We start from the raw sequence: 72,089 nt of genomic DNA on the forward strand, positions 1-72,089 counted from the left end.
CGATGTGACTCAGAGGTCAGGATGCTGCTCCCGCCCCTGCCATTTCCACCACGACCAATCCCACTCCTACCCATGAAGCTAGGCTCAAGCTACCAGAGAATCGAATCCAATAACTAAACTGCTTCTAAACAGTCACACTTCCTACAATTGCTTGTTAACAGAAACTACAGTAGAACAGAGATCTCTATCTCACATCATCCTTGGCAAAGGAGTTTTGAAAGTGTAGTTTTTAGCTTCTTTTTTTTCTTTTTCTTTTGTCCTGAAAGTTCTGTCCTGATAACTTCAACTATTGCCTCCATATAACTAACCAATCCCTATTCACAGCTCTGACCTGCTTTCTCTAATTTCAAATATGTTAACTCCAAGAAATATTGGAAATTTCCACATGTATATCATACCTTAGCCTCAAACTCAATATACTTATAGTATAACCAAACAAATACAAAATTCCACCAAACTGTGTCACTGTAAGTATGATTTTAATTAATGACACATTTTCTCAAAAGTCTTCAGGTGCAAATATTTGTTTATCACAACCTCAAATTTCTCCTACTCTTGTTTGGTACACAGTTAAACGGTAGAAGATCTACAAGAGTAAATAGACTGCATGGTCTTCAAATGATCTTCCAAAAATATCCAGTTTTTTATTTCAGTTTTTTCCTAGAAATGGTCAGTAACAGCTTGAATCTATATCCCCTATCACAGCATGATATTACAGTAAATTTTTTTAGCTCTGAATTATAGTGGATTTTTACATTTAATCATATACTATTGGGAATACTGACATCCTACTATGGAAATTGAAGAGTCTAGCAGAGAGACTCCGGATGAAGAAGTTGTTACAACATACGATACAAAATTACTGCCAAGGAATTAGGTAAAATCAGCAGATCAGATTTTATGTCTGACAATAGATGTGTGACCTTGGGGAAACTACTTAAAATCTCTAACCCCAGGTTTACTTAGCTGTAAAATAGAGGTAAAAATGGTACATTGATGCCACCCTCCTTCTTTCTGAATATGTTTTAGAGTAATGCTGCAGTTTGTATAATTTGATAGTCATTATTATACTTTGTAGATTTACGGCTAAAAAACTGATTTGAAAACTTTAGGGACCTGTGGTGTGATTCTATATAGAATCCTAACGTTCACATGGGTAACATATGTCCTATGTTGAGTAGATTGGAAGATGACAAAAAAAATTAGTAGATCTAGCTTTAGTCCCCACAATCAATTTATAAATATTGGTATTTAATGCAATTCAACTTATAAATATTTAAATAACTAATGTATAAATATTGTCATTTAATGTAATTCAGTTGATAAAAATTGGTATTTAATATGATTTTCTTTTGTGTGTTGGGGAAAGGTTTAGGTGCCAAACAGAATTTGAAACCCATCGCTCTGAATCATCAGTAAAAAACTGTCCTCTTCTACTAAACATAATAGTAGTAGATTATTCCGATATTTATTAGCAAAATGAGCATTTTTTTAAATTCAGCTACACACTACAACTATGTTAAACTGAACAACATAAGAAAAGTCTTAACAATACTAGAGAACATGTTGAGCTCTCACACCTTTATTTCTCAGTTTCAATAATGACTTTAATTGTTGAAATAGGACTGAAATAGCCCCCTAGAATAATTGATCATCCATCACCAGGGATTGTCTTGCAAAGATATTGCAACTGATAAGATAGGGAGTTCCCTGTAACCCTATGCATGGAGTTGGCTCAGTAAAAATCCCTTAAATAAGTGAAGGAATTAATTTATTAGCTAATGACAATTAATTTGAACTTAACTTGTCATTATATTTTTCTCCAGTTTCAATTCTGAAAAAAAAACTTCATTTTTACATTAAATTTCCAATAACTGGATTTTGTCAAATGTGGACAAGTTTCTTCTTTGTCTAAATCAGCAGCTTTTAGATTTTTTTTTTTTTTAATCAGCCACTGCTAGATGTACCCACTGCATATAACTGCCAAGCAAATTTGGGAGGCCACAGAAGAATAGGGTTGAAGAAATGAGAACATCATGGGAGGAGGAAGCCGTCACCAAGGCGCGAGCACATGTTGTTCCTCACCACACTGAGCGCGCCAGTCCACAGAGCACACCCTGGGACATCCCACCATGGATATACTTCTGGCATCATCTGGGAGAAGCAACAAGTTAGGAGTCTCTGCTTCCTCATGGCAGCAAGAGACTTGCTGAAAACTGATATCATTTGGGCTTGTCTCCCTGCAAGATATGAAGCATAACATCCAAAGGAGTGAAGCACGTTCTCCCCACTATGTTGGGGGGTAGGGTGGGGAAAGCTCTGCCTGCTTGGCACAGCCGACTCTTTAACGGGAAGGCAGCAGAGTTTTGCAAGGCAAGGGAGCTGGGGGAATGCTCTGAAAACCACACCTCTGCCTTTTGGCACTGGACGTCAACCGAAAATCATTCTTTGGGGACTGGTTTTTGGAAGACTTTTATGCTCGTAATGAAAGCACAAGTTCTAACAGAAGATATGTTGCAGGCCTGGAGCTTAGAAAGTAAACTGAAGGAGGACATTCTTCATGAAAAGCCAGTGCTCTCAGGAGACAGCAGCCCTCTTGGAACAGATGATAGAAGTTCCATTAGAAATACAGACACTGCCATTACAGAGTTTGCAGCAGAACAGAGAGGTAAAATGCACAGAAATAGAACTTTGGTAGGAAGTAATACATTACTGAAAGGTACAGATAAATTTCTGATGGGATCAAAGAATGGAAGAACAATTACTCCCATTTGAGAGAAATTACCAGAAGCTTTGTAGAAGAGATGCAACATATAAAAAGTACTCAGCAAAGCATAAAGATGATGTACTTAAAAAAAAAAAAAAACTAGAAGAATAAGTTTGAAGCCTTTCCATCTCAGGGAAACAATTGTGTGTCATGTTATTTTATCTTTATTGAATTAAAAGTAATTAGAATCCATTCAGCTAAAGCATCCTATTGGAATTTTAAATGGGATTATATTACATTTATAAATTAAATTGGAGAGAATGGATATCTTAAAAATATTTAGTCTTAGTCTACAGGCTTATCTCCCTGAATTAACCTGATTTTCTCTAATCTGACCGAGAGGAGCGTATTGCACTTTTGCTTTCTCATATAATATCCATTTTCCATTGTTCCATCATGCAGTTTGTTTTGTCTTAGTAAGTGTTTGGATTTCTTGTCATTAATATATTATTGAGATCTGAGTATGAGATAAGATCGTACAATGACCCTGTCCAAAAATAATGCCTGCCTCTGTGCCGAGTGTAATAAAGACGATGTTGCTTCAAGACAGAAAATGTATTTTCCAGTGAGATTCACTGTTGTTGTGTGTTTTCCTAACCTCTGCCACAGTCATCTTTCCACACACTCTATGCTTTCTAAAGTCTGAAAACAGAAAGCTAAGACTCCCTGATTTAGAGTGGATTAAAGGGATAAATTCATGGTGAGAAATGTATTCCCCCGTGAGAGAACACGTCTCTACCCACCTCACGGGGGCACAACCTCTGAGGCCAACCATTACAATAAATTTTTGAATTTCAGCAAAAATATGCTTAAGAGAAAATAGTTTTTCTCTGAATCAATAAACTACGTCTAAATTTAGGAACCAACACCAAAGCATTATGGTGTCAAAAGAGTTAGTGGGTCATCTCCATGTTGCTGAAGTATTCAATTAACACAAAATATTTTTATAGAAGATTATTAACTGTTTCATAAACACTTAAGAAAAATGCACAGATATATGTGGTTTTGCATTCAATTTGAGGGGGTTTTACTGAGACCTTGATGTCTGTTCTTGGACCAAGGGACAGTGGATGCCAGGTCAGGAAGCTATGATCCATCTTGTTGAAGATGACCTTTAAAAGTGTAAGCTGCAGGTACAAATGGTGAGGTTGAGCCCAACCCTAGCATGAGATGATCATAGATTTTGATGAAAACTGGAGAGGGTCTGGAAATGAACAGGATCCATGATTAAGGACTCAGAGATAACATTCCCCCAAATGTCCCCCGGAAAAGAAAGAAAAAAACAAAAGTATTTAAACTAGTTATTTAAGTCTTATTGATATGTTTTAAAAATGAACGTGTATAAAACAATGAGAAATTCTGTCAAGCCAGCTATTTTGTATCATGTGTTCAAAACCTGGAAAATCAAAGGCCAATGCTAATTGTAACTGAAACTAATATTTTACAAATTCAGTAATATTCTTCATTATATTCATCATCATATCTTGCTCAAGAACAGGAAGCTGGTCCCAATGTATATAGCTGCTTTAAAAGAATCTGATGTGAATTATTATTAATTTTGGTAACATATAAAAAATTCATTTATTTTATTTAGAGATTTCAAATCAGCTTTCATCATTACTGTTACAGTCAATGCTTCACCTTTAAGCGAAAATGACTACATGTCCCATTGATAAATGACAGGGGGAACTGTTGGCTCAGAAAATAAATCTTCCAAGAGAAAACAGGGTTGGAAGAGAGATTTGGCTGAAAACTATGGCTTCTTAGATAGGGTAAGATGAGTGCTCAGAGAATCACTTTAAAGTCTTGCTCTCACACTCCTAAGGTCAGAGGAAAGTTACTGGAAACACTTCTTTGTTGTGTGGGCCAATTTTCTTCACATTCATATCAACTTGCTACAGCATGGCTGAAAACCTAGAAATCTTGATAACGAGGAAGACTGGCATTTCTGTCCTGAAAAATAATGGAAGTCCTGGGGGAATAGCCATCCAAACCCAATGAAAGAAACTAAGATTTCACCCAAAACTTTGATCAAATTACAGGAAAAATCAATGGAGTAAAATTAATGCTGGCTCTCACTGAGAGCCAATGCCCAATTTGCACTGAACATAGGGCCAAAATGAAAAAACCCCAAAGCAATGAATAGCACCAGAGGCAGATCCAGGTTTTGTAAGGCCTGAAACTTACATAAATTTTGAGTCTTTCTTTTAGAAAACTAATTTTAAAAACCTTACTTTGAAAAATTTACAGATACAACCAAGCACAAAGTGCTATCTACAAGAATCTTAGAAAGAGCCCATGTAAGTTACAGGCTTAAAGCTCAAGCATTTTCTTGGCTTTCATCTCTAAGATACTTACATAATGGAAAAAGAAATATATGAGCTTAATATCTACCTCATGCGACTGTTACTGAAATTGTATATGATACACCACCAAGAGTATGATTAGCACACATTTCAATAAATTTTTCATCTTTTTCCACTCTTCCTTTGATATTTTATATAGATATCAACAGTTGATTTCAAAAGATAACAAAATGTTAAGAGAATTCTTTGAGATAATTTTATAGAGGAAAGTCCCATAACTTATATACATAGGTTTTTTTTTTGAAATAGTAGATATTTTGATAGTGTTATCTCAAAGCAAGGAATCTCTAGCAGGCTGGAGATTTTTAACATGTTTTTTAAAAGCACTTAAATATAACTCAGTAATGACTACCACTGCAGATCTGGTTCCTGGGGAAGTGGACTCTGAGATGGAGATTAATGTGCAGGAAGTTTATTAGGGAGTGTTCACAGGACTGAATCTAGGAAAATGAAGGGAGCATAACTGGGTGGAGGGAGAAGCTGGGCAATGATCCCATTGTCAGGTGCTCATTATCTCTCCTTTTTGTTGTAAAATGGATTCCACGGTTTATTACAAAAGTATGTGGGATCTGACACTGGTGGTTCAAATACTCTGCAGGCCCTGAAATAACGTCTGCTGAGGCACTGAGGATAGCAAAATAAACTAAGGGAGGTAAAGACAATCTTGTACCTATTCCAGTCAATGGAGTGAGTCATTGCTCCTTCCGTAGTGGAAGAAACCCAATGTAGTTAACTTGCCCTCAAATTGGGGGTTGGTCTCTTGAAGGAATGATGCACTCTTGGAGGCTCTGCATTGGTTTCTGCTGCTGACAGGTTGGGTACTTGTCAGGGACAATAGCTAGATCAACCTTTTGTGAATGGGAGCTCATGTTTGGGGCCACATGCATAACCTCTACCTATGTCCAAATAGCTCCTCCTTTCATATGCCTGTTGCACCAGCACAAGGGTGGCCGATGACAGAGGATGGCAGCTTTAGTCATCAGCAGGTTCCATCAGTGTATCTACATGGTTGTCTCTGTACAATTGTACTTGCTCACTGGTGGCATTAACTTGTGATACAAGTCACACACGTGACTACTTCCACGGGTAACATCCAATGCCTCTACTCCAGGCCTCCTTTTCCCTGATCTTCCACTTTTTCTCCTAGGCCCTCTGACAACTGGCCAAGACATCTGCCACTGCCCGTGCATTTATGTCTATATACTAATTCTGGGTTTCTTTTCTGTAAACCTAGTTTTCTCTTTTTCATATCCTCCAATGAACTAGGACATCCTGTAGCTCCTAAATTTGTATGTTTTCCACCAAAGCCATACTGTTTATGGAGACTAATTAAAACGTATGTGTACATTCTATATTCCTAAGGCAGAATCTAATTAATTTAATTCATCTGGAGGACACTCCGAGCTAAAATCTTTTTGACCCAGCCTTCCCAAGTTACCCACAACCATTAATGGCTCTCCTTGTGCACGATCCTCGGACTACTGCCTAAATTACCCGTTGATCAGCATACATTCTTAACAATGTCATAGGTAAGACTTTTTAATATTTAGCATGGATAGGAGGCAGTTGTTAAGGACACAGGTATGCTAAGTTTGTCCTCTGGGAAGCTGTATGCAGCAGAAAGTGCTGCGTATCGATGGCCCTGCACGTGCTCAGAAATGGTTTCTCTCTCCTAACTAGAACAAGATTGAAAATGTTCCCCATGAAACCCACATGCTGCCAAGATAAACTTCAACACTTTCCCTTCTGTTAGTCTGCGTCAGCTATTGATAGCAGGGGGAATTCTGGAGCTTCCCTATGGCTAAGGAATACCCTTTAACGTACAAAGCATGAAGTCTGACTATAGACCTTTGGCCATCACTTAGATACTCCGCTTAGATTACATGTCCATACCTAGTCCAATTAACAAGGGCCAGAGGGACAACATCATTGATTGTAGACAACAACCCTCCTGGATGGCTGTGCTTCTGTGAGTAAAGGAAGAGTCAGTTCTCAGAAAAGTGGGGCATGGGTTTGGGAGACAACCAAAACTGTGTGTCTGCTACAAATACAAAATTTACACTGCTGTAAGTATTAGACAAAATCTTAGCTATTTCATGTATTTGGGGAAAAAAATCCTAGCAGAAATGTTAAGCTGTTAAAGTCAACAGCATATAAAATATTGGATCCAAATAGCAACTGACCTCTGCTAAACTCAGTATGTCTGCCAGAGAGCTCCAAAGAGTTGGCTCAAAAAGATGTAACTTTCCAGAGTACTGAAATCCTTTAAGCTTACTAAATTCATATTAAAAAAATCCACAGAAGTAATTTATTTCAGATTGAAGTGTTTTACGTTTCAATCACATGTATCATTAAATTGTTCACATGGTACAATACACATTTATGAGTATCCACTGAATTCCAGCTTCTGTGCTGGGAAGGAGGGGATATACCAGTAAAGTATCATTTCCTAACATCCAAAGGGCAAAAATTAAGATGCTGGCTGCCACCACGCATTGGCAAGGGATTTGGGAAGACAAGTAATCCCTGGCACTGCTGGTAGCAATATAAATTTTAGCAATAAAATTGATAATCTCACAAAATTTAGTGTAAATCAATATTCATAAGCCCTCAAGTCCAGTATCAAACTCCTAAATCAGAGATACAAATCTTTGACAGGAAATGAACAAACATGGTCACCATAGCATTAGCTCAATTGTGAGGACCTGGAGGTAGACTGGGATTGTACTAACTGGCAAATGTGCAGTGGTTGGAGATATCATACGTACATACAGGAATAAATCTAAAAAGTATAGTGAAAAATAAGTGAACAATATATATCACAATACTATTTATGCATATCAAAAGCTATACAGATACAAAGTACTGAAATTACTACATATGTATATACACACACACATATATGTTATAATATATTATGTTTATAATTTGAGTAGTTATATGAAGAAAATGGGACTAAAGATTAGGGACAAAGAAGGAAAACCAAAAACAGAGTGTCCTTGTACAGACCGAAAACACAAGAACAGGAAAGGGTCTTGGATAAACTTGTTACTCATTGCCCCAGGAGCAGATGGATTGACATACTTGGGAGTAACCTAGTTTATCTGGTTTTATGACAAGACAAAGCAGATTTTATTGAGAAACAAATATAAACTAGAACTATTTTGTGGATGGTTAATATGCATAAGATGGACATAGAAGATGTGTCCCTGAGGTAAGGTGACAAAATTGTCTCAGGCACTCTCTCCTTTGTGCCCTCAAACTCTAAATATCCTCCACCATATTGTACTGCAGTGATTGGCAGAGAGCACTCCTAATGCTTGCAGATGTCTTCACATCTGGTGAAAACGGCCCACGTTTTAGTTTCAGGTGCTGACGCATCTGAAGGGGCTTCCCATGAATTCCACGTGTCTTCATGCTTCTTTCACTTCAGTGTTTTGCCACCAGTGCTTTCTGTCTTGGTTGAGTTTCAAGTCATAAGACACACAAACAGAACCCCATTCACCACTGTCCATCAGGAATTATTCTTGCCTTTTCACTAGTACAGCAACTCAACAGAGAATTTCAGGATTAACAGGGCAAGATCATAGTGATAGCCCTTCAACATTCTGCTGACCCTCAATTTACACTTTTCCAAAATCCAAGCTCCTGAGATATAACTTTCACATTTTACGTTCAACCACCTAAAAATCTCACCCCTTCATTCAAATCACTTCTGACATACAGCTGACAATACTGTCAATAGAACAATAAGTCTAATGATTTATTAACATGTTGATCTTTTCATTCTGCTGGGCACACCATGGGAGCAGAGATATTTGCATATTCATCTTCATAACCCCAAATCAAAATAAGATACTCATAAACGGTTTGTTGTATTCATAAATTAATTAATGAACAAGAGTGCCAAAATCAAAAGGAAATTGAGAGCAGTTAAACATCTTCAACATGAGGTATTATAGCAACAGACTTTTGAAACATTTCTGAATTGAAAACGGTATTATAAATGAAAAGGAAAAGAGAAGCGTTTCTGTAATCTGTAAAAAGCAGTTTAATAAAGTGCCGTGGACACTGCAGTGGGTGGCTTCTGAACATGATCACCAGTAAACCACCCCTACTGTATTTATACCCTAGTGCAGTCTCTTTCTTTTCCGTCTGGACTGGCCCCTTGATTCTCTTTTGACAAATAGATTGTAGTACAATTTCTGAAATGATGTTCTATGATACCTTGCAATTTACACATTAATCTCCTGGAACCCTTGTTCTGGGGAAGCTATTTTTATGTAAGAAGTCTGACTACCCTGAGACCACCATGCTCTGAAGAAACAAAAGTTAGCCATACCCAGAGGCCATACCCCGATTTTCTGATCAGAAACCTCATTGTGCAAGACTTTTGCTTCAGAAGAAGGCTGTCATCTGGATTTGCGAGGCAAATTTCATTGTGATTAAATAATTCCTTGACAGCCTATTTTGTAGCACACATACACATTTTTTCCCTCCTAAAATTAAGTACATTATTAAAAAAAAAGAGTTTCTATTGTTTCAGGAGTTTGGTTATTTCAGCAAAAATCACTACAATAGGATAAGGCTTGTTGGCCAAATTTACTGCAATCAAATCTGAAGACAACAACAAAGAACACGCAGCCATTTGTACAGTCCCTGCTTATAATACAATTTGCTTAAAACAGAATTGACCCGTATCATATACTGTATGTTTTCTTTTGTTCATGGTTTCCAAAGCAACCAATTCTGCTGGATACATTCGTCCTCTGTACTTTAGTTCTGGCTCTATCCCCTAATATTTGGCATCATTGAATTTATTTTTCTGAGTCACCTTCTCGTAAGTGCAGTATTAAAAAATAGTGTTCTGCCCACTTACATCTGTCCTATATGCTTTCTTTGTATGGCACTCAGTTTGGAAAGCAGTAAGAGTTTTATTTTTTATAGTGTTTTACAGAATATAACACTGATATCTGCTACCTCATTTCTGTTTTTCTCACGGGCTGGGGTTTAGTCTAACTGCCTCATCTAAGCTTTCAGAGCCAGTCAATAGTATAATGGGAACTTTCCTTCAAAGTATCATGTAGAATCCTCTTTCTTTAAAAAAAGGAAATCTATTCGGGTATATTTTATAACATTGCAAAGGTTTAAGATGTACAATGTGCTGCTTCGAAATGTTCACATATTATAATATAATGTATAATATATGATATCTAATGCCCACTGTCATATTAGCTAACACCTCTGTCACACCACAAATATAATCACCATTTCTTTTTTGTGGTGATTCTAGTCAACAATGCTACATTATAAACTTTGAAGTAAAAACCTCCTCTAGCCACAATTTCCCTAGAGTAGGATTCCCGAACATCTCTTCACTAAGAAATTTGCATTTCATAGACCATAGAGTGAAAAGTTCAAGAACATTTTCTTCTTTTTGACCTTGCTAGGGGGTGTGTGTGGGTGTGTGTGTGTGTGTATGTGTGTAGGTGCATAATTCAAAATTTTCATTATAATAATATAATATAAAAAATACACCATTTACTACTCTCTTCCTTTCTACTTTTCCATTTGCTTTTTATTTTCCACGTTACTCTTTAGTTCCATTCATACACTTTGTTCCATGCTTATCTGGAACCACAGCACCTCTCTTGTTCCTGAGGTGTTTTTTTCCAATCGGAAGGCGAGCTCATGCTGCTTCCTGGACACTGAAAATAGGGCCCTATCTACCCTGAACGCTTCATCAGTTCCTCCATTTGCCACATTTCTTCCTATGAGTCCTTGGGAAAGGAGGGCAACTTCTTTGTCATCACAAGAGTTAAAACAGACCCAAAATGATACATGAGCAAGCTCTCACTCTGTGACACCTAGTTAATTATTCCTCCCTTGGGTTTTTTGGAGTACTTTCTACTTAACATATATTGTATTTATCACATTGCATCCAAATGCATTTTGTCCACTTATTAAGCATATATTTACTCTGGGTTTTACTACGTACCGAGACTAAAACAGAAAATGATCCCTGTTCTCAAACAGCTTCTAATCAAACAGGAAGAAAGAAACAGTGAACAAGATAAAGCCTGGAAGGGGTCACACATGCTACATGTTACTTGTTTTTGATTAAAACAACATTAAGAATCATGGTCCTTTCTAAAAAGCAAGCTTCAGGCTCATACGGGGGTCAGGAGCACAAATAAGAGAACTCAGATGAAGCCACAGTCACAAGCTAACAGAGATTCTTTCACTTATTCCTTAGAACAATCCTGTTAGAAGTTTTTTTTCATATATTCGCGTGTCACTTATTCAGGTAAGAGGCTCAGAAAGGTAGACACATATGGTGAACTTGAAAATCATTTTGAAAATCAAATCCCAAACAAATCCCTGAACAACAGAATTTTAAAGCATCCATCCCCCCCCCAAAAAATTAGAAATTGGTCTGTACTATGTTACCTTAGATACGGGTGGTCCAGCAGGATGGCTGATTTTCACTTCACGTGGGATGTAGAGCCACATTCTTCTTAACACCTTCCTAAGAAATAGGAACGTCAACTCAAGTTTTCTCTTTTCCTCGCACAAGCAGCCCAGCTCGCTCCCACCTCTCACAACTCCACAAATCCAGAGGAAAAAGCGGAGACCACCTAAACATTAACATCTTCACCAGGCCGGGTTTCTTATGTTGGGCTAAAACAAAGGGTTGTGAATGGGTCTGAAACCAAATACTTCCAAGTAAATTCCACCCTCCTTTTCCACCACACACAACACCTGTTGGTCCCACAAAGGAATAAAAAGGCAGCATTGAGCCAAACAGGAGCCAGGTGCTTGAGTTAAACACAGTGGGAACCCTTCCCTGGGAGGGAATCAGACAGTTTGCTAGACTTTCTATCAGGGCATTCTTGTGGCTCCAAGTGGGTAATGAGGTTTAGACAACACAGATCTGTTCATGGGAGCAACGGGTAATACTTCTCAGGCTCTACAGCCTTCTGCTATAAAACTCACTCTGGAGGAAGAGTCCTGGCTCATAGCACACTGCTTGTAGCTGGCGGGATATCCAACACGCAAGGTCCCAAGGAGTCATTGTCAGATGGTGTATGAGAGACCAAATACAGCCTATGAGAGAGGGGCATTAAAGATTGAGGTCAGTGTTTTGAGATCAATTGCAGATCTTGTAAAAAGCAGACTTTTTAAACTTGAGGAATATGGGTTCCATCCTCAAGTCCTAGTTCACTCACGTATCTCATTGATACAACCGTTTTAAACAAACTGTCACCACCAGTATCACTGCAGGGCCCCAGGGTGCAATCCGTATTCCTGCCTTACTCTTGCCTGTCACCCAGGACAGTGATTTCCCTTCCATGCTGCCTTTCCATCTCACAGCCTTGACTGGGAAAATCACCATCAAGCAAAATCGATCATCAATGTACAACATTTTTTTCTTATTATAAGATTACACATGATCAGTAGAGAAAATTTAAGCAAAAAAACCAAACAACAACAACAACAAAAATCCAGAAGAAGAAGAGGAAATGAGAACCGCTGATAATAAAATCACCTATATTATCAATTAGAAATACCAGGTATAAATATTTCGGTTGACAATGAAAGTGTTTCTGATGTCCATCATGGAATTATGGAGGAGTTTCTGATTAACATCTAATCCATTTTGAATACTGTTTTCCTTTCTGTCTCTGGACCAAATATACACAGAATTCTGATGATGGTCTAATGATCTTTTATTGAGGGTTCAAATAAGAGCGCCAGAAGGATAGGGGAAGAAATTAAGCCTCGGGCCCAATTATCTTATTACCTTATACCCACAAAGTAAAAAGGCTCGTTGTCTCAATCTTAGAGGAGGGTCAGGTGGGTGCTTTGTTGATTCCTAACTCTTGCCCCTTACTCATCACGACCCACAGCCTTCTAGTATTGTCTCCCATTTGTTATCTTTCTACAATACACCCCCCTCTGGAATATGCCACATTTTCTTCCAGAAAAATAATTCTCCCGTTTCCTCCTTACTATCCATTTTTCAGATTTTCAATCTCAAGACCTACTGGAATTCTCTGAACGTAAACAACTTCTTCTGCCCATTTTCTGCTGATTTGCTGGCAGGAATGAGGTAAAGTTATGTCCCATGTCACCCAGTGTCCACGTGGGGACAGTCAGTTGGAAATTCCCAATCTGGGAAGTGTTTCACATTTTCTTGAGGTTTCTGAATTCATATACCTTATAATCATTAAGGATTCATTGCCCTGTACCTATCTAGTTAACATGATGAAGAAATTCATTCCGTCCACTTAACATAATCCAACCCTGTTTGTCCTGCAAAGTAATGGCTCTGACACAAGGCAACATTTTCACCATCCCCCGTCTCCACACACACACACAATTCATGGTGAATTCACAAAGCTTTCTCATTTTAACTGAAATCACTTTTTCATAATTCCTAGGCTTCTCCTTGGCCACCGAAAAGCTCCTGGTTCACTTGCTTTCCTCCTTCATAAATATTTGTCGTAATCATTATCATTGTTTTGTATACCACTGTGTAACTTAAACCGATCTTGAAATTCTCAACATGTCGATAGTTCCTCTGTCTCTCTTGCTCTATTCCAGACAACGCTGTGATCATTTTCTTACTAGCTGAATCTTCTAAGCTATCTTCAGTTTTGGTCTTTGAATGATGCTCTTGAAGTGGAATTACTATATCAAAGATGATGAACTTCACAGGAATATTAATGTGTATGGACGAATTTGCTTGCCAGTGGATTGCATCACTTTTCACCCCTAACAGTTGTGTTTCAGAGTATGTATTTTGTGGACAACACTGGACATTCTGACTTGTTAAACTCATTGGTAAGCAAAAATAGCATCTAATTCCTTCAATTCTAAATAAAAGAAAAGAATGAGAATGGGTTTGGGAGGGAAGAGAATTAAAATAGGAATCAAGTAATGAATGTGATTCATATTGTGTACCCACTGTAACCAGAAGAACGTCTTCTAAGATTGACAATTTTTTAAAAAAATTCAGAGTCTAGAGCTTATTTTTTTCTCAAGAACCCTGTTTTTCTCAAATCTGCTGGCTTAATCTATAGAAACATACTGGTTTTGTTGTTTTAGAAATTCTGGTTGGCAAAACTACACTTTATATTCCTATACTTTGGTACATTACAAAGCATGTTCCAACTCTGCCACATTGGTTTGATGAGCGATTTTGCTCTAACTTTAAAATGACGAGGAGGATATCAGGGCCCTCAAAAGTTCAGTGACTTCACCACAGTCACATCCTAGTAAGGGCCAGATCCAAGGCTGTGTAGGAAAAGAAAAGAATCAGTGCTTCTTTTTGCTCTACCTCCTGGGAAATTCCCACATTAACACTGGCTCAGGGAATAATGAATAGATTCTTTCAGAAATAGAGTGGTCACAGTCTGATCTAAGTTAGCAAGCTTTCATTTGGTGTAGACAAAGAAAACAAAATGTCAGGCTGGCTCCTCAGCCCGAGGGCCTCGGCGCAAAGGAAGCTGTCCAGAGCGGGGATCCTTTCAGCTACAGTGAGCATGAATTAGCCACGAGGAAGTACACACTCTGCATGAATCTGAGCACATCCGGATTGCTAGTTACCTTCACTGGAGGGCAGGTAACCCGATGCCGCCACCGACTCCGCGGGCTTTCACAGGCAGAGGAGAGGAATGTGGATTTGGATCTTATATTTGTATAGCATCTTTCAGGCGAGACGATCCCAAAAAACTTTGGGAGCCAATAGTCAAAATTATGATGAAGCTGTGAAACACTAGCTGTCCATCGGTAAACATGCAGGAGACCCTGGACAACAGAAGCCCCCTCTATCCTCTGCAGCTGAAGACGAAACCTCGTGAAGCGAGGCTTATAAATAACTACCCATACTTGCCTGGGGGGATAAGAGGTCCTGGAAATTGTGTTTACACACCTGAGGCTGTAACTTAAAGTTTTCTGAGATCTATTTGAGGAAATACATCTCCAACGTGGTTGAGTCCCAGCCCCTCTTCTCAGTATTTTATACAAACATGATCACATCTGATTTATGCTGAACACAACAGGGTAAGTCCTACTGTCCCTACTTTATAGGTGAGGGATAGGAGCTTAGTACAATTGAAAAAGATTTGTCAAACAATTCTTACTTTCTAGTGGAGGTGGCTCCTGGTAAAAGGGAGGACGTTTTGTTCTAGTGTGCGCTGTGATGGGTTTGGACGTAAGGAGGAAAATGCAGTTGTGCTTTCCAGGGACTGGGGGTTGGGAGAAAAGGGAAGTTTCTATTCAAAGGTGTAAAGTCCCAGTTACGCAAGAGGAATATATTCTGAAGATCATGTACAATATGAGTCCACAGTTAACAATACAGTATTGTGCACCTCAAAATTTGTTAAGAGGGAAGCTCTCATGTTAAGTATTCTTACTGCACCCCCCTCCAAAAAAAAAAAAAAACACAAATCAAATCAAGACACACAAGAAAACTTTGGGAGGTTTGGATTTGTCTAATCTATTTCTCTTTTTGTTGACGGCAGTGGATGTTGACATATGTGTAACTTCATCACCTTGTTCACATTAAGTATGTGCAGTTCTTTGTATATCAATTATACTTCAACAGAGCTTTTGAGAAGAGAACAGAAAAATAAAAAATAATAACAAAAAAAGAAAGAATTTTGGAAACCATCTGTGAAAATTTTTTTCTGATGGGTTGGTTGAAGGTAATTTTAAACATAACATGCAAGTAATATTTATTTGTGGTTTTTTGTTGCTGTGATGTGAATTCATCTTTAGAAAACTCAAGAAATTCTTTGAGACATTGTTTTAGCCCTTGTAAATAAAAAGCAGGGTAACCAAGTGAACAACTCTTTTCCCCTCATGAAATTCATAGATCTTTAAGTCAGATTTAGGTTTTACAATGTTTTGAACCAGTTGTTCAGAACACTACTCTCTGTATCTCCAAAGACAAGAAGACCCTAGAAAACAACCAGGCCACAATGAGTAAAACAGAGTGCATGTATCATAGGATGTGTGAAGAAAAAGAGTGGGCTGTTCCTCATCTGTTCCCATGCCTCAAAATCTAGGATTCTCATTTGGAGAGACGGTAGAGAACAGGATTTTATATATATAAAGATGTGTGTGTGTGTGTGTGTGTGTGTGTGTACATGTCTCCTAATATACAAAGCCTAATCATCCTGATAAATAGAGTAATTAACACAATGGTGATGGGTCTAATATCAATACACAGAAATCAATTATAAACCCAACTGACAACCCCATTCACTCACTGCCTATCACCAACTGATTCAGATTTTACATTTTAAGATGATCTCTTTTATTAGTCCCAACATCTGAATTATGGTCTATTCCCATCTTCCCAAATTCCTGGTATTAGGGGTTTAAAGAAGACATTTTTGTTGCAGGAATGCCAGAAGATAATCTCATCTCCATTCAAGCAGAAGCTACAGACTCAAAGTAACCTCCAGCCAAGTCTTGCTGAAAATGATGTTGTATGGTTAATAACCACTGGATTCTGAGGGCTGGAGTGTTTATATACACTAATTTAAAGTAAATTTTGCTGAGTTTTGAACTCACAGATTTTGGGGGACATAAAATGTCTTCCATCAAAGACATATACTTCATCAAAATTGAAACCATTTTTCTTTTTTTTTTTTCCATTTTTCTTTATTACAATTCATAGTAAGAAATTTTCTAGTACAGAACTGTGCTTACACTTAGGAAGATATTACATAAAATGTTGATAACCTTAATAAAGCCATATAAACAAGAGACTTTGTGTCATAGGGCAATGCTCTGTAATTTGAGAAAAGGCTAGAATGTATTGGTAAGATTATAATACCCCTCTTTAGCACACCACCTTAAATTTGGCAAAATGAGTAAAATGTTAGATCTGTGTCCTTTCCCAAATTTTAGAAATGCTTTTCTTTGCAAGAACATGTATTATACTTATTAAATTAGAGATAGAAGAGAATCTGAGCTATGGTTTATCAGGAGTAATATATTTATTCAATAAGTACTTACTGAGTGCCTACAGTGCATCAGGTACCACGATAAATACTGACAAGGAAAGCAAAATTAGTAGTTAACAGGGGAGAAGAAACATGTACCTACTTCACTGCAATGAAAAGTGTAAACGTGGTAAGTGTTAAGGTGAGGAACATATTAATTGCTGCAGGACATTGGACTGGGAAATTTTGTAGGGACGTCTGCTAGGCCACACTGACTTGATTAATGCATGTTTCTGTCCTTTGGAACCAAATAAGGTTGGGCCATGAGTGACTCTTGGTGGCAAACAACAGAAATAAAACTTCTTATTCAAAGTATATTCTAGAGAAATTTAAAATTAAAAAAAAAATTCTTACTTTCAATTCAATTCCCCAATTTGTAAAAACTCCCCAAGTTTAAAGAGCATAAAGAAGTCTAGTACCTTCTCTAAGAAACTTAGTTTGTATTTGAAATGGGCTACTAGAGAGGTACAAAAATGAAATATTTACTCATTCATTCAAAAGCTAGGACAAATAAAAGAAATAATCATTATAATAGAAAATATTATATATTCTTAAATGCCCTGGGAGAGTTTATACACTAGCTATAATATTTTAGGGAGAATCATTCAAGGGCAAATAATATACCAAGGAGGTTCAGTATAGAATGAAGTAAGTGTTCCATTTAGTGCTTGAGAAGCATTAGGGCATCTGGTCATAGGTCATCTGATTAAGTTCTTTAAAAAGAATATTTACATAAAAAGGGAAGCAAGTGGAGGTAGGGACATAGTGTAAGTAGCAGCATGAAAGACTCGACACCACCTTGATTCCAGCAGGCTCTACAATCTAAAATTATTATTTCTAACTTTTCATATTTCATTTCAGTTCATTTCATTTATTAAATGAAGTGATATTTGGGGCTCCATGTTATGTACCTTCAATGTATCTGCACCCAGTCATTTCTGTTTATAAAGCATCTGTCCATTCAGATATTGATTGAGAAACTACCCTGTGTTTCAAATTTTATTAGGGGGATACAGCGGTGATTAAGATATACATGATATTCAGCTTTTCTAGTAAGGTCTCCTAAAGGAGCATCTAATAAGATTGGTGTTGTGGGTGTGATAAATGCTTTTTTTGTAGGAAGTTATGTCTGAACAGAGCTGGTGAGTAGTGAGTAAAGTAGGATTGATGGAAGTTATTTCTTGGTGGACCAGTCAGATATTTCTTGAGTCTCAGTAAAGCTAGATCTAGATCTGCCAACCAATATTAAAGACAGTGAAGTGTGTCTTGCTATTGGTTTTAGATGGTATGTTTTAAAGGATCTGGATTAATGCTAGAGTTTTTTCTATGCAATGGAACATTTTTTATTAGAATTTTGTAAGTGGTAGTGATGACAATGAAGGAAAAATAGAGGAAGAAGAAGAAAAGGAAGGAGGAAAAGGATGAGCAAGAGGACAAGAAGAAGAAATCACTGCATTTTATCATGGAGAATTTTGGCTTTTGCAGCCATGACTTAAGATTGTCATCTCTGTCTTAACTCCCCCAACAATACGGTATCATCAAAGAGAATTGGCTGTCAAATTACTTCACAAATTAAACTGCAGCATAACATATCTCTCTGGGAACTAAAGAAATGAGAGACCTAATTTTTTATGACATTAGAGATTATTTCATCCAAATTTCTCATTTTACTATAATGAAACTAGGGCTGAGAGGGTTTAGATGTCAGCTGCCAAATTCCACAGTGGATTTGCAGCAAAGTCTTATTGAAAAATAATAGCAGTATTCTATGGAGATACAGTGATAAAATACAATACAAATGAACTCTTAGAAACAGAAAATTTGCAAGTATGTCTGTTTTCATTCTCTAATATTTTCCCACAAACCACAATGTCTTTAAATGGTCATATATTTGCATAATGCTTTTCCTTTTCACCCTTTTTTCTCTTTGTTGCCCAAAGTAGTTTCGAATACAATTTTCATTCTACACCCTTTCATATCTCTCACATCTTTGGTCAATGAACCTCAGTCACCCGTAAAATTTAGGTAACCTGCTTTACCAAACATAATGTGCAGCCTATTGGATCTGTAAATCACTGAATGTCAGTTGAAATGAAGGGCATGGAAAACTCAGCTTGTTGGTTCAATTTCTTGTATGTAGTGCCACAGTGACTGGAAAAAAAGTAATTAAAATCATAAAAGTAACGTTTTAGTGCTGAAGCATTTGTAAAAACTTTTCTCTCTTAAGTTGGTTACAGCCTGAGATAATACCTGACCACTAAACTTAATTGCATGAAGCCAAAAAAAAAAAAAAAAAAAAATGCGCTAAGATTTTTCCACACAGACTAGGTCAGCATGCTCATTTAAGTTACCCTAAAATTATTTTTAAAAGATCATGTTTACTGAAGAAAATAATGACGTCCAGGTACTGAGGTTTCATTTGTTTGTTTGTTTCAAATAACCCAAGACTGCTAAGATTTTTACACGTCTTGTATTATTTAATTCTTACATTGATTTGGGGGAAGTATTTTTATTTTAAACATGTGGAAATTGAGGTTCACAGACAGAATCACCTTGCATTAAGTCACACAGGTACGTTTTGCATTTAAAAATTAAAGTCTTTACCTTGGCTATTGCAGCCTACACAATTCTAAGTAAATCTGGGATAACCTAAGTCTCCCTGTGCCCTGCTGTTCTATGTTTCATTCCCACTGGCTTTCCAGGTTTCAGTGTCCCCACTTCACGGCCCCTGTGTCTGTCCTCTCCCTTCGACTCCTCCTATGGCAGACTCCATCTCTTGCTCAGGTTGTGGCTTTCACATCATCCTTTCGTAAGGCCTTCTATGAACCTCTCAACTAAAACCGGTTGGAAAAGTTTTGACCATCTCAGCAACCTGTTCCTTAATACTTACCACAACATATAATTACACATTTATCCTTTTATTTCATAATCTCTATGAGGGCATGGATCTTAGAATGGTGTCTAGAACAAACAAGGTGCACAGAAAATGTGAAGAAATGAACACACTTAAAACTGGGGAAAATTGGTAAGAGGAACTGACATGAGGTGAGTTTCACAATGCCCGCACTTCCCCCACCCCTCACCCTGTTTTATGTGTGATATGCCGTTGCCCAGCTTAGCTGCACCTATATTTGAGCTCACCAGCCTACCTCCTTTTTCTGAACTCTGTATTCTGGAATACATTATGAATTAATCCGTCTTGTTGGTCAATAATTCATGGGTTTATGGGTTATCTTCCCATCTTGATTGTAACCTACATAAGCCATAGTTTGTGTCCATCATAGTAGGGCTGGATGATTTCTCACTACTGCCACCCTCATATTTCATTGGCCAGAACTGGACACAGGAACCAATGCAGCTCTCTAAGAGCCAGGAAGTGAAACCTACCAGGTCTCCAGAAAGGAGCAGAAATGGCAATATTTGTGGATACAGGTAAAGACTCCATGGGAAGAATGAAGGGAGAAAAAAGAAGAGAGGGAAGAAAGGAAAACAAAAGAAAGAAAAGAGTTAGAAGACAATGGTGAAAATAATCGTTGAGGTTTACAATTGTGACAGCTTTCTGGATGTGTCAGCCTTGTTGAGCTAAAGTTTCCAGTTGTTTAATCAAACGCTAATATAGGTGTTGCTGAGAAGCGACTTTACAGACATAATTAAAGCCCTTCATCAGTTGACTTTAAGTGAGTGAGATCATCCTGGATAATTCAGATGAGTCTGACTAAATCAATGGAAAGTTTAAATGCAGGGCTAAGGCTTCCCCTAATAGACTTTAAGAAAACTGCTTCAGTTATAACCTGTTGGATAAAATAAACTGCCTATTTTCCACGAGGGAGGCACTTTGAACATTTAACAACTGTGGAAATGCACACATTCAGTTAAAATCAATGAGTGATTCTAACTGCAAAAAGGTTGATGTTTTGCATCTTGGATCACTGTATTTTATGCAATTGGCCAAATGCAAAACTATAAATAAAAAACCCCACAAACTAGAAAGGAAGGTGTGAGAACCAATTAAGGGAAGCTGAGAAAATATTTCTCCCCATTCTCTTAAAAAACAAGAGCAAAGCAAAAGCAAAAACAAAAGCAAACCGAAAGCAACTTTTCCCCAGGGTTGTTCAGTAAAGCACGAAAGATAAATAACCAGAGTTCTCATTTCCCACTGTCTTCCTTATAGAGATTTGGCTTTGGGGGACTTTGAACCAGGAGCTGCCAATTTTTGATTCATTCATCTTGGCAAGTGCAATAGAGACAGGCTTGTAAGGATAGCAAACCCTACTATTTTCGCATAAAATAGATTGTTGTGTTTAAAGGAGACACCTGAGCCCATTGGTGTCCCTATCCCTGGGACATTATTAAGATGGGGTCTCAAATGTCCCAGACTTTCTGAAATTCCACTGCATTTCACTATCATAAAGCCACTGCATTTCATAATGTCATGAAGAGAACAAAACGAGTAAGCATTTAGCGGAAGAGAAAAGATGAAGGGTCAAGTCAGAAAGAACCAGAAAGTAAAAAACATCAGAGCGTGGGAAATTCTCCTTTCTGCGAGTGTTGCATTTGGGAAACATGGCCAAATTACCCTGGAGCCCCCACGCTTCCTGCTTCTGAACAGAAAGTTCTGCAGCATGCCTTGCTCAGGAACAGCAGCTGAACTTACCTTCTGAAGTCTTGGCACCCATGCTCACTCAGCATCCGTCCAAAAACCACATGCTGTCTGGGGCCTGAGTTGTATGTAGAAGGAAGCTGGATATACGTGAGTCAAGGAAGTACAGAGGAGAGAGGAAACAGATCTGACTTCAAGAGACAGTCAGCTTCTCACGGGCCATGTTAATGCTACTTTGTCACCAACTCCTTATTAGAACAAGAGCCTGGATTCCCCTGGTGATGGAGAGAAACGATGTGGGAGGAATTTGAAGCAGATAGTTTCCAAGCAATCGAAGGCCAGTTTGAACCTGACTTGCGTTAAAGGAAGGAGCTGTAAGAGCATGGATTGAGTCTTTGGCAGGGTTTTGCAGAATGTTGGCTGTTATGTACCATCTACTTTTTGCTGGACATTTGTCAAAATAAGAAATCAGCAAGTTATGGTCCATGGAGCAAATCTGACCCATAACCTGTTATTTTAAATAATGTTTATTGGAACACAGACACACTTGTTTATGTGTATGTTATCTACGGTTGTTTTCTTTTTTTTAATTCTTTTTGTTTTGTTTTATATATATATATATTTTTTTCTTTAAGTATAATCAGTTTACAATGTTGTGTAAATTTCTGGTATACAACACTTCAGTTATATAGGAAATACATATATTCGTTTTCATATTCTTTTTTCTTTTCTCTACACAACAGCAGAGTTGTGTCTGCAAATCCTAAATACAGAAAATATTTCCTGACCCTGGTCCTAAACGTTAAGGCTATGCAAAGAAACGAAACATAGCCTTTTCTTTGTCCACAATGATACAGTGTTTTTGAAGTAGGTTATTTTAAAATAACCTGATACATGTTAAGAAAAATGACCTCATCATAATATGAGAACAAAGAAGATAAATATTTCAGTCAGCCAGAGTAATCAAGAAACCCTAGAGGAGATGGCTCCTGATCTCAATTGGAAGGAGAAATAAGTTACTGGACCATGAATAGTAGAGTAAAAGACACGCAGTAAGTTACGTTAGGAGGAAAATAGATATTATTATTCTAGCACAGTAACACTGCTGCAGTATTAACAACACTGTCAATAATACAGTAGTGTAAATTTGTAAAGGCTAAAAGCAGATTGGGGGGAAGGCATGGGACAGATCAGGGAGAGTATGTGTTAAGAAGTTTAGGTTGCATTTTGTAAGATGTGGAGCCATTAAAAAAAAAATCCAAAAGTGTGGTTATAGAGTTAGCATGATTAGATTTGTTCTCCTCTACCTAAAGTTGGTTTAAGAGGGAAAAATAAACAGAATCAAGGAGAAAGTAACACTACCACAGTCTAGGCAAAAGAGAACTGAGTTTAGATGATGTAGTTAGGAAAGAGAGGAGGGGAGAGACTACAAAAATATTAAACTTTTTCCTCAATGTGATTATCATAAAGGAGCATCTTCTTTTAATTTTAACATGCATTTCTCTAAGTGTAAATGTGGTTAAGTTGCTTTTCACGTGCCTATTAAATGATCTGGCTTTTCTCTTCTGGAATTGCCCACACATCTACATTCCTTATTTTTTTTTTTTTTTGTCTTTTAATTATTGATTTGTAGGAATTCTCTGTACTCATTATAGACTATTTGTCAGTTTTTGAAAAGGAGAGAGAGAGAGACAGAGACAAAGACAGAGGTGACTTAAGCTCCACAAAAAAACTGTATTTTCCTTCTATTTATTCACTGATGCACCTAGAACACCTAGAAAAGGGTCCGGTATGAAGTAAGTGCTTGGCAAACATCCTCTGAGTTATGAAATATTTTCACCCAATTTGTGGCTTAACTTTTACATTTTTAAGATTTCTTCAGCTGAAGAAATTTATTAACTTTGTGTTAAGGAAACACTAACATAGGTGTTTCCTCTCTGCCGGGGCTACCTTCATGTGTTGATTCAGGAATTCAGACTTCCTTTTATCCTTGGCTCCTCCATTCAACTCACACACAGAAAAAGTGGAAGTAGACAGGCTCATCTAAGTCACAAAATCCCCGGCCTGGAGACATCTCTACACATGTATGGACTTCGAAGCTGGCCTTTCAAAGGAGGGGTCAAGGATAGTGTTTACAATCAACGCAGCTGAAACAACTGGTAACGCATACAGCAAAAAATAATATTAGACCTCCACCACACCTTATACAAAAGAACAGACCTGTATATGTGAAAGACAGAAGAGCAAATCATTTATAAAAATGTAGAAGGCTATCTTCATGACCTTGAGGGAGGGCAATATTTGGGGAAGACACTAACAATACGAGCCATCAAGGATAATATTGCTAAACTTGATTACATCAAATTTAAGAATGATTGTTTCTCTAATCTCTCATGCGAAAAATGAAATATATTTCTCATGTACCATTTTTGTTTATTCAATTATAAACATAAATTTTAGTAAAAATTTTCAAGAGTTTATTGGAAGTGCCTGTTATTTTCCCTTGTTCGCTCTTTTGCTTTGGGATTATTTGATTTATTTTAAATCTACTGACTTTCTCTTTTCTTTTTGGTCTACAAATGGTACAAACGATGTGGTATGATATATACAAATATTGATGACACAATGATATATAATACAAAATGTAATTCATAATTCCATGGAGCTTACAGTCTAAAGGTGATAACACGTCCTCATTTGGGAAATTACCAAAACCATATACTTGTTATAGTTTCCTCAATTTGTCTTTTGATGTTGTTTATGTCTTTCCTTCCTTTGCTCCCCCTCACCCTTCCTGTCTCCTTCCCATCTTCCTTCCTTCTTTCCTCTCTTCCTTCTTCCTTTTTTCTTGTCCATCATTTTTTTCTCCCTCTCTTTTTCAACTCTTTCCTTCCCTCTACTTGTTTATTCACTTTCTAACCTTCTCCAACTCTTTCTAGCTCCTCTCACTCTCACTTTAGCCCCGTATCATTTTTTTCCTTTTGGCCTTTCAACCATTTGTTTTATATATAAATGGAATTTATCAATATTTTTCTCTACGAATTCTGGATTTTAAATTATGCTTAGACAAATGTCACACTCTATGGCAAAATACTAATGATTAAGTATTAATGTTTTATCTTAGTCATTGTTGTTAACAATGGGAACATTGTTGTTGACCAGGAAAAACACAAACAAAAACAAAGTAAATGCTTATTCTCAGAAGATGTGAAGGTATGTAGGTCTGTGGATAGTAGAAGAAATAGAGAAGAAAACTTTTCCCTGAGGTTTCTTACCCACATGCCTGATCTCATGCCTCTTGTAAAGAGAGAAACCCCATTCATCCTTCACAACCTAAAAATACAGCTAGCAGATCACTTAGATTAAAGGGGTCCCAGAGAGTAAGAATAATAAAAATAAAGATACCTTTAAAGAGATTTGTCAAAAAGCAGGCAAACATGAAAAACAAATTGTTACTAGGTAAGAATGAGACAGGTGATTTTGCGACAGTAAAAAGAGAAACCTTAACAAAGTGGAAAAAATATCTACAATATGAGACAAGAAAACAGCTCTCCATTAGGACACATCACGAGAGGAAATTAAGAATTCAGACTTATCAAAGCTGTAAAAGTTTACTAAACTGGAGTACTAACTCAAGAAAAATCAAGCTATTAAACAAAACAACAAAAACAATCATAAATATAATGACAATAATATTTAATTTTTGGACTTGCAGTTTGTAAGATGGAACTTAATCACTCAACTGTGATAGTATTGAACTCAGGAGAAAATACAACCCTCATTAAAGTATTCTAATATTTTTGTATTGTTTAGGAGAATAAAACAACTTTTAGTAAACTATATATAAATTTTGTTAAGCTTAATACTAATTTAAATACATTTTTATTTTTCCCACCTATGGGTACCTATGTCAATAGAATGTGTTAGCTTTCAAGGTAATAAAGAGAAAAAATAATGACATAAAAAAATACTACATTTAAAGAAAATGTGCAAAAATTAGAGGACAATGAAACATCTTTTTCTCAAATGTTCAGTTGGGCTCCCTTCCTGGCAGAAAGACTGCCTCGTACTTTGCTCTATTTCCTTTTGTCTTTTCAGTCTAAATTAGAGTCTACAAGGCAGAGCCTGCCAAACCCCATTCCTGGAGCCAGTTTTCTCATGAGTTTGTTTCCTACCAGCCCTCTGTCCTGCTCTTGAGTGAAGCTTAAATCACTAATGTTGAAATCAGTTGGCTTGGATGTCACTAAGTATAAGATATAGGCAAGCCCTGCAAATGTAAAACCCTTTTATCTCTGTTTTTGAAACACACAGACCCAAGTATGCATCTTACTGTAAAACCTTGGATAAACTTGCACACAGGGAAATGATGCCTGGATTTATCAGGTGAGTAAATCAATATCAAAGTGACAATAGCACCACCAGGAGAAGAGCAAATCTTCAGGTTAGGACCATTTGGCAAGGACCAACTGTGCCTGGATGTGATGATAAGCTATGTCTTTACGGCAAAATTCAGTATCCTGCTGGGTTGCATGAAGTTTTGAATCTTCCATAAGCAAGAAGAAAAACAAGATCTATGGAAACTCACTAAAACTCAAGCCTAGATTCCCATTTGTTTATTTTCTTATTCCTGCTGACCTTTACTATAACACAGTTATCCAAGAATTTTTGCACCGAATTATCTTCGCTTTCACTATTCTCTATCTAGATTTCTGACCACGTGGCTTCTCCAAGAACAGGTTCTGACAGCTAATCTTTACTTCCTTGACTATCTACCTTGTTTTAGCCCTACTGTTTAGCTTTGGCCTTTCAAACCTGGCAGTGTTGGTGGTAACAGGAAAGTGGTAAAGGATTCTGAAGATAGAGCCAAACTGCTTGGGTTTAGATGTGACCTTTGCAATGTACGAACTGTGTGTATAATGTTAGGGCAAACACTAAATCTCTTAAATGTCTACTTTCTCATCAGAACAATAGACAAAAAGGATCCAAATCAGAGGATAGAAAAAGTTTATAAAGTTCTCAAAAGAAAAACTTCAAATGCTCAATTATTTAGGGGCTCAGTTATTTAAGTCAATGCTTTCCACACTTTCACTGATCTGAACGTTTCACAAACTAAATGAAGACTGACACAGGGGTGCCAAAATTTATTATGCCAAATTAAACCATTAAGAAGGCATCAAACAATCATGTAATTTCACCATCAATTTCTTCAAGAAAATATTTACACTAAAGAGTAAAAACAAATGCTTATCTCAGAATAAAGAAAAAATATATAAACTGAAAAAATGACTCTCAGAAAAAAATGACAACTTTATACTAGTTTTTTCTGTCCTCATGGCATAATTTTGAAAATTTTGTCATAGATCTATATAGCTTGCCATTTATGAAATACTGACTTAGATATTTTCTTTTTATTTGTGACACAAATAAAAGAAAGATTTATGCAACTGAAGAAAAGGTAAGCTGAAAGCACACCTCAGCTAGGATAGAAATGTAAGCAAAGTTTAATTGAGAAGGTAAGTTTTACTCTTAGAAGCAACAGTTGTCTTGCTAATAATCCATGCCAGTAATTCTCAACTCAAGTTGTTCACTGGAATTACTTAGACAGTTTCAAAAGAAATATGAAACAATGATCTTATCTCTAGGGATTCTGACTCAATTGGTTTGGTGTGGAGTCCAAGCTTAGGTATTTTTTAAGAATTCTTCACTTATATGTGGAATCTAAAAAACCAAACGAGCGAACAAAACAGAAACAGACTCACAGATACAAAGAACAAACTGGTAGTTGCCAGAGCAGAGGTTGGGTCAGGGGACAGATGAAAAAGGTGAAGGAGATTAAAGGTCCAAACTTCTAGCTATAAAACAAACAGGTCACAGGGATGTAATGTACACATAGAGATTACAGTCAGTAATATTGGAACAACTCTGTGTCAACAGATGGTACCTGGACTTACTGTGGAGATCATTTTATACTGTATAAAATTATTGAATTACTATGTTGAACACCTGAAACTAATACAATATTGTATGTTCATCATAACTCAATAAAAATAAAGAATTCCTCATGTGATTTTAATGGGCAGCCAGAGCTGAGACTCATTGGCAAACTTTTTTTAAATAATGAGACATAGACATTAAATAAAGTGAATTGTAAGTATTTACTTTGAGAAATATGTTTTAAAAACAAACAAAATAAACAGAAAGCAATAAAGATGTGAGTTTTTCAGAAATGATACTCAAATATCTCATTTTACCCTAGTAAATTAGGCGTCAGATAATTTAAGTGACTTACTCAGAGCTGCAACAGTGATATCAATGCAAAATATATACATAAATTTTCCCTTGCCTTTGTAGATAGTATTTCTTATAAATATTATTATTATTATGGTAATTATAATTATTACATAATTAAATATATGTAAAGGTAATTATTATGAAACTATATTATGTTTATAGTTTCCTGAAATTAATGAGGTGATCTCACATACTGATTTTAAGGTGAAAAAGTAAGAGTTACCTTTTAAAAAATAGTACTTACTCCTCATGGGAGAGATGTATTAATACAGGTCAGGGGTATATTTCCTGAATGGATAGAATCTTGGCACAAGTCTAAGACCTGGTGAAAACAAAGTGCAGTTGGGAACTGATTCTCTCTCTGAAAAAAATACTTTAAATAATTTTGGGGGCAGTGTTTCTCAAAGCATGATACTGCAAATTACACCTATAGTAGTATAATATAATAGTCAAAAATGCAGATTCATTGTCTGGGGCAGGATGGAGAGCCAAAATTTAAGAACAATTGCTCTAGTCTGAATCAGGTGGTCTCAGGAACAGACTGTGAAAAACATAGCTCTGTTTATGATACAGTGTTTTTTTTTTTACTTTATAAATAACTAGCCTACTGTGCTCACATAGGAACTGAGTGAAATATTCAGCACAGGGCACCATTTCTGAGCATGGTTTTAGCTAAGCCTCCGCAATGTGATTCCTATTCAGAAGTGGTGCCTTGGAAATCTCAGTGCCAGTTCATAAGATAGCTGGTGCTTACTGAGCAGGGAGATTAACAGAAGAAAACACCATCTTTTAATCTCTCCTAGACTTTCAGACTCCTACCACCCAGAATTCCTCTTCTCCTGCCAAAATAAAGATAAAGAAGCTTAACTGATGCCCAGTTCTATTTCTAATCTCCCTGTGGCTTTTAAAATTCATTTTGGGACTTGGTCCTTGAGTACCTGTTCTCTAATCTCTGTAGCTGCTATATTTCTACATGGATAATGAGGAGTTTCTAAAGTTGCAAGACTATTGAAGAAATATCTATATAAAGAGTAGGGAAATATCACTCCAAGAAAGCATAGTTAAACAGAAAAGTCAAGCCCGATTTGATTGCAATCTTGCTTAGCAATTGTGGAATACCTTTATATCTGCAATCACTGTTTTTATAGTGATTCTACAAAATGAATCATACAAGGGTTCATAAGAAATCAATTTAACTTCTGTTTTTTTCATACTCAAAGCAACTGTCTATTCCACTCTAGAGTCCAAATTAAATAATCTTTAGATTGTAGAATAGAGCCCCTATTTCTTAACATCTTATCATAATCTTCACCCAATTAAGCCATAATCTTTTCATTCCTTTGTAACTCCATTCACCTTCCATAATATATAATTTCAAGCTGGTCATGCATCCCTCATTTGCCTTTTTTCACCTTCGTCTAAGATCTCACTGAATTTACGCTTTATGGAACTCATCCAACTATAGATTTATCATATCTTTATTTATTTGTTTTTTTTTCTCTTACTATAGAATACAGCAGGGCAGGACTGTGACTTTTAAAATTTCAAATACTATTCCATTATCACTTCCTGACACATTTAGAACTTGGTCTACATGGTACATTTAGTACATAGTCCTGTTTTCCACATAGGAATGATTATACTTAAACAGCCTGTGAAAAATTACCCAAGCAAGTATTAGAAAGAATAATTAAACTCCTTACCCACAGAAAGTGAGATAATATATGTTTTTTTTTAAAGAGTAATTAAAATGTTTTCAATTTTATTTTTTTCATTTGGGTCATTTCTAATGCTTACCCGGACCATTTGTTTCTTTCGGATGCTAGAGAAATAACTAATATTTCATTTCATGACTCAAATACAGACTTGGTGACTTAAGAAAATGTCATCAAGTGACAACTTGGATCTATTTGCACACATGTATCCAATATGAGCTTTTATGGGACTAATGACAGTTTTGCCTTTTGCCAAATTTAGGCATTTGCGCTGATCTCAATTGCCATTGGAAGCAAGATTGCTGGGAAAAAATCATGTCTCTGATGAGACTCAGAAATAAAATGTATTGAATAATTTGTGGTTTTAGTTTAGGTCCTACCGTTTATTCTTTGTTACAAAATGACCACATACAATTTGACGTATTTGTGCACCATAATTAATAGCACCTGCCCCAGGAAGTGTCGTACAGCAGAGCCCTCCAAGGATCCCATCATTGGCCACACATGACATGAACTCAAACTATTGAATGTCCTCATGGAAAAAGCAGACGGAAACTGACAGTACATTTGGAGCGTAATTCCCCTCTGGAGTTCATAGTGAGTCAGCAGAACAGTCATCAGAGGAATGACTATACCTTGAAATCACTCAGGAGGTGGGGGATACTCATCCTTAAGTAAATTATTGTTATAAGAAAACAACCTATAGATTATATATTTTGGAAATCTTCTTTGAGGAAAGTACAGAGAGGCACCTATAGAAACGAGGAGAATACAAATATTCAAAATCCAGGTGAGAAGCGGTCTCTGAAGCCCATGGGCATTTCAGTCTATGGGTGACTCAATGCCTACTATCTTCACTCCCTCACTTCCCATTTATTCTTTAGTATCTGCTATCCAGGTTTGGCCCTTATGTGATGATACACATTGCTTCTTGCCTACTTTAATGGCTATTCTGCCCCCTTCCTCAATATTACTAAGACTATCATTTTTATCTGACTTGCCATCCAGGTAAAATAAAAAGACTATATCCTTAGGAGTGTTTGGGGACAAAAACCATTAAACATCCTTTACAAGTAATATACATTTTCCTTCAAAAGTGGCTAGCCAACTGGTAGGTAAGGTAGGTGATGGACTTTGTGACTTGTTATGAACGACACCTCTGAAATGGCTCTTACTTAAAACTCCCTTTGGGCTTTCCAGACATTCTGCTAAAGTGACTAAAATGTCACCATTATTGATACATTCCATTGACTATAAAATAAAATATGTATGCATTGTCCGAATTCACATAAATATGGGTTTATTATTTTAACTTACCAGCAATAACATTCAATATCTTATCAACAGAATGGAAAAAATCCAAATCTTATTAGTAGAATGGAAGAAAATTAAAGGTACTCTGAATGTCCCTAACTCCACTGAACAAGATCGATGTTTAACAAAATAAGATTAAAATAGTTTATAACTGTCTTCCTGAACTAGTAATATAAGGTCTTGGTCAAGCACTAAGGAAAATGTTTAAAATTGCAATTAAATACTATTCCATCTAAAAATTAAGAAAAAAAAAACCTTCCTTTGTATGTGCTTTGGGAAATGGAGGTATTAACAGCAATGATATCCAGAGGGATCTCAAAAGAAACAATAAACAACATCTTAGCCTGAGAACCCAGAATCCTAGGAAGGAAGGAATGGCTACTGAGAAATCTAGTTTCAGTAAAGTCTTTTGCAACAAGAGGATAAACCCTCTGTCAAAGTGGTAGAATGAAAGTCCTTCCTATTTCAGAGGTAGGATATCTTTTTATCGCTTATCTACTTAAAGAAAGAATTAGCAAAGATGTATTATACTGATAATTTGAGAGGGGCTAAAGAATATATTCATGAATTTAATAATATCCATTGAAATGAAGGTAAGACTTACCCTTGAAAGCATGAGTAATTAAGTCAAAAATGATAATCATTATGAACTAAACAGACTGCTTCCGGGCACACACAAGCTTGAATCAAGCCAACCACCCGTCCCCACAAATTTTAGACTTAACTCAGGATATATGCTTTTTTCCATTTAATTCATCTCTTTCATGCTCTTTCAGAGTTTCCAGCAGGCATATCAAAGCGTTAGTGTTCTTCACTAAGACATACTTCACCCTCAATAATATCAACATTTGTATTTTTCTCTGAAAGAAAATGGTCATTCGCAAATCACAGAATCTAGGGTGGGAACAAGCCTTAGAGCACACTTGTGTTTCTGAATTGAAGTCTGTAAAAACAATTAACATGAATTCCTTTGGAAACTGTGGGCCTTCTTGTTCTAAAAAATACATGTATCTGTATGCACATAAGCACGCACGTGCATGCGCGCGCGCGCGCACACACACACACACACACACACAGATACACACCCGTTTGATACAACTGCTTTGTTCACAAATTGCCTGAAACTCTTCTACAAACCCCTTGGATTAACAGATTCTCAGGGAACAATTCTAATCATAGGGAGGTTACAGCCTCTCAAGTCTTCCTCTACTATTTGATACCTGAATAGTCTCAATCAAGCTCTTCTCCTTTATTTCTGCAATTTGAATCTTACATGATTAAAATCCAAAATTGTCCTGTGGATTAATTTGCCTCTGCCTTTTGAAAATCTAGTTTTCTGTCTCAAAAAATTTTTTAGACTTTATTTTGGATTTGGTAGCTATGGTATAGTAATAACTGTTATAATGGATAATTGTTTGGAATACATTAATTTTAGAGAAGAATTAAATGTTAAATTAGAGAAAAAATGAATTAGAAAATGAGGATCAATTCATAATTTCTGGAGTTCGGTAATTGAACGAAGCTATATGTTACAAACGAATGATCACAGGACAGAAAATCAGGAAATCAAATCCTTATTCTCGATTATACTGTCACACATTAGCCAAGTATGTCTCAGAAATCCTGAATTTGAAATATTTTTTCTCCTTTCTTCTTTTTCTTCTCCCTTCCTTCCTTCCTCTCTTCCTTCCTTTCTTTCTTTCCCTCTCTCTTCCTTTGTCCAGTCTATGATAGCAGCCTTTAACATAATGTTATACAGAAGCCCGAAATATGAGGTGAAAATGACATTTTATTAGTATAACTATTCTGCATGTAGTGAATCAGTCACTATCTTAGAAGACTGATTTCATGAACATAAATATTTGAAATATTGAATTATGGAATATATACTATTTTTATTCACTCTTACAAGCAACACACTTTGAGTAAAAGGTTCAGCAGATTCTTTAAAGCACTTGGTGGGCCCATAAAGAGGAGTGTTTACTCTGTCAAACTTCTTGTGTTATAATAAGGTGACCATTAAATCAGACAGATCTGAATATCAAATGTGGCCCTGACATTTGTAAGCCATGTGACCTTGAACAAGTTCTTTAAATTTCCTAATTCTTTATTTTGTGTCTTTCAAGTGAAAAAAATAATAACACTACCTTTCTAGGATGATGTTAATGTTAAACAAATGTTAAAAGTAATCAGGTCAACTTTTAACACATAATAGAAAAGCAAAAATTAACATCTCCTTTTCTCTCTGAAACACTTACATTCCCTCAGTTTAAATTTCACAATACGTGCAATGAGTGTGCTATACCAGACTAATTCAACCTCACAAGCTCAGAATTCTCCAGCTAGTTGCCTCAACAGGTAAGTAGGACTTTTGCACCTGGGCTGCATCACTCATGTACGTGCTACTCCCCTTGGCATCCCAATATCGCTTAGAGACATGGAACAAATCAAGTTCCCATGCATTTTATCATTGTCTGTAAGTGGCAGGAAGAACTGCAGAAACTGATACTAAAAACTGGACAAAGCTTAGGTTTCTTTAAATATCTCTCTGAAGGAAGAGGTCATGGCAGAATCAGCATACAGCACTTTCCACAAATTTCCATCTCTCCATCATTATTTCAACAACATTCCAGTAACGTATAGCATCGCCTACTACCAGGACTCAGTTTCCTTTGGTTGGAATGGGTTCCTGGGCTAATTTTTTAATGGTGAAAATTAGTTTTGAGCTTCAACCTCGTCAACCATGATTCAGATATCAGCCTGCCCTTTAGAGATTCTACAAAGACTAGCAGTTGCCCAACACTGGAAACCAGAGAGGAGATCATTCAGCTCTGCCTAAGATGTGGTAGAAATTCCTGTGGTTTCAGACCTTCGTGGTCTGAAAACTGAGGCTTTTGTGTGACCTTAGCATTCCCTTTGACTGCTGATTCTTTTGGGAACTCTATATGACTCACTGCCCTGATAGGACATTTCAAGCACTTACCAATGAGTTGGTACATAATGATAAAATGAATTTAAGTAGCATTATTGTTCCTTACCTCTGCTCGATTTCAAGATGAGGAACATTTCATGGGAATTCAGCATGAAATGGGAGAGGAGCAGCTTTCAACAGTCAAAACTTCATTGGAATAGAGCACACTTTGAACCCAGAACCAGTCTGTGATTAGCAGAATTGCTCTGGATTTTAGGCTAAGTATGGAAGATGAGAAAATATGTACCACCCAAATGAGGCCTAAGAAAACCCTAGATGAAATAGAGGTAGAGCAGAGAGAGATGAAGGGGGGAAAATTAACAGTGAAACATAGCATTTGCATGGCCTTAGGAAAGTCACCCTCTTGAAATAACTAATATTTATTGATTTATTTATATAGTGTAAGTAAATTTGACACGTAACTTGTGAGTTTTGTTTCTGTTTTCACGTGCTGCTCAACTTCACCTTATTTTGAGGGTCTCCTGTGGTGATTATTTATGAATTGTTTCTTTATTTTATCTAAAAATTGTCTTCTTTTATGTTTTGTGGCTGTGAGGAGCAACACGGACAATGCATTATACTAGAAAAGGGAGGTAGAATTATAATCAGGAGATATTATTGTCTCTCCCCTGGGTTGGCCATTAGCATACACATCATGTAGCGCAGTGGATTCTAGTTTTTCCATGAGAAAAAAAGGCCAACCTTCCAAAAGTTAATTCCTCAAAGCATCATTTTGTTGAAAATCTAACTTGACAAAATTATTAATCCACATTCATACATAAAATCTATTTGATGATGATTCATATCCTCATATATGTAAAACCTTATTATTATAAGAATGTTCTTGAATATATTTAATCAATATCAGCTTGTAAAAAACATTTTTAAAGGGCTGTTCAATTTGTCATACCCGAAGATTACTGGGTGACTTAGCTCTTCTCTTCAATTTTATTTTCTTATGACTGTAACTAAAATTTCATTTCACGTGTGATGTCATTTTATATTGCTTTCTTTTAAATCTTTTTTTAAAGTTGTTTGCAATTTTTCTAACACTTCAGCATTTTTTTAGTCTTCCCAAATTCTGATTAAAACTTTTTCATATTTTTATATTTCCTCACAAAAAATTTTGTTCATTTTAGCTCTTTATAAAACTTGCCGTGTTTAATGTTAATCTGGATGGTTTCAACGGTGTTTGAAGATTTCTGCAAAGAGTCATTAGGCTGGTTTTTATTTTGCTGTCAAAACACCTAATTAAGAAATCTTCACCAGTCTTTGCTCAGCTCCCTGCTGCTGGATCTTGAAAAAGGTGCAGAGCGAGGGGCCCCTCTGCTGGCAGAAACATAGACAGGAGATCGATGCAAAACACCATCTGGCTTGTCAATCTCAGAGAAGTTTTCGTATGAAGAAAGAAGGATGGCTAGTGGCAGGAGGAGGATTTGAAGACATATATGTCCTCGGATAAGAGACCCACACCTCTCACCTTAGCCTTGCCAATCTATCTCACCTCAATTGCTATGGACTTTAGAAGCAAACTACAGTATACATTTGAGTAAACCTGAATTAAATGAACTGGTTGTTTGGCCAAGTGATCCTTTGGGCAATGGACCTCTCAGCAAATCAAGGTCTCAGAATATTAATTTTGGTCATAAAATTAAAAGCTGTCTAATATTAAAACATTTTTATGGCTGAAATCAGTATCCCTCCAAGAATACATTTCACATAGGCTAAAACGGTAATTTCATGGCCTTTTCTCATTAATGTACTTCTGCATTCAGCAAATATTTCCTGAGTACCTGTCCTGTGCCAGGTGTTTATTTCAGGTGCTGAATGCACTTTGTTAAGAAATTTTCAAAAGCATTTTAATATTGTAGGTAACATGTCAGAAATCAGCATAAAGTACAGAAAAGAGGAAAAAAGACGGTACTGCTCAATTCTACCGTCTCAGTAGAAGTGGGAAGTGTGGGAGGTGGGATGGTGTCTGGAAAATGTTTCACGGAGGCAACTTTTGACATGATTTTTGCCAGTTGAAGTTGGAGAAGTGGATTCAAGAAGAAAGAGCACCAATGATAAGGCATACACAGCACGTAGTTGGTGTGATTAGCGGCAGAGTGCAGGCATGATGTGATGAGGAAACCGACTACAGAGGAAGGCGGTAGCCCAATTAGGAAGAAGCATGAGCAGCTGTGTAAGGGTTGAGGCGAGAGAAAACTAATAAACAGTTTTGACTGCAGGAATGCAATATTTTCAGAACTGTGGTAGATGACTGGAGTGGGCTAGGGTAAGATTTTTGGCAGGGACCAATAAAAACCCTATTGCATTAGGTCATCATGACCTAATGGGGTCACCCCTGACGACCCCAAGGATGAACTTGATGGTCATCAGGGATGAACTAACGCAATAGCTTTCATGTCACCATGTGCAGGCTGATGAGAGAAATATTTAGATGTTCAAAGTTGACACTTGGTTTATAACATGGTTCAACATCACAAAGAGGAAAATAAAAACAGGAGCAAATTTTATGGGGAAGAAACTAATTTGGTTATGTTGATTATAAAGTTCTGGGATATACTGACAAAGTCGGTGGACTTTCCACTGCGTACTCACCTAGCTGTGGAACTGCCTCAGACTAAAAGGGTTCAGCTGTGGTCATTGAACGTGATCCCATTCTTTGAAGATAGAGACTTTCTGGTAAGTGTATGCATTACATACTTGCTTCTTACTGCTTATTTTTATTCCTGGCTCTCATCTACTCTTCATGAGAAGGAAAAGAGAGGTAGATCCTAGCTAGAAGATAAATCCCTCTCAATGTTAGAAATCTGGAGGACATTTCTTATATTATGCTAACAGAGGGGAAGACGATTAGGAGCTCAACTCAGTGGCCTGTGAACCCCCGAGGCTAAGAGAGTATGTTACTTCTGGTCAAAAGAGAATCTTCAGTTCCAAGCAGATCCCAAGATACTCCAATAGCTCACAACACATGAAACCAGTGAGTTGAGCAGGGTTAATCTTTTTCTGAAGAACACTATATTCATGGCTTTTGTCAGTCACCACTAGGTATGTCTAGCTGAATCTCTCTCCATCCCATTCTAAACACCGTTACTTCTACACACATTCCTGTCACTAAAACCAGTCATTTTACTACTACAGAGTTCTACTGATTTAGGCAGTAGTCTAGTGACCTTCTACAGGGAGATTAATAAACTAGTGAGAGCAAAGTGTATTAGTTAGTGTGCAGAATATGATGCTATAAAACAAAAAGACACTGCAGTAATTACTCACACAAAATTGAAGTTTTATTTATCACTCATGTAACAAACAGTTCAGAATCAGCAGGGATCCATGGTGGGCCAGCAGCTCTGCCCTACAAGGTTGTCCAGGGTTCCAAGTTAATTCTATGTTACTCCATCACTCCTTTGGATTTTGGCCTTGTCTGCATAATTGAAGCCACCAATTTATCTGCCCCATGTTAATGTTCCAGTACCATGGAATATAAAAGAAAGCCAATAGCCAGTCATTTAAAGAGATGACCAGGAAGTTGAAAATAGCACTTCTGCTCATATCCCCTGGTTCAAATGTATTCATTTGCCACATCTAGCTGCAAAGAATCCTGAAAACTATTTTCATCTGACCAGTGATACACCCAGCTGAAATCAAGGAATTACGCTATTAAAAATCAGAAAGGAAGAGAAGACACCAGAGGAAATTAACAAGGATATTTCTGAGAATATGTAAGTAGAACTATCCAGTGGACAGTACTTCACAACATTAAAAACGATCCGTATCTGACATCTTTGTGATGTTACTTCAATTTCAAGATAAACAAGTTATTATATAAAAACTTGAAAAGTGAATATAAGATGATTTGTTTTGACCAAGCACATACAAGGGAAGCTGGGGATTAAATGAAGTCAAAAATGAAAGAACTGAATTAAATATACCAAGATCTGGTGGCTTTATATTTGATTTGCAGCATATAGAACCTCACTAGGTTTTACGGTATTCTCAAATAGACTTATTCTGATGGGGTTAAATTTTATATTGGAGAGAAGATTTGGAGAAGGTTTCTGGTAAACTTGGTTCTTCCCTTATACATAATTGAGTTAGAAATGATTTTGTCATTAAAAAAAAAAAAAAGACCATATTTCTTTGTTTTTTCCTGTATAAAATGGGAGAAAAGGGGATATACTCCTTGGTGTAAGGAAATGGGGGGCAGGAGAAGGATAAGCCTCAAAAGGAGGGGCGGGAAGGGAATGTCGTTAAGGCAGCAAAACATTCTTGGTAAAAAGTTGGAGGAGAAGTCTCCACAGCCTCAGACATGAAGGCAGAGGTCGCCTTCTCAGTGCGGGGCTCTCCACTCAAGTGTTCAAAGGGAAATGTCGGCTTCTCTTCTTGGTTCTGTTGCAACCATTTCTGTGCTCACTCTGGGTTACCTTCTGCCTTATGTAGATAAGAGTGCTGCAGGGCTCGGAAGGCAGAGATTCGCTTGTGTGGGTTGAAAGTTAGCATCTCCAGCAGCAGCTGTGCTGCAGACTCCTCCATCCCAGGAACCACTGACTGCACTGGGCGCCGTCCTCTGGGGGTAAAGGCTCAGGGCAGAGATACATCTCAGGGCCAGTCATCCTCTGGGGGCAGCCCAATCAGGTCAAAGATTTTGCCTAACTCGTCAACTTCAGAGTTTCCACAGAACAGAGGCTTTCAACGAAACATCTCTGCAAAGATACAGCCAACGCTCCACATGTCCACAGGTGTTGCATACACAGACTGTAGAAGAACTTGCGGAGCACGGTACCAGAGTGTAACCACCACAGGTGTAAGTGCCATCTGGTAGCTGTAGATTCTGGCCAGGCCAAAGTCAGCCAGCTCGACTGTCCCACCACTTGTCACCAGAATGTATTCTGGCTTCAGGTCTTGGTGAACAATGCAGTTGGCATGAAGGAAATCTAGGCCTCTTAGAAACTGGCGCATCAGATCCTTGATGGTCTCCACTGGCAAGCCTGGTGGGGGTGCCTTGTCCAGATATGTCTTTAGGTCTTGATCCACGTGCTCAAATACCAGGGTCACTTTGGTCTCCCGGTCAGTTCAGGCTGTGGCACAGATGACCATCAGCCGTACAACACTGGGATGCTCAAAGGCCTCCAGGCGCCGCGGTAAGGCCGCTTCATGAACTGTGCTGATGGGCAGGCCCCCTCCAGCTCCTCCTCCACTGGGAACTCTCACGCTCTTGAGGGCCACAAAGTGGCCTCTGTGGGGATCACGGGCCTTGTACACTGTCCCACAGGCACCAACACCAATCTCAGCCACTGGCTCATATCGAGGGGTAGCCATTCTCACACCAGAGGAGACCCTCGTCCCGTTCCGGGAGCTGCAGGGGTGACCTGATATTGGGGCCCTGAAGCCACTTCCTGTGGCGCCACTCACTCGAGCTCTGTCTGAGGCAGCTGGATGCTACGGGCCCGACCACAGACACAAAATGATTTTGTCATTAAATATGCCCCGGTCATTCTGCCTTTTTGGATCATGGCTATCCTGTAAAGAGTGAGTTAAAACAGTTAATATAGGGTAAATTTTTACAAGGTCTAACTTGAAAGTCAAGGATAGAGATAATATAACAGAAGGAGAGAGGCATAAAGTTTCAAGAAAGATTTTTTTAATGATTGTTACTTTAGAACGAGGTGTTTCTTCCCTAGAAGAAAAGAACCAGTAGAGGGGAAATTGAAAACACAGAAAAGAGAGAAATGAAGTGAGAGAAGAAAGGGGTGGGGGAGAGAGAAGAGAGAAGAGGGGAAAAGGGAGAGAGAACACGGGGAAACTCAATGTTCAGAAGAGAATTCTCGGAGTATTGAGCTAAATAGAATAGATGAGGGGAAAGGTTTGACAGTTTAAAAAAAAAAAAAAGGAAGAAATCTTTCTCTAAAATGAGGCAGATTTCCACTTAAGAAAATTCCACCATTCCTCTCAACACCTTCCTTCCCAGGTGAGAGCTGACACCCAGGTAGGTCTAGCACCCAGTAAATACCTGAAATCAATCCTTTTAGGCTTTCTGAGTGGTTTACATGTTTTTAATAATTTTGTCATTTTTCTTTCCGGGTCCTCCTTGCCCTATTTAAACTTTTATGTTCTGAGTCAGTCATGCGTCTCTAACAGAACTAACTGAATGAGGTGCTATGTGACTGTCAGAGGCACTGTGCTCCTTTTAGCATATCTCCTGATTGCTTTTTTTTTTGCTTTATTAATTATGTTCTCTCATAACTCATTACATTTGTAAATTGGACATGACCTATCTCGAAACCTCCAAATCCTTCCCTGTGCCAGACGATACTTAGTGCTCAGGCTGCAAACTACTGCAGCATCCGAGCTAAACACACCATGTCTTGTCATTTTAATAAAAGCAGTAAAGACAAGAAAGTGTTCTCTACATGATCAAATCAAATCTTTATTACTCTCAAGTACAATGAAAGATTATTTCTCCTTCTTCAAAAAAAAAAAAAGAAAAAGAAAAAGAAAATCTCGGCTCATTGTGTTGAGCCCCATCCCAGTGACTCAGTCTTTTATAGTCTTGCTCATCAGTGCTGTTGTTCCCCGTTCACTGACAACTGAAACACTCACTATTTACTCCACCCCCAGAGACTTCTTGGGAAATATCAGGCAGCAGCAGATGGGAGCTATTGGAACCCAACCCAGATGCTGCTTTTCCAGACCACTGCCTGTAAAACCGTGAGTGTCACAAAGAGAGTGGAGCTCTGCTATGTTTTTCTTAATGGAGAAAGATAAAACAATCATCAAAGGAAAAAATATTGACCACAAAATATACTTTTCTAGCCAGAATTGTGTATACTATCCAAAGCCACTAAAGTGTCACCAACAGAAAAGTTACAACTGCTTTCCATCACCATCTAGCACCTTTATAATGCTTAGCTTTCAACTCTCAGCCATGGGGTCAGGTTAATTTCACATGCAATCAGTTCCACTGTTATTCCTGGGGACTCTAGGCATGACTTCTATAACATGCAATTTTTATCTGAGGGAGGCTCAATAAGAACATCAACAAATGGCCCAGAGAAATACACAGTCTTTTCTGCCATTTCTCAGCATCCCTGGGGGTACGTCAATACAGAGCACCCTGTTGTGCCTTTGTCAGAGAATGGTCCTGGGTGAACTAGACTCAGCCACCGATTCCTGCTTTCTGAGTGTCTGGATTTTTTTTTATTGTTTATCTTACTGACTTTTACTGATTCTAAATTAAAAAAAAAAAAAACAGAAAGCAATAAAGAAGAAAATTAAAATTACCCAAAACCCAACTACCCAGAAATAATTATTTTAAAAATTTAGTGTATTTCTCTTCTCTCCCTGTCTTTCTCTTTTACTTGAAATAAGAGAGAATATGGTAAATCACAAGAAATGTACGTAGTTCAGGGTGGTTAGATAGGAATTTCAGGGTATTGGCAGGAATCATATATGTTTAAAATCTTTTCTTTCTCCAAGACATAACAAAAAAACCTCATTAAAAAAGGGATATCATTTACTTATTAATAAAGCTTACAAATCAAAATGAAAAATGTTTTAAAGGTCTTGAGCCAGTGGCAAATTGCTTGCAATAATATCGAGAATGTGTTGAGAAAATTTTAATGCCAAAAAAATAAAACTGATAAAGAGCACAAATAGTGTGCACACACAAACACACACACACATACAAATTATACAGATACATACACAAATATATATATACATATACTTGTGTATATATATATACAGTATACATTTGTTACATATTCTATACATATGTAACATAATATTGGGGTTTATTTGCACTTTGTTGATTGATCATGAATGGACATCTGTGTAAAATGCTTCTTAGCAAATTTTTTGTGAGTTTGTGTGTTACCTATTGATGCTCTTTACCACTTTTACTTTTGGCATAAAAACATTTACATACTTTGATTCAGTAAATTGATGCTCAGGAACCTGTTCCGAGGGAACACTTAAAGATGTGCTGAAATATACATTTAAGCATATGCATGAACGCTTTATTTACAGTGGTGAAAAATGCAAAGCAGTCAAGTAAATGAAAATAGGAAATAAGTGATTTAAAAAACAAAATTCATCCAACATGATATGTTAAAATTTTTGCTTCTTCAACCTTTCTCTTTCACGCACTTATTGCTCTACGGGCCCCAAATTACACAGTCTATGAATTAGTTCCTTCCTCCAAGTTTTATTAGCATTTTAATTTCGCTGTAACTCAGATTAAGGACTATCATTGGGAAAGGAAGAAGCCCAACTTCAAATGTCAATCCTTGTTTATTGATGAAGCATCTCTCGTGTTAATCAGAGAAAGGGCCAGTCTCTGCCTTTTTCATTAGAAGACACCACTTACAGAGATAGAAAGACATAGAACTTTGTATGTAAAATAGCAGAAACAAGTGAAGTTTCTTTTTCTGTCTTCCTATCCTTTGTTTGTGCCACCCTCCTTTCCACTCTCCTACTCTACCTCCCCTTACAACTTCTGCAAAGGAATTTTCAGCCTGCTTGTTGACTCACTGACTCGGCACACAGGGTCCCTTCTAAAACACTATGATTCAGACCACTTTTTCTTCAAATTTGTTTTATACACTATCTGTGTCTGAATCACCTACTATGGGTTGGCGTTATGCCAGTCCTTAGAAGGAAGCAGAGCAAGAGAAAGTTCACGGTATTATTTTCATCTTGAATCCAACCGGCCCCAAAAGTTTCTCTACTCCTGAACATCAAAGATAAAAAAGCTAATAAATTATCTTATTTTAGCTAGCTTGAGTTAGATTCCTATTGACTTTCAAATCAAATAATTAACAAAATGTACAGAAATTGAGACCAGGACTTTATAGTTGAGAGTAACATACTCCAAAACAAGGAATGAACTGAGATCAGACAAATTGGAGACCCTTCGAGGGGAGAAGTAAGAGGGAGCTCCACTGGTAACACATTAGGAAAAGAGATGGTTAAACGTGTACCTGGATTTTAGTTCATGTGCACACCAAATCTAGAAGGGTAAAGAGCTTGGTAGAAAAGTGTTAGGACATTGGGATATGTTAGCTGTTTCTCGTGGTCTTCGATCCTACTAGAAAAGAACCAACTTCCATCTGATGTACGATGTCTGACATTGGAAAGAGTATTACATGCAGGTCTTTCTTTTTTTAAGAGAGGCCGTTTCCTATCTGATGTCGACCATCCTAGAGTATAGAGGATCATATATAAGCATTGGTCTCCTGGAGTTTAACAACAACAACAACAAAAAAAAACATTTTTCGCTAAGGTGATGTGCAAACAGACACTTAGGCAACAAATGCAGTGAGATAAATTTTTGGATCACGAATTTTCATAAAAACGTGTTATGTTGATTTTTTTACTCCACTCCTCCACTATCTCCTGCTCTTGACTCTACAAGGAAGAGGTAATAACACATTTTTTGTTTCCATTTTATGGGATGCACCCCTGTGATAGGAAAATGTTGAGCTGTGCCTTGATCACCTCTGCCTATTATTTTATTGTCACCAGGTCCAACAAGAATGGTTGTCATTACTCTGAGGGCTATAGGAAAAGATAGAAAGGATGGAAGACTATTGCTCAGAAAAAGAAACAAGCACGTGATTTATATTCAGCAATTATGGATTTATAACATTTTTGTAAGTAGTTTCTAATTCATAGTGTTTATTACCATCAAATTGAATAGTTGTCTAGTAGGGTGCTACATTTATATCTGAGAAACTCCAAATAGTTTTATGCAACAGGGTAAGGTTTTTTTTTTTTTTTTTAACTGTAAAGCAGTTCCTAGGACTAAATAATCTAGACAATTGAAATAGATGGTTTCCTGCACCCTATTATGTTCACTTAAAATGCCCTGGGTTATGTCATTGAATGGTCAGAGATAAATACACTTACCCCGGGTGGGGTGGGGCGTAACTACATGCTGCCAGATTGTGCAGCCAGGGAACTCAAAACGTTATCAGAGGACAGACAGCTGCCTACCTTAAGGAGGTAGCATGTGATGTCTTCTATACACCCAAACTCACTATTTTCTTTGCCCATCCTTGAAGTTTTAATGGTGTTCTCCCTGGATCTCTGCATTTTGAAAGGTTTTTCAGTGGCTCTATGTTTTACTTAACTGTAGGATGCAGGATGACCAGGAGCTACATTTGGCCTAACTGAGAAGCATGAAAATCACTTCAAAATCCTCTACTTAAAGCTGGAGTTGGTTACTAAATGTGGTTCTAAATTGTTCCCCTTGCGGAGGGGATAACTACCGTGTGTGTGTGTGTGTGTGTGTGTGTGTAAATGATTGTACTATATGACTGTAAATTTTATGTGTCAACTTGGATAGGCTATGGTGCCCAGCTGTTTGGTCCAACATGAGTCTAAGGTGTTACTTTGAAGGTATTTTCAGATGTGATTAACATTTACAACCAGTTGACTTTAAACAAAGGCAGTTACTTTCAACAATGTGTATGGGCTTTATCCAATCCATTGAAGATCTTAAGAGCAAAGACCTGTGGTTTCCTGAAGAAGGAACTCTATCTCAAAATGGCAATATAGAAAATGTTGCTTAAGTTTTCAGGCTGCTCACCTGACCTACAGATTTCAGACTTGCCAGCCCCTGCAATAGCATGAGCCAATTCCTTAAAATCTCTCTCACTCTGTCTGTAGAAAAATATATGTACTCATAAGTATATATATGAGTACAAACTTGGATATATATAAACTTGCATATTTATAAGGATATGTTTTTATAAGTAAGTAAACTTATAAAAGTTACATATTTATATAAACATGCAAGTTTATATAAGTATACAAATATATATATACGTATGTGTATATATACAGATATATATATAAAATATATATATAAAACAAACACTTTGTAAAACAACTTAGTAGTTTCTTAAATGTCAAATGTGAATCTACCATATGCTCCAATCATCCCACTCTTAATATTTACTCAAGCAAAAGGAGAGATGTACAGAGAAAAACTGGTACTTAAGTATTTATAGTAGCTCTACCTGTATTATCCAGAACCTAAATGTCCTTCAACAGGTGAATCATTAAGCATATTGTGGTAAAAAATCATACAATAGAATATACCCCAGAAATAAAAAATAGGAAGAATTATTGATACGTGATACTAATGGATGGATCTCAAAAATAATTATTCTAAGTGGAAGATGCCAGTCAAAAAGGCAGACATCCTATGCGATGTCCTTCACATACAAGCCCAGTGTATGCGTGAATTTGCATTTCCTAGACTTGTATATAAAGGGTATCGCAGAGTATTTATTTTTCAATAATAATTATTGGTTTATAAATGTGTTCCTCAAGACTATACTTTCAGGGATTATTTTTATAGTTCGTTATAAATGTGTTTCTCATTATTCTGCTTAACTCTGAGTTGCTTAAGAGCAGTGAAAAAGAAATTCATATTTATGTGCCCTGTTTTTACTTTACCAGATATGCAGTAGGCTTTTAATAAATGTTGGCTACATTATTCAACTTCTGAAAGATGGCATTTTCCAGATTCTTATAGGTAAATGATTTACCTACTTTTTAAAAAAATTCAAATTCTGGTTCATTAAACTGTAAAAACTATTCTAATTATATCTCAAATTCAAGGACATAACACAAACTCTGCTACTAGGAAATGAAAGGGCCTTACGGGCAAACTGGGAATGAGAGTTGGTCTCACTGAAACTTCTTTCTATTCATTTCTCAATTCATTCAAGTGTTGAAATCAAAACGTATGGATTTTCCCTCCTTTTTCAGAAACAACCAGATGACAATGTTGGCTGGCTTCATTAGTGCCCACAGTGACCCTCCGAGATTCCCAGACTCAACTCATGCAGGCTTCCGATGCAAACGCCAAGTACTGCTAGGAAGACAAGGGTAGGACTGTGGATGCCACAAACCCTTCTGTGGCTTTAGAATGACTGTTGTTTTAAGAAACAGCCTTCTCTGTGACCTGCCTGGTATTTCAGAGAGATGGTATGTCAGCCATCGTCAAGCAGACTTGGCATTAACATAAAGAGGAAATAGCTGAAGCAGTGAGTGCATTACTGGAAACGAGAAATCACTGTAGTAAAGGGTCCCCCACGCAAGTAAAAATGAGCCTTCAAAAGAGACTGTGCAATTTGCAGATCTTGGTTGAGAATGTGTCCTTTGAGATTCTCTTCCAGAGCTGAATTTCATAAACTGCTGAAAACAGAACCCTAAATGATACTTGTGATCATAAGAGTTTTTTTCCCTAACTGGGCACAAACCAAGTTCTACAAATCCACTCATCTCTCAAAATGCCTTTGGTTTGTCATTTTTGACATAGTTACCCTCGGTTGCTTCTTGTTCCATTCTCTGGTATTTGTGTTGGTGTTTGGAACACTTAAAAAATATTTTAAAGTTAATCAAGTTAATTGTAGCAAGACTGAGTTGGGAGCCCTGTATTGATAAAGATCATTTTGTTTTTCAACAGTGTCTTTCCTTTGAGGAAACAAAAGCTTAAATGATGGAACTTTTTAATCATGAAGATAAGTATCTTTTAAAAGGAAAGAAGGAAGAATATTGGGCATGCCATCTTTCTGGAAAACATTCCAATACTCACACATTCGCTTACTAACAATTTATAAGCAACTATGTGCCAGGCACTGAGATACCAGCGTGTATAAGAGGGAGGTTTAACATAGCTAAGAGAGATGGTCAGGTAAACATACAGTTGCTATAGAATGTTAATAGCGCCATCACTATGGAGAATTTCATAGGCGGAGGATCTTAACTGCTTTCTGTCCCTAACACACAAGAAGGATGATGCGGTTCCATCAGTAATAGTTGCTCCTGAGGACAAAAATGGAGAGAGATAGGAATGAAGAGAACAGTGTATGCAAACATAACAGGAAATACAGAAGCAACTAAATCTCACTCACATGGCTAGGACACAGAAGGCAGCAGATAGCGAAGTGGGTGTTTGTTAATTGTGTGGAGAACCAGTGGGATACAAATTCTGAAGCATCCTGTATGTCATAGTAAAAACTCTGTGCTTGACCAAGGTAAATGAGAACCACAGAAGGATTTTTACATAAAGATAACATGATATTTCTGTTTGGAAATTTCTTTCAGGTGGCAGTGTAGAGAAAAATCTGAAGAAGGGCAGCTCAAGGTGAGACATGAATAAAGCTGCACTGTAGTTTCAAAGGCTTGACATCAGTACAAGTTTGACGCTGCTTTTACTTCCAAAGACAACAGCCGTGAGGTGAAGCCCAACTGTGTTCTCAGTCATGACCAAAATCTTCTTTGAAGTTAAGCTAGGGAAATTGGGGGACTTTTCTATTAGTTATTTTGATACAGAAAACTCTGACAATTTTTTCTTGTATTTCCAGGGTACCTAAAAGTAAAATTGTGAATTATCCACCCTCGCCCTGTGTGACAAGGATGGAGAGTTCAATTGCTCTCACATTTTTAAGAGGTGCAGAGAGTGAGGAAACACTAGCATTTGTTTCCAGGAGCCCCTCAGACATGACACTTTGCTTCCCAGTGTAAGATGTGAATGAACTCTGTCAAAAGGAACCCACCATATCTGGCTGTTCTCTATTTGAAAAATGGGATAATAACTCTTACTTTGTAAGACCATTGTAAGAATTATAGACAATACATTCAGAGTGCACAGAATAATGCCCATTTTATAGTGGGTCTTTAATAAATCATAATTAGTTATTTGTATAAATTATTCTTTAAATTCTGTAAATTATTCTTATAAAAAGACGCTATGCCCCACAGGAACACCTGGGATAAGGACGTATGGAAATCTAAAGAGAAAACGGATGTGAGCAAGGAGGATTCAATTATGTTATTCACAATATTTCATAAAATCTGACAGCACTTCCTGATGCTCTGGAACATATGGTTTTTCAAAACGTGCAGTAGCAAAAGATACGATGGTGGAAGGAGCTGAGACAGATAAGTCTGTGTGGAGGCTGTGGTGTCCGACAGGACGGGAACTATCAGACGGGATTAGCAAACATGTAATAGCAGGAAGATAGCAGGGGTTGAAAGCACCAACAGAGGGAAGATAAATGTCGAAGAACTTAGAAATGAAGGGTAAAAATCCAATGTTATCTTATCACTGGAGTTGCTGAAAGACAACCACAGTGCTCCTATAAAGAAGCTTCCGGAACTGAAGCAGTCAAAGGAGGAAGCCAGGGAAATCCTGTGCGGTGACAGCTGAAGAAACCCACTTCAGGAATCCCCCCAGCAGACGGACTGAATGACCGCCTCTGCAAGGCAGACCACATGCTTGCTGGTTGCAGCCAGATGGTCAGCCCCAAGCCTCCAAGCCGGGCATGAGAAACTCGAAGCTCACCTGTGCTTCAAACGCAGACTTCCTCCCTTTTCAGACCTCTGAGATTTTCTACACAAAGTCAATCTTTTCCAGCACGACTGGGTCAATATCTTTTTATAGAGAATAAACATCTGCTGCTTTCTAGGAAACTCAGTCTGCTTAAATTCAGGAAGAACAGTCACTCAAGTCCCTCATTCCCACAGCCAGTGGGCTAGGCTCTGTGATGGTTTCTGGGGATAACACGATGAAAAAGACAAGTTACAGTGTCTATCCTTACAGGACACTGCATTCTAGTAAAGGAGACTAATATCAAACAATTGATCACACAATTAATTATTTAATGGTCAGTAAGGTCAAAAGTGGGGATACTAGGAGACTGTATACCATGGTGCTCACTATTGCTATTAGCAATAGAAAGCCATTGCATAATTAAAGACAGGGCCTGCCATGATTATATTTGCTTTTATTAAAGGGTGTCCTGGATGACCTCTTCAGAGCTGTTTCCAAATACTTACTGATCAAAACTCACTTCAGGCTGGCAGCCTGCCTTAGTCCTTTATGAGAACACCATTCACCTGGAAGCCACAGGTGTTCCTGCTGCTACACTGGAACCAACAGTTCGAAGCTATTGCCACCTCCCCTCTCAACACCCCTATCTTCTGTGCTCCAGAGATGCATGTGGGGTTGTGGTGGAATGAGGAAGAATGGCCCTCTCACCAACTGTGACTCACTTCGACTTGTGATTTGAATCTCATAAACCCTCCTCTTCCTCTAGAAACTCAAAACCTGTCCAGAAGACAAGGACAGGATAGACGGGCACTCCACACCTCCTTTCTTCCTTCATCTCTCTGATCTCTATACAGACCCAGCAGACTACTGTTGTGTGAAAACACGAACTTTCTCCATCTGCATGTACATTTAAAAAAAACCTTCATGCATATAAGTTCATACAAATGATTAGATTTTTTTATTTTTGTGTCTTACTCCATTCCTTGTAAAATAAACTCTAAGAAGCATCCATAAACATAGACTTAAATATAGGTATTTAATATATTTACCTAAAGTCATTGCCAAAAATGTGAAACACTATGAAGAAGATGGTTTAGACAAGTGGACACATCCTTTCAACCATAAAGATTTTCTCTTTTCTCTTTTAGAAATTATGATCTAATTTAAGAGTACATTTACTAGTTCCATTCTAGGAAATGTATTGATTACACAGGTCCTTTGATGATAGGAACTTAATATACCAATGAATAAGGGCACAGCATCTTTCCTTACTTGCATCTAGAGCCTGTCACCATTCTTATATAAGTAACAGATAAAAAGGTGCTTTCTGCAGGCTCACAGACATGGAATACAAACTTGTGGTTGCCAGGGGCGGGGGGTGGGAAGGGACAGACTGGGAGTTTAAGCTTTATAGATACTGACAGGTATATATAGAATAGATTTATACTGTTTATACTGTATAGCACAGGGAAATATATTCAAGATCTTGCAGTAGCTTATGGTGAAAAAGTATGAAAATGAAAATATGCATATTCAGGTATGACTGAAAAATTGTACTGTATGCCAGAAATTGACACAACATTGTAAACTGACTATAACCCAATTTTTAAAAATGGTGCTTTCTGAAATTAGCATTAGTCATCATAGAATCAGATATTTACATGATTATTTTTCTCCATGTCACTTATTGCTATCTGAAATTATACACACATGCACACACATATTATCTATCTACCTATCATCTATCTTCTATCTATTAACCTGTCTCCATTTAGACTGTCAGTTCCATGAAGTTTTCAGTACCTGCAAGAGTTCTGGACAAACAATGAACAGTCATAGATGGCATCCTTTGATCCATGAACATAGTATATTTCTCCATTTATTGGGGTCTTTTATAAATTTTATCACCAATATTTTGTAGTTTTCATAGCTCAGGTAATTCCATTTATTTAGTGACATTTAAATGTAAGTATTCATAATTTTGATGCTTTTGTGGTTTTTTAAATTGCAAGTTTCAACTATTTACTGACAGTATATAGAAAACCAATTTATTTTTGGCACTTATTCTCCATTTGGGCACTGATTTTAATCGCATTTTTTCTGATTCTTTGGGATATACTTGTTTTTTTTTTTCCTAGTTTCTTAAAATGGAAATTTAAATCATGAATTTGATAAATTTAAAGCTGTAAGCTTCCCCAAAACACCACTTTCGTGTTATTCCATAAATTTTATGTGCTGCATTTCAATTGTCCTTTAATTCAAAATACTTTTGTATCCTTCTGTGTTTAGCCATTTGATCCATGGTTTATTTTAAAATGTAGAGTGTAAATCCGAGGTATTTGGCCATTTTCCACATATCTTTTTGTTCATGATTTCTAGTTTACTTTCACTCTAGTCAGAGAACATACTTTGTATTATTTCAACCCTCTTTAATTTATTAAGACATTTGCATGGCCTAAGATACTACATACTTTGTTGCTTCTACTATGAATGGTTAAAATTAGTGTGTTTGTATATATAAAAAATATATATATACCACTGTGATTCTTTTTAAAAAATTGTACTGTTCTTGTCTAGTATATCTTTTTCAATTCTTTTATTTTATTTAGTTTTTTGAGTAAAGGTAGATTTACTCAGAGAGATACATACTCCACAGACAGAGTGCAGGCTGTTACAGAAGGCAAGAGAAAGGCCATGAGGTGTGGGGGTTGGAAGCTGAGTAGATACACACTCCATAAACAGAGTGTGGTCCATCTCACTCAGAAGGGAGAGTGGTCATGGGGTGCGGGAGTTGTTAGTTTTTATGGGCTGGGTAACTTTATATGCTAACAAATGGGATGATGACTCCAACTACTTTTGGGGAAGGGGTGGGGATTCTCAATGATTTTATCTTGAACCTAGATATATTTGCATATTGAAAGTGACTTTCCTGTGCACTGCATGAAGTTGGCTCTTGCCTTTTAAATTTAAATTAATAATCCCCTCAGTTTTTTTTTTTCATTGATATGCTTAGAACAGAGGTGGGTATACATTTCTGTAAAAGATCAGATTATAAATATTTTCATATTTCCAGGACATTAGGTCTCTGTCATAACTATTCAATTCTGTCAATGTAGTGTAAAAGCAGCCATAATCAATATGCAGACAAATGGGCATGGCTGGATTTGGCCCTTGGGCCATAATTTGCTAACCCATGGTTTAGATCATTGAGATTTAATGTGATTTTTGATATGGTTGAATCAAAATCTTCCCAGCTGTTTTCTATTCATTTCATCTGTTCTTTGTTTCTTTTACTTTTTTGCTTCTTTTGGATTGAGTATCCTTTTATTGTTTCATTTCATATTTATGATTAGCTTATTAGTTAGAACTCTTTTATAATTAATATGTTCCCTTGATAGATGCTCTTGAATTTACAATGTATGTATTTAATTAATTGTGGCCTATATTCAAACAACATTATGCCAATTATGCTGTAATTTAAGGATCTCAATGTACTCCCAATTCATTCCTCCTATTCATTGTACTAATTTTGTATTACATTTTACTTTTATATATACTACAAACAGACAAATGTTGCTATTTTTTAGACAGTCACATTTAAGAGCAATACAATATTGCTCTTAGGAAAAATTATTTTATATTCTCTATGCCATTCCCAACATTCTTCATTTCTTTGTGTTTATCTGCTATTCTTTGTTACTTGATACATGCTGGCTGAGGCAGTGGGGCAAGAAAGAGGCATTCTATGTTTCTTCGGTTCAACGTCAATTTTAGTTAGGTACTCGCCTTTTCTTTCTTTACTGAAGTATAGTCAGTTACAACATGTCAATTTCTGATGAAGCATGATGTTTTAGTCATACATACACATACATATATTCATTTTCATATTCTTTTTCATTATAGGTTACTACAAGGTATTGAATATAGCTCCCTCGCTACAGAAAAAAATATTTTATCTATTTTATATATAATAGTTAATATTAGCAATTCTAAAACCCCCAATTTATTCCTTTTCACCCCCTTTCCCCACAGTTATTATAGGTCAGTTATTATAGGTCTGTTTACTATGTCTGTGAGTCTTTCTATTTTGTAGATCAGTTCATTAGTGTCGTTTCCTTTTTTGTTTGTTTCTTTTAGATCCGACATATGAGAGATATCATATGGTATGGTACTTGTCTTTTGAATGCATTAGTCAGGTCCAGGCAGTAGACAGAGACCTCATGAAATTAACATGAAACAGGAATTTTTAATATAAGGAATGATTAACTGTGAATAAAGGAATTAAATATTATTGAGAGAGAAAGAGACCTTAAAAGAATATTCTTGGGTTGATTGGAGTATTCAAGAGTAAAACAAAACATTAATTTATGCATGCTTCCCAAGGCAGGAATCTTGTCACTGTTTTTTTTTTGTTTTGTTTGTTTTTGTTTTCAAATTGATTGATTGATTGATTGATTTTAGTTGAAGTACAGTCAGTTTACAATGCTGTGTCAATTTCTGGTAAATAGCATAGTGTTTCAGTCATACATGAAGAGGGCATGACTGAAGCCCACTGAAGAGTGGAGAGGTCTCTTGAGTTACTCCCAGGCAAGTGATTTTCCACATTTAGCACTGGCATGCTTGTGGGGTGAGGTTTGTGGGCAAGGAAGTATGAGCTGGGAATGGCATGTAGGAAATTCCCCACTAGAGCACCAGAAGGTTACACTTGGTGAGCAGGAAATCCCTCTCTAGGGAGCTGAAGAAATCTGCTGTTAAGCTGTTTGTGGGGGTGCTATTGAAGATGCTGGAAAGCTACATAGAGCACAAGCTGTATTCAACAGAAAGCCACTGGGAAGTAGTGAGCTGAGGAGGAAGGAGGGTTTAGTAAACACTCTGGGAAGCTGGCTAGGGAGCTTGCAGAATCAGGAAACTGATCATGTTGTGAGAACACTACCCAACATAGTGAAGACTGCTAGACCATCCATGGAATTCAGTGGACTCTGTCTACATGGGTTGCTGCTAAACGTGCCACGTGCCAGGAAATTGGATGGAGATCGTGTGGAACTTGCCCAGATACTGCTCTTGGGGACAGCCACTGGACTTGTGTCAGGGAAGTCAGGGGGGCATCTTTGGAACTCTCCATTGTGTGGAACAAGAGGAAGCCTGATGGGGCTGCAGATCATGTTGGGAAGCTACCCAGTAGTGGTGCTGCTGACCCACCAAGAAAAGTAACTGGGCTGTAAAATCAACTGGGAGAGTGCTGCTGAAATTCACTAAGAGTTTGCTCTCCTTGGTGTCAGGCATACAAGCCCAACTTCTCAGCAGCAGAAAGAAATAAAACACTTCAGAACCAGGATGTAAAGCCTCATTCTCCTAGAGTGTCCCTCCAGTGCCCTCTGCTGTTAAAACTTTTCTTTTTTAATGTTCCAGTATCACAATCAGGGCATGATTTTGGAGCTGAGAGATAAAACATAAATAAATGGTTCAGTCGATCCCTTGGGCTCAGTCCCAAAAGCAAGATCAAATTAATCCCAAATCTCGTCTCTGTGAATCTATCTCTTGGGACCACTTACAGTACCAATTCTGCATCAAAGTCCAGTGAGGAGACGGAAACCATACAATAATAAGAAAGAATATGAACTATTTTCAAGGAATTGACTACTAAGAGGGAATAAAAGAAAACTCTAAAGAATCATCTACTGCTGAGAGAGAACACACCAGAAGACACAGACGCTAAATGGTGTAATTCTCCCCAAGCCTGGGATTCAGATTTTGTTGGAGAATATGGGGTTCCAGCATAAACATTTGTTGAATTGTGCTTGGTCAGAGCTGATCCACAGTTGGTAGGCTGAAGGCAGGTAGGCTGAAAGCTACAAACTTGACTGACAGGCTAAAAATCTACCCCTTCAACACTGGTGATTTGAGGATAGTAGACAGAGAACCATGGGCCAGGAGTGGCAGGCAATGACTTTTTCTTTTTCCCCAAAATGCATTATCAGCAGGGTGAGGTGGGTGGGCAAGAAACTCACCAGGAAGCTGTCAAGCTATCATCCAGGTGTGTGGAAGAACGTGCAGGGAATTTGGCTGGGCACCAGCTGGACTTCCCAGAAAGTCACTGAGAAGATTTTAGCAGAGGGGAGGATGTTGCAAAACTTTCTGGGAAGCTGCCTGGGGCTCCCACAAAAGGATCAAAAAAGGTGCCTGTGGGGGCATTGCTATACATGAAGCTCTTGGTGGAGACCCCTGTAGAAGGCCACTGACACTCACTGGGGTGAGCTCCATCAAGGGTCCACACACCAGCCCCTCATCACTGGAACAAAAAAGCAGCAAAGCATATCAGAACCAGGAAGAGAGCCCCTTCTCTCTCCAGGCTTCTTTCAAGGAAAAAAAATTTGTATCACACAGGACAAGGAAGGAGGGATTCGGAGTTGAGAAGCAAAGGATGGATGACTGGAACCCTGCATCTCAGTGTGAGGGCTTCTCCGTGACCCCTTCCAGGAATGACCTGGGTCCTGGACATATTCCTACCCCTGCTCTGGACATATGTTTTCTGCTCCCTTCCTTTAGCTGCAGGGCATCTTCATCCTTGTCCTGAGAGTGAAGGAAATTAGCTGTTCTTCCTCCATTTGCCTCAGAATGATACAGGAGGTGCAAGGGCTTCTCCCTTCCTGCAGCAACACTGTTCACCAGGCCTGACCAAAGGGAGGCTCCCTCGGTTCTCTAGCTTTGCCCCAATTTTTTCTTGGGGACACTCGGTGAGGTCCAGGAAAAGAGACTTTGAGTGGGCAGGAATCCCCTTTGAGTCTTTGCAGCTCAGGGTTCCCACTCTCTCACACCAGTCCACAAGCAGCCATAACAATTCTGCTAAAAATTTTAGCTCAATTCTTCCTACTGTCTGGAACATCATCCAAAATCCAGCAGCTGCTGCAGACGAGCAAGTCCTCTTGTTCAGTCCTCCCCTAGAGGTTCCCATCTTCCCTTCAGTTTTGGATTATTTGGTTTCACTGTGACCTCAGCTTTTGGATGAATTCAAGAAATGTTGTGATTTTGAAGATTAAACAGTATATGTTGTTAAATGGGAAGCAGTTTTTCTTCTAGCTTTTTACATCATAGGAGCAAGTGGAGAAATCTTCCCATAGATGTATGTTTGTGGACAAGCTAAAGAATAAACACAACTAATGCTTTTTTAAAAAGTAAAACATTTCTGACTAGTCAGACTAGGAGCTTTTTGGATCACCATGATTTCCTTTATCTGGGAACATTTTAAGTTCTTTGACATCCCAGTTAAAATATGTTCTAAGTTTAATACAATACGTTTCTGTTTAATACAAATAGGTTTGACTAAACCAGAACCATGGGACTCTTATTTAAATTTCCTTCTCGAACATCTTGTTTAAGTTGGAACGTTTATAGCATTGCATTTAATTTCTGGTTCGTTTATTTACTATTAATTCATTTATTTGTGTAATCATGTCTTCATTTTTTATAATCCATGCATTTACACTTACATATCTATACTATACAACAATAACAATATCAAATACTAGAGAAACAAAAATAAATGAAAAATAAATGAGAAAAACATACAAAAGTGCCTATTTCACATCACAGCTTAGAAGTGTGAATGCTCTTTAAATAATTTTTTCATGTGATCTTTCTTTTTTATCTTGGTTCTCAAGTTATCTCCCTCTCAGTGCTAGGTATTTTATATTCTCTATTCATCAAAAACTTGGCAGGCAGTTTGTATTTTGAAAATATAATAAGCCTTACTTCTCTTTTTAAAAAATCCAATATGGTTCAAATTATTCTATAACTTAGCACTGTAATAAATGGATAACCATAAATGTTTGCTCTCCATTGGGTTCAATATAGTCAGATCTTCCAACATCCTTCACCTTAAATACTGTCTTCTAACTGGTCCCCATCATTCATTGTTAATTCTCTGACCAATTTATTTCATCATGTTCTATCTGAAAATTCTACAAAGGAAATGTGGACTTCAACCTCTTCAAAGCTTTTCAGAGTAATTAGAATAAAGTGCAAAGTCTGAAACTAAGGTCTGAAATCTCCCAAATGATTTGGCTTTTTACATTCCACCCTTACTCTTCACAAGCATTGACACTTTTTTTTTCTTCATTGTTTGAAAATGATATTATCCTCCCTGCCTGAAGATCTGTGTGAAAGTTGCTCTTTTTGGCAATAATGCTTTCTCCCAGCCAATAATCAATATTTTCCCCAGCTTTCCTCTAATCGTCTTTTTCTTTTCAGACTAAACATCATACTCTACCAAAAAAAGAAAGAAAGAAAAACTTTTCATTTTCCCTGGTACTGCGTTACCAGAACACGACATGATCACTCCCAGCCTTCTTCATGTTGGTGTTTGCAAATCATTGTCATCTGTACTATATTCTAGCAGGGAGGGTATATAGCTCAAGTGGTAGAGCGCATGCTTAGCATGCACAAGGTGCTGGGTTCAATCCCCAGTACCTCCTTCAAAAAACAAGTGAGCCTAATTACCTCCCCCCACATCCTGCCAAAAGAAATAATCAAATAATACAATAATAAGCAAATAAATACTTTTAAAAACACACTTTGTACTACATTCTAAGCAGATTGAGGGCAGAGATGTCTATTTTTAATACTGCAAAATCTCAAATTCCTAACAGAGAATCTGGTATATGGAAGATAACTGAAATTGAAAAGATGTTATAATGTTTAAAACAATAAAACAAATTATTATTCAAATACATTTTGCCGTCCCTTCCCTAATTGACTAAGTTTCTTAAAATCTATTTTTGATATTTTAGGTGCTTTGCAGCCCCTGTTGTTTCCTATTATTTCTTTACAGTGTGACTACGTATGTGATGCTCGGTTGCTTAAATATTGTCTCAGTTCATTTCCACGCCAGTAGTTATGCTTGGTCACTCAGGGACTGTTTTTCTGGCAGATGAGTCTGACTTCAGAATATAAAATATATACAGAAACAGTCATTTTCTAAATAAAAATACCTTTGTTAGGATCCTTCTGAATTTGAGAAAGCACAAAAGAAACTTACTGAGAAACTAGAATATATTTTATAACTGCCAGGTGAAAATATATCAAGTCAGTAATGGAGGTGTAGACAAAGAAACATTTTTTTTTTTCGGAGGAAGAAGCTGTGGGAAGACTCAGGGGGGAAGGTTTTCCAAAGAACGTGAGAGGTAAGAGAATTCAAGAGTCTACTTAATCTCAGGCAGCAGGACAAGTTTCAATAAAAGCAAAGAAACTGGTGTGGTCAAGGTAGAAAAGAAAGAAAAGATGATGTAAAGTAATTAGAACCAGAAGTGCATATGAGTTTATGATAAAAGCTCAATATTTAAAGCCAAGGTATTAATAAATTGTGAATGTTAGGCTGAGGGGTTTGAATTTAACTCTGTGGCAGAGGAATACAACAGAAGATTACTCGTTTCTGCGTGACATGAAATAGGCTGTGGATGAGTGGCAGTGATGTGCTGAAGCAAGCAAAGAAAACGGGAAGTATATGAAATAAGAGCTTAAGTAGAACATGGACATTACATAAAGGAGACAGTTAGGGATCTCTGTGCACCACACTGAGATTTGGGATTACTACAGTGAGTGTAGAGGAAATAAAACTGAACAAAAATGGGACAAGTTTTTCTTTGAGTCCAGGGAAAGAGTAGGTTATGATTGCATCCCAAGTGTAGCACAGGGTGATACTGAAATCTTTAAAAAGTGGGAAGGCATTGTCCAGTTGAATATAAGATAAATTAAAACACAGGCTAGAGAGCAAAGCCAAGGATCGTATTTCCACCAACATAAGACTAGAGAATTTTTCTTCAATAAACCAGGACAGCAAATATTTTTCAATATGCTTGAGGCACATGATACGAGGCCATATACTGAAAATACTAGGATGAATAATAGCTTCCTGACTATAAATAGATCACACTTAGTGAAGCAAATGGACAGTTGTTAGAATATTTTCATTTCTACATCAAGTGATATGTACTACATTACAAGTGCTGTCGTCTGAATATTGGTGTCTCCCAAAATGCGTATGCTGAAACTTAACCCAAGATGATGATATTAGGAGGTGGGACCTTTGGAAGGTGCTTATACCATGAGGGTGAAGCACTTGTGAATGGGATTACTGTCCTTAGAAAGAGGGTCCGGAGAGATCCTTGGCTCCTTCCGCCTTGTAAGGCTACAGGAGACGTTTGCCAGCCAGAAGAGGTCCCTCAACTGACTATGCTTGGCACTCTCACCTTGAATCACCAGTCTCCAGAACCATGATAAATCAATTTCTGATGTTTACAAGCTGCCCAGTGGGTGGCCTTTTGTTTTAGAAACCCAAATGGACTAAGACAACAAGGTACTGTGGAAGCACATGGTGAAGAGGTGCTCAGCCAGCTGGAAGCTCTGAGAAGACTTCCAAGTTCAACAGTGACAGAAATTGTTACTGTACTTGTGTCTCTTTTGAATTCACTTTATCAACTCAACAGTTTTCCCCCTAGATTTGACTGGAAGGCTCTGATACAACGTTGAACTTTGCTCTTTGAACTGTTGAGGACCTACAATGCCCCAACCACTCCCAGCTTATTGTTTATTAAGATTTCTTCTACCAGTATCTCTGAAAACATTTTCCAAGAATTCAGTTAGAATCTGTAAGCTTTGCTTATTTATGTCCAACACAATCCTACAACTAGATGGGGGTCAATGTTTTCAACCTTCTATGTGATTGGTTATTGAAACTCTTCATTTTCATTTACGTTTTAGAGTGGACTTAAAACAATCGTTGGCCCACAATCGTGATGGCATTGTCGTTAACTTTGGTGACAGCCAGGTACTGATGACTAGACTGCATGATCTGTGAGACTGGCACACACTACAGTTGGTTATCTCTGTGTCCTGTTTTGTCTATTTTGTTTTATAATGGCAAGTGAAATTTTATTCTTTATTTTGATTACCCTTTTAGGACCTAGACTATCTATCTTGTAAATTTAGTCTTCCATCTTCTATATATCCTAATATGAAAAAAAAAACCCAACAAAATTCAAAGAGAAATTTCTTTACTGCTTACTGAATCTTCTATTTTAAAAATTAAGGTGATTGATTCATTCTATTTAAAATATAATTAATCTTCCACTGTAATCTGGAAAGAAATGGTAATACTCAAACTGCAGAAATGCAAGACAGTTTCTAAAAACATGCATTTTTCACTTCTCACAATTTCTATTCAAAGTGTTTGATTTACAGGTCTAATCCTTCTGGCAAGTGGACCCTATCACAACCAGTGCCTGGTCCCACAAGGTGAAGACCTCCTTCGCTCACTAGGAGCATGAGGTGGCATTCCTGCAGAAGCCCCTCCAGACCATGTAGGTGGCAGCAGCATGGACCAGTGGGAGTGACGGTAACGAGACAAACCACGCTGGCCAAAATAGCACTGCAAGGGCTCTGAAAGCAAATTACCTTTGAAACTCCAGGCCACAAAAATAGGACAGGGCCTGGTTTTTAAACCTAAACAGGATGACTGCCTGCTAAAATAGAGTATTTAAATAGGACCCAGAGTCTCCTAACGTAAAATTCCAATTGTCCTTATGAACCATTGATTGATTCAAGGAAAACTGTAATGTGAAAACCTAACAAACTTATTTTTCAAACTTCTCATAGTTCCTAGCATGGTTTTAGTAAGACATGCTAGTGCAGTCTCACTCGAGAGTGCTAAGCCACCGCGCCCCTGCGTGATATGCTTTTATGTTCTTCTCTTCACATTTCAAAGTGCCTGACTTCCCTAAGGGAAGACTGAGGAAATTTGGAGGCTATAGGATGAGGGGAAGCATTAAAAGGATTCCACAGAAAGGAATGGTAAAAACCAATGGCAGTAGTCTTTGCTTTTAGTCATTATCCAACATATTTATGAATAAATGTATTTCTGCTCTTTCCTCTTCAGAGGTCTGGACTTTCACAGTGAAGGAAGAACTTGCCATGTGTAGACATGGTTCCAAAGTATTGGAGATCGCTGCCAATCCCACTGTGCTCAGAATGATTGGTTACATTTTCTACAATTTGTTTTCTGTGTAAAATACCTAACCTTTATGGAATGTTCTTGTATTATGCCAGCACTATACCATGTGCCAGCCTTGACAGACTTAACATTCTCTTAGGGTGACAAAATAGGTGTCTCTGGAAATATCAGAACACACACACACACAAAAAAAAAAAGCTGAAAAAATCAAGAGCTAAAGGATAGGAGAAAATTGTTCCATAGAAACATGAGAAAATTAAAGTCATTTCCGTAGGTCAGAGACCATCATGGAGTAATTTGATAGACTTAGATCAATAAAGAAGACAGATACAATTATATTAACAAATCATATTTGGAAAAGCTTAAGAGTAAAGTGTTTTGTATTACATAAGACCATTTTCATAGTACTCCCAAGATAAGCATGAATTTATCATTGTGTGACATCAAGCAGAACTCTGTTATTTTAAAATTTATTTTCCTGTAAAATTGATGTAATACTGACCATATAGGGCTGTTTCATAAAATAAATTCAGTGTTCACAAATTATGTATACAGTTGTCCAGGTACTGTCATAGGCATTGTGGATCTAGCTGTAAATACAATAGCTGAGGTCATAGCTCTCATACAGCTCAAATCCTAGCAGAAGTGGTAGATGAGCAAATACATAAACATAGTGTGTTAGGTGTTAACACAGTTTATGATAAATATGTCATAAGAAGAAAACAGAGAGCATTAGGGGACAATGGGACTCAGATTTAGAATGCCTGTTGGACAAAGTAACATTTGAGCAGAGACTTGAATGAATGGGGGTAGGTAGCAACATCTATATCTGGTTAGATATTTTTCTCTAGAGCCAAATTGCCTGCTTTTGAATCCTGGCTCTGTCACTTACTAGCTGGAAAACTTTGGAAAGTTTAACTAATACCTCATGCTACATCTTCCACATCTATAAAAAGGTAACAATAATAGTACATACCTACTAAAGCATGAAGCTTATGAGATTAACTCAATATCAGGTATTATTATTATTATCATCTTTAATGTTATCAACATTAGGGGCAGAATACTGCAGACAGAACAGAGTAAATGAAAAAACCCTGACTTGGGAGTTTCTCGGCATGCTTAGAGAACTGGAAAATAAGCATCTGTGATTGCAGTAAACCGCAGTTTTCCAATGGGGTAAGAGTTATGAGATGAGAGCAGCAAGCTTGGGTTAAGTGGGGGTGTGACTCGGAAAAATATACCAGTACTGTGCAGTAGGAATGATGGACAATTATTACATAATTTTATTAGAGATGTAACACTTCATCATTTATTTTATTGAGATAAAACTAGCATAAAATGCTTGTATCCTAAGTGTACACTTTGACAAGTTTTGAGAAATGTACACAACATGTAACCAACACACTAATCGAGATAGTGGACACTTTCATAACCCCGGAAAATACCTTCATTCCTCTTCTGATCAAACATAACTTCCAAGTTCCAACCACTCTGAAATCTTTGTCCTTACAAAGATTGAGACGTGGACCAGTAGGCCTCTTTTATATTTCATCCCTAAAGACACAGTATTTAATTCAGCACTGCCAAAGGTCTGCATGGGCCAGGACATTCTCAGTGTGTTCTTGCTTCCTTTCATGGTAAATTTGCCAAGCTAGTCTTCGATAACTAAGTGCTACGACTTGGCTTCTGCTCCTCTGGGACCCTATCACCCTGTTGAAGTCAGGGACTCCAACACAACAGCCACATCCTCTACAGTCATCACTGCCCTGAAAAGGAGAACAGCCAGAAGTTTAAAGGATATATGTTGCTCCATCACAAATGTATTTTTCAATGTGTTAGTAAAGGTAATATCTTACAAACCTTATGAAATGTAATTGTGGTGGATGAGTGTGCAATACATAGACAATAAATCCAGGCATGTGTTCTAATCCCTAATCCTCTGGATCCCCTTTCTTTACATCATGCCAGGGAAGCTCTGGCATCTCAACCTCAATAAATTAAATTTTATCTAAGTTTCAGTCAAACAATTAAAATTTAGAGCTACCTCCAGCTGAAGAGCCAAATCATAAAATCTGGAGTCTCTATTAAGTACACTCATATGGTTGAATTTGGTCCAATTGTGTGTTATATTTCACCTTCATTGGTCTTTCAGCTTTAGAATCCACCCCACACATATTCTTCTGCAGGTATACATTAGCAAACTCTTGAAATTCTTTTGTTAACTACGTTATCTTCTCCTGGGTCGTAGTGTATGCCTATAGTCGCGAAGCATACTGAGTTTTGATTTTACATATGAGTCCAGTGGAAAGGGGAACAGTTCTGATTGGTCTTAGAGTGAATGTGTATTCCCCTTTCACAGCACATATCCTAATACTGTTTTCACAGGGTTTTCAAAAACTGAAGGCTAGTTTCCTCAGATGCCAAGTGCAAACTTCCACTGGCAAAAGATGCTAATACTGACTTAGAGGTTTGAGATGATCAGTTTCATGTAGGTCCACCAGATGTCCCCATTCCAAGTTTCAGGACTTTGTTCTGTTCTGATCAATGCCCTTACTTATCATGGGAATCTTGGTAAGACTATCAATTCAACTAAGATGTAATTCAACTACCTACGCAATTAAATTTTGTGTTTCTTCTTTTACAGTAGTATCTCAGGCTTCCTGAGAATAGGAGGAAATGTATATCTTTCCTTTAGACTATATGCATTTTATTTTTGTGAGTGTTTTTGTATTTTTTTAGAAAATGTGTATATTCTTTCATCCACTATTCAGAAATTTGAGGACTAGTCTACATGATACATAAAATATCTTAAACTTACCTTATTTTAAGCTAATAACAACTTCAGCAGAATTTGTACATTTTATACTTTTACTTCTCACATTTTGTTATTGCTATTACAATTTACATTTTTAAAAATTTCGTGTAACTAATAACAGATTATTGTATTTATGGAGGTTTTTTTTCTATTTTTTAATTAGATTTGTGAATTATGCACCATTATTATTACCATACTGAAGAAACTATGACTACATATTTACCAATACCAGTGAGATTTATACTACCTTTTTGTGTTTTTATAATGTTAATTAGTGTTTTTTATTTCCACTCAATGAATTCCCTTTATCATTTTTTTATAGGGTAGGTAGGTGGTAATGAACTCCCTCAGTTTTCATTTGTTCCAGAAAGTCTTTATCCCTCCTGTAATTCTGAAGGACAGCTTCAATGGGTTTAAGATTCTTGGCTGACGCTTATTTTCATTTAATAATTTAAATAACTCAATCTCATTTTCTTCTGCCCTGAAAAGTTTCTGTTCAGCAATCTGCCCACAGTCATATGGGAGTTCCCTCTTATGTAACGTCTCTCTTTTCTCTTGCTGTTCCCAAAATTTGTTCTTTGCTTTTCTCTTTTGACAACGTAATTATAATGTGTCAGTGCAGGGTGATGCTGTATTGCGGAAGGACAGGACAAAGGAAAGTTCAAAAACTGCACTTGTGGAAAACGGTGTGGCCCTTGAGTGGCAGGAGGAGCTTGTAAGAGTTTAATATTAGTAAAGTCTGAAGAACTCACTGAGAATTCCTGTGAGGTCTTCACAGCTGGGACGTTGCTGTGATCGAATGTTAGAATGTTACAATTAAAGGCAGTGATCAGACTCACAGGAATGGATAGCACCTTGGTCAAAGGACACCAAGATGGGCGGAGGGTGGGAAGGGATAGACAGGATTTCAAAATTGTAGAATAGATAAACAAGATCATACTGTACAGCACAGGGAAATACACACAAGATCTTATGGTAGCTCACAGAGAAAGAAATTTGACAATGAATATATATATATATATATATATATGTTCATGTATAACTGAAAACTTGTGCTCTACACTGGAATTTGACACAACATTGTAAAATGATTATAAATCAATACAAAATGTTAAAGAAGACTAAAAAAAAAAGGACACCAAGAACCCAAAACAACTGACCAGACACAGTCTTCCACATCCTCTAACCCTGAAGCCTTGGTATAACATAGAACTTCTTGAACCAAACTCCCTCATGAGCAAAATGACAGGAAAAAATGAGAGAGGGAGAATTAATGAAGTTTACTGAGAATATATCCATAAAGTGGAAAAAAGATGAAAGTGGCTAACTTGCAAAAAGCAGAGATGTTACCCCTTAGAATATTAAATACTCTCCACTTAAAAAGGGAACTCAAAAGACATGCAAACTTAGTCATTGCAAAAAAGTTTTCTGTTAGTACAACTTACTCGAATATTATCACACAAAGTGTGATATGTGCTAGAAAGGAGTACATAATACAAAGAACCATGTACCAGAGACCAAGGAAGGCATTTAGAAAGAAAAGCCCTTTAAACTGAGACCTGAATCAAGAATGTCATTAAATGAGATTAAGAAAGCTGGTTTTCGTTTTTTTTTTTTTTTTTTTTTTTTAAGAAGAGAGCATATATCAGATAGATACAAAAGTAGAAGGAAGGTAAGACTGTGTGGCGGGTAATGAAGGAAATCTCCTGTACTCAAAAGGCAATAAAACAGGGGGTGGGAAGTAAATGAGATCTGAATATAGGAAGGGGCCATATGATGCAGGATCTTGTAAACAAAGTTAAAGACATAGGTTGTTTTTCTAAAAGCTATGAAAACCATTAAAGAGTTTGAGCAAGGCAATTCATTATATCTGAACTTATAAAAGGTCATAATGACAGATTTAAGCAAATGAAGAGACTGCTAGAGAAGTCTAGAGGAGAGATGATGGTGGCATGGATGAGAAAGCGAATCAAACTTATTCATGACTTGGGACTGATCCCTAACTAGATACATTATCTTATGATTTAAATTTCATCATCATGACAAAAATGATTCAGAAGGAGCCCCAGTAGCCAGAAAGAGATGCCAGAATTAAAATAATGGATTATAATGAAATAAAATATTAATCCCATTTAATGTGAAGAGCAGTACATTTCTCTGATTAAATATTAAAATAATTGATTATAAGGTATTATCTCAGATCCTACTGGAATATATGGTACATGTATTTATTACCTTTTAAAGTCTGTGCATTTCTAAAACCTTTGTGGTTCTAAGAATAGCAGCTATAGAATTACAGAACTATTTAACCAACTTCTCAGGGTTATCTTGGGACTCCGAGAGGTTAGTTTTTTGAAGGCGTCTGTTCAAGGTGCCTGACAGAGAGCAAATTTGTTTACTTAACTCTTTTTCTTTCTTCTTTGAATAAGCTTTTCTGTGAATTCATTAGCAACTTCCCATTCTTTCTTGAATGAACATTTTATAGTAATTAAATTGTATCCTGGAAGGACCTTGGCATATATTTTGAATAATCTAAGGCTTCAAAAGGGGCTTTAAATGATACAGAAATGAATGTGCTCCAGTTACAGCGTTTATTAGCCATGTGACTATAAAAGAGGGACTTTTCTTCTCTTAAGTTCAGTTTTATTTCCACTTTTGTTGAAGATAGACGTAGTTACAGCTGGCAGAATGTTATGAAGAGAGACATCGCTGGCAGAACCCTAGTACCTAAGTTTTGTTGAGCACTTCTATGTGCCAGATCATTTTCAAATGTTTTGTATATATTGTTTACAATCCTTACAACTCAGACAGTTATTATCATATTATGCCCAAAATTGGTGTTTTTTTTAATAATTATGTCATGGTAACAGTAATAAACTGAGATTGCCCTGAGAAACAAAGATATAAGGTAACTCTACCCCAAAGATTAGTAATCTTAGGCACAAGAGTGCTAAATGGTGAGTGTCAGATCTAAAATTTTAACCCAGGCAGTCTGAGTCCTGAGACTCCACTCTTAATTATAACATTTGAATGGCTCAAGCACGTTCAGTTAAAAATCTTGTCAAGGGTGATTCCTATTCTTTTTTTTTAAATAAATGAGAAGTCTGCATAATATAAAGGATAAGTCAATATACGAGAGGTCCATAGAGTATAAAGTATAAGTCAAAGCTATAAGGCTATAGTTCTTGGCTTTGAAACCACATCCACTTGTCCACTTACCAAGGGGTAGAACAATTAGATGACGTTAATATACCCATTTGACTCTACTGCATCATTTGAAGGTAATGTGGTCTGGAGAGTTATCATGCCCAAAATACAGGGGCAAAATACGCCACTGAGATTCAGCAATAAACTCACAGGCCTGTGATCACGCAGCCTTCAGCAAATATAAGCTATTGAACTAGAGTTCTACTCCCTTATTTAGCTGTCCCTTATACCATTTAAACCCTACCAAACCTGGAGGTGCAAGGACAGTGTCCAACCTCTTCACTTTTCTGTGTCAAGCTCTGTTTTCTCCTCTGAGTTCTCAAGGCAATATTCTTGTGGTAACTGTAACTCCCTGTCCTGATATAATAAAAACAGAAGATAGAAGCCTATCTTCACACACCTTCTGTTGAACACACTCAGAAATACACGTGGGGAAAGGACATAAATTAAAATCTTGTGTCCAGGCTGAAAACAGAACATCCAGTACAATTTGGATGAATGAATGCTTTACCTCTGGCGCCCATGCACACCAACTGAAGGTGAAATAAGTGAAATAAAGTTTTACCTCATTGGTTTATTTATATTTATATTCTTGAAGCTGATTTACGTAATAAGAGAGAACATATAATGTTGTCCAGGCACTCTCATGGAAATTAACCAAACAAGAGTGCCAGCTGGCTCTCAGGATGGGAACAGAGCTGGAAATAGAGCAATGTCAAGTTTCTCCTTCTCTGCTCTCTGCTTTTTCATGTAGATATACTTCAAATTGTAAATTTTTCTCTCCTACCGCCACTGCTGTAGCCCAGGCTCCGTGATCTCTACCCGGACAAGATGAGATTTTTACAGAGCACCTGTCCAAGGTAATGAAGCTTTAGAAAACAGAAGGTTGGAATTCAGTTCAAACTCAATCAGTGACATGTTTCAATCTTTAAAAAAAGAAGCATTTCTCCAACTGAGTCAATGATCTCTGAGTATTCATTTCGGCAAAAATGAAACACATTTAATAAGAGAACTCTGGGGGTAAGTGATGTATTAAACTCCAGCAGGTTAGCTCGTACATGAACCTGTGGACATGGCAGAGGAGCAGGAGCAGCAGGGTCTTTCCTGTCTATACATGGCTCCCATTTGCTCAAATTCTATTGGTCAAAGTAAGTCATATGAGAAAACGCAAAACCAGAAAGCAGGGAAAAGATCTCTGCCTCTTCAATAAGAGAAATTGCAAAGTCACAGGTCAAAGGCCATGGATACAGAAGTAGGTGATGAATTCAAGTTTATTACATATGAATATGAATCTAAATCATTCTAATTTTTTAATATTAATTTCAGCTCATAATTCTTCACTTTCCACTAAGTGAGTTAACTCCACATTTTTAGTCATTCAAAATATAATTAATGAGATTTTTGAATGCTCTTTTCCTTTTTCCCAGAAAACTTGATGAATGAGGGCCGAAGTTGTGGATTAAATGGTTCTAACTCACCATGTCAAAACCCCTCCTGGGCAACTGGGAGGCTGCTTAGCACCTCCCAGTTAGTACCCTCTAATCACTCTAATGCCGCCCACAACTACAAACCTGAAAAAATATACCTAGAGAAGAATGAAGTTTCAAGTCTTGGAAGTGAGCAGCTATAGCTTTGTGAATGCAATACTCTTGCTGAGATGTGATTCCCCCCTTGCACCAGGTAAAAGTGACAAGCGTGATTTCTTTCCTTGAAACCAAAGGAAAACATCTCCAGGAGAACCCTTCCTAAAGATCTGGGGTGTAATCGCTTTCCTGTTTGGACATCTGCTTAGGAGACATACTTGCTGATCTGTATCTGGAACTCTAATCACAAGATAAATTAATGGGAGAACGATGCCAAGGCAGAGAGAGGATGCAGAAGTGAGGGGCCTATGGAATCCACTACATAAATGAAAGATGAGAGAACTCCCCCTGTGCCAAAAGAGCACGGCAAAATGTAGCTGGGCTTGAGAAAGCTTGCTAATTTCCTGATGAAGAAGGTTGCCTACCAAGCACAGGATTTAAGAGAATTAGGTAGACCTCTGCTGGCTAGATGATGTAGGAGGAAACTAGTCCAAAAGTCGCCAGGTATCCCATCCCAGAAAACAGCATATTAGGAAGGGTGCTCTAGAGGGTCTTCACACAGACACTCCCTGCAAAAGGGAACCAGCATCAGATGGCTGTTAATCAAAGGACATCACTCTTCAGACACTGTTATTCAAACAAACAAGAAGTTTAATTATTAAAACAGGGAATGGTTAATTGAAAGCCAATTTGCCCTTTCTCAGATTTCCATTCCTATCACAAATGTCCAAAAAGTTCTACATAGAAAAAGAATGGGGAAAATTATCTTAGAAACAGACTACAACACATCTAATACAAGATACTGGCACCTGCAAAAGAGTGAAAGAACAGACTGTGTTCTCTACATGTAGGAAGAGCTGTAAGCAGATATCCAGGCCACATTGCTAGGGCAGATTTTGACAATATTTAAATGAAATGTGAGATATTTTAAAATATCATTTTCATGATCAGAAGGCTTAGTATTGTTAAGGCAGCAACATTTTCAAATTGGTCTACACATTCAATGGGATCTCAGTCAAAATCTCAACAGCCTTTTGGCCATTTATCCTAGGATTCATATGGAAATACAAGGGACCCACAATAGCCAAAATGTACTTTAAAAAGAATGAAGTTGATAGGGTCACACATCCCAATTTCAAAACTTACTACAAAGCTACAGTAATCAGGACAATGTGATATGACATTAAGGACAGACATATAGATCAATGGATACAATTAACAGTCCAAAAATAAATGTTTACATTAATGGCTGAATTTGACAAGGATGCTAAGACTATTCAATGGGGAAAATAGTGGGTTTTTTTTTTTCTTTTCCAAAAATGGTGCTGGGAAAACTGCGTGCAATATCCACATGCAAAAGGATGAAATTTAACCTTACCTCTTACAATAAACAAAAATTCACTCAGAATAGATCAAAGATGTAAATGTAAGAGACAAAAACAAACAAAAAAAAGAACTATAAACCTCTTAGAAGAAAATATAGTCTATCTTCATAACCGTGGATTTGACAGTGGTCTCTAAAATACGATACCAAGAGCACAAGCAGCCAAATATAAAATAGATAAATAAGATTTCATCAAAATTCAAAACATTTCTGCTTCAAATGACAACATCAAGAAAGTGAAAAGACAACCTACGTGATGGGAAAAAAGTATTGGCAAATCATATATTTGATAAAGGACTTATATTCAGGATACCTTTTTCTAGAACTCTTACAACTCAGCAATAAAAAGACAAATAACCCAGTAAACAAATTGAACAACGTTTTTGGATGATCTAGAGTTGGCCAAATAGTTATATGAAAAGATATTCAACATCATTAGTCATGAGGAAAATGCAAGTCAAAATCACAATGACGTACTACCTTTCACACTAGAACGGATGTAATCAAACCAAACAATCTTACAGTCGTAAGTGTTGGTAAGACTGAAGAAAGTAGAATTCTCATACACTGCTCGTGAAATTTAAAAATGGTACAGTCTCTTATTTGGAAAATAGTTTGGTAGTTCCACAAAATACAAAACCTGGAATTATACGACACAGCAATTCCACTCCTAGGTGGTGTTAAAAGACAAACTGGGCATATTAAAAATTCTAAAAGAGTTGTTTGAGCAAAAAATCAATTCCTCCCTTTCGATCAGATTTTCAGCCTGGGAGATATGATTAAAATTTAAGGCATTAACGCTACTCCCAGCTACCAGTCCGGCATTCTCACAGGGGTTTGTACGTCTGTTTGCCAAATCTCTATGTGGTCTTCACAGATCATGATACCAGGTTCACATTTTTTAAAGTTGCTCATTCTCTTTGTTCCTTTTCTGACATTCTAATCTTAGAGAGAGAATTTGTTTGGTGGTTAGTGATGCAAACATGCATTGAAAGCTTTTGAGAGAATACAGCACACCAGGGAGGCTTCTATGTTTATGATAAGCAGGGAAATTCCCAGTATCCGGAGTGCACTTCAGAGCCATGGTCCTCAAGACCCAAACCAATCAGAAGCAAATAAGGTAAAGAAAGACCTCATTGAAAGGAGTCCGCTTTTTAAGCCAAATGGCTTTTTCATTCATCTTACCTATTTTGGTTGAATCTCAACTCTCCCAGAAGTGTCAATTCAAGTGTAGCAAGTAGTGTTGGCCACAGCACAGAACCTCCTCGCCCAGCTAAGAAATGACTGGGGCTATTATACTGTCAAGAACAACTGCAGCCAGAGAGTCCAGGGATTTTTCATTGGGAAGCTATTACTTTAGCAGCAGAATCTCTAATATCTTCAAAAGTTAAGGATCATAGATAGCCTCATTTGCACCTACTCCTCGCCCTCCTAGCCAGGGCAGTAGGGATCTGCCAAAAGAACTTAATTTTAAGTCATAAATGCCTCCTGGTAATTCCCATTTGAGCCTGTGATGCAGGACTGGAAAGGTAATAGCCATGGAAGCCGGTAAACTGTACGGATGTATAACTCACACAGGTGGTTTTATTCTGGTTACCCTTGCCTTGTATCACTTTCTTTGAACAGAGCCTAGATCCAAGTTTCCCCAGGTTTGGAGTTGTTAACCAGAGGGTGAGGGAACCTGACAAGACAAAGAGATGGCTGAGTTTGCTTCTGAGAAACTGAGGCACTGGAAATCAGACAGAAGTTTGTAATGGCAGAACCACAGGATCACTAGCATTTTGACAAACCCATGAGTCTGAAAGGGCTCGGGTCTGAGGGGGGCTTCCCTATGACCTCCAGAGGCAACAAGAAAGCTGCAAGCTCACGGGGACCACTGGCGGTCTTCTTTCATTCCCTTTTCTGACACCAGAACTGTTATGGCATAAATGGAGGCATATTAAAATATTAAAGAATTTATTTGGGCAAAAATCAGTTTAAATTAAGCAACCTCCATTCTAGCAGATAAAAAGTCACTCTGGGGAGCTATAAAAAAATGAAAACTTTTTCAGGCAGAAGAATGCAGGAACAAGAAAGTTATACTAGGGAAAAAAGCAGGTCGGTTCTTGCAAAGTCACTTTCTTTTAGGGGAAGGTATGGGTCTGTCAGGCAAATTACTTAACTAGTGCTGATCAGGTGATCGATCCCTGGTTGACTAGGTTGACTGGTTTAAGGTTCCATCTCTGGGAGAGCCAGAATTGTAATTAAGTCTCAGTTTGGTGACATGAGGCTTGGCATAAGTGATTCCATTTGGGACCTACTCTCTTGTTTTTAACAGTATATACCCAAGAGCATTGAAAACATTCACCCACACAAAAGTGCAGACATATATGCTTATAGCAGCAAAATTCATATTAACCAAAAAGCGGAAAAAACTCAAATGCCTATCAATTTATGACTGAAAAAAATAAAATATGCTATATTTATATAACTTTATTCTGCATTAAAAAGAATGGAGTACTGAAGCATGCCACAACATGAATGAACCTTGAAAACATGATGCTAAACAAAGCCATGAAGGTAAAAGAAGCCAGCCACACACCACATATTTTATGACTATTTATGTGATAGGTCTAGGAGAGACAGATGTATGAAGAGTTAAAAGTTGAGTAGTGTTTGCCTGGAGCCAGGACAGGGGCAAAGAGGCCTGGCAA

At 37.3% G+C, this 72,089-nt stretch overlaps 1 long non-coding RNA gene and 1 pseudogene across 1 annotated transcript; both read right to left on the reverse strand.

Annotated features, from left to right (window-relative positions):
* Positions 1 to 11,580: 11,580 nt before the first annotated feature.
* On the reverse strand, positions 11,581 to 22,172 carry LOC141575061 (uncharacterized). Its single transcript, XR_012502339.1, has 3 exons — positions 21,808 to 22,172; positions 12,130 to 12,240; positions 11,581 to 11,662 (listed from the first exon to the last, which is right to left on the reverse strand). It is a non-coding gene; the product is annotated as an uncharacterized LOC141575061 (long non-coding RNA).
* A 15,153-nt stretch (positions 22,173 to 37,325) lies between these two features.
* On the reverse strand, positions 37,326 to 40,066 carry LOC105082979 (cyclin-dependent kinase 4 pseudogene; annotated as a pseudogene).
* Between the last annotated feature and the right edge of the window lie 32,023 nt (positions 40,067 to 72,089).

Source organism: Camelus bactrianus, chromosome 25 (genome assembly GCF_048773025.1).
Source record: "Camelus bactrianus isolate YW-2024 breed Bactrian camel chromosome 25, ASM4877302v1, whole genome shotgun sequence".
NCBI classification, from domain to species: domain Eukaryota; kingdom Metazoa; phylum Chordata; class Mammalia; order Artiodactyla; family Camelidae; genus Camelus; species Camelus bactrianus.